This window comes from Sander vitreus, chromosome 2 (assembly GCF_031162955.1).
Source record: "Sander vitreus isolate 19-12246 chromosome 2, sanVit1, whole genome shotgun sequence".
In the NCBI taxonomy this organism is placed as follows: domain Eukaryota; kingdom Metazoa; phylum Chordata; class Actinopteri; order Perciformes; family Percidae; genus Sander; species Sander vitreus.
In genome coordinates, this window is record NC_135856.1 from 1,583,613 (window position 1) to 1,645,436 (window position 61,824).

Below are 61,824 nucleotides of genomic sequence, written 5' to 3' on the forward strand. Positions count from 1 at the left end.
TTACAGAGACACAACAATTCCACCCCAAAAGTAAGCATTTGGTGCAACAGTGGCGAGGAAAAACGTCCTGTTAACAGGCAGAAACCTTGGACAGACCCTGACTCTTGGTGGTTGGGCCACAGAGACCCTGATACTGATACACAGACACCAGCATTTGGTTACACCAGATATGTGTAAGTTCAAACATAGACTAGTTTGAATCTAAGTTCTAACTTAGTTCCGAGTTACAGTGCTACTAACATTTTACACAAATACATTCATTAGAACAGGAAATGAAATGTGGAAATCTAGGTTTCTAATTGGCTGTCAGGTCATAAACCAAGACGCCAGGAGTGTGCCTATGTTCCCACATTTCTAAGATTTTTTTTCAAAATTAGGCCCTATGTTTCTGTATGTTCCCACATTTCCTTTTTCATAAATTTGTATCACATTTTATCCCCCTAACCCTAAAAAAATTTTTGTGGGAGGATAGGGATTAAATTGAAGGGAAATGTAGGAACACAAGACCTCATTTTGAAAATGTCTTAGAAATGTGGAAACATAGGGCTGTGGGACCATTGGGCTGTGGGACCATTGGGCTGTGGGACCATTGGGCTGTGGGAACATAGGGCTGTGGGACCATAGGGCTGTGGGACCATAGGGCTGTGGGACCATTGGGCTGTGGGAACATAGGGCTGTGGGACCATAGGGCTGTGGGACCATTGGGCTGTGGGAACATAGGGCTGTGGGACCATAGGGTTGTGGGAACATTGGGCTGTGGGACCATAGGGCTGTGGGACCATAGGGCTGTGGGACCATAGGGCTGTGGGACCATAGGGCTGTGGGACCATTGGGCTGTGGGAACATAGGGCTGTGGGACCATAGGGTTGTGGGAACATTGGGCTGTGGGACCATAGGGCTGTGGGACCATAGGGTTGTGGGAACATTGGGCTGTGGGACCATAGGGCTGTGGGACCATAGGGTTGTGGGACCATTGGGCTGTGGGACCACTATGGGAACATTGGGCTGTGGGACCATAGGGCTGTGGGACCATAGGGCTGTGGGGACCATAGGGCTGTGGGACCATAGGGCTGTGGGACCATGGGCTAGGACCATTGGGCTGTGGGACCATAGGGCTGTGGGACCATTGGGCTGTGGGACCATAGGGCTGTGGGACCATAGGGCTGTGGGCTGTGGGACCATAGGGTTGTGGGGGACCATTGGGCTGTGGGACCATTGGGCTGTGGGACCATAGGGCTGTGGGACCATTGGGCTGTGGGACCATAGGGCTGTGGGACCATTGGGCTGTGGGACCATTGGGCTGTGGGAACATTGGGCTGTGGGAACATTGGGCTGTGGGACCATAGGGTTGTGGGACCATTGGGCTGTGGGACCATTGGGCTGTTGGACCATTGGGCTGTGGGAACATTGGGCTGTGGGAACATTGGGCTGTGGGACCATAGGGCTGTGGGACCATAGGGTTGTGGGACCATAGGGCTGTGGGACCATAGGGCTGTGGGACCATAGGGCTGTGGGAACATAGGGCTGTGGGACCATTGGGCTGTGGGAACATTGGGCTGTGGGAACATTGGGCTGTGGGACCATAGGGTTGTGGGACCATAGGGCTGTGGGACCATAGGGTTGTGGGACCATTGGGCTATGGGAACATAGGGCTGTGGGACCATTGGGCTGTGGGACCATTGGGCTGTGGGAACATTGGGCTGTGGGACCATAGGGCTGTGGGACCATAGGGTTGTGGGACCATAGGGTTGTGGGACCATTGGGCTGTGGGACCATTGGGCTGTGGGACCATTGGGCTGTGTATTGAGCAAGACTGCTGCTTCAATGTAACCACTCGAGGTATTTGCAAACCGTGAGTCAGCGTCCACTAAAAGTTCTGTTTTTGCCGCTGACAGACTCAGATTATTATTCTAAGTGTCTGACAACATTATGGGATGGATCCTTTGAGTTGAGTAGGACCCCGAGTTAATATCGGTAATGCAGAGTTTATCTTTAGTGTTAGGAAGCTATGACGGCATTTCTATTTTTCATAGGGGTGGGAAAAATAATTGATTCTTAGATGCATTGTGATTCTACTATTTTTTTTAAATGTGTTGATATTTATTTAAAAGTTACTGTCTCCAGACCAGTAAAAATCAGAAAACAGAGTGATGAAAGAGGATGGGATAATGGACAACAACTTAGAGATTAGGCAAGAGGGCAGAAAAAAAACACACAAAAATGGCCAAAAGGAAAAAATAATTTAATTTTGTATATATACACATGATCTATATATAGACATACATATAATAAAGACATACATAAAATAATTAGGCAAAATACATATAGGCTGTTCATGTACTTTATCACATTACATCTGACCACCTCATGTTTCATGTTCTAAGAAGCCAATGATCCACCTTTAAACATGACCAGCCTCTGACGTGGAAGATTACTGGGAGAGAAGGTGACTTTCACAAGCATGTTGAAGACTCAAGCATGGAATGACTACAAAATAAAAACCTCAGTAGACAAAACATTTCATTAAAACTTGTGTGTGACAAATATATATGATATGATATATGATCTAAGATGGCGCCGCAGACGGTCGACTCGGTGTGTCTGTGCGCGTTGTTATGTTTTGTTTTGTGTTTTAACTTTGTTTTTTGCGATGGTACCCGGATCTCTTTCTCCAGAGAAGAGCTCTTGAACATCAGGGGAACAACGCCAGAGGATTTATTTCCTACTTTTCTTCTCCCTACACTGGAAATTTTGGACATTCTAGTCAAAGGTGTGCTCACCTTTGCTCACGCAGTGAAACGTCGGAGGAGAGGGTGCGTCTCCGCCAGCGAGGATTACGCACACCGTTACCGGGCATATTTCTCTCTAACGTGCGTTCACTGCCCAACAAACTGGACGAATTACAACTGCTGTTGGGGGAAACAGGGACTTTTCTTCTTCTACTGTTTTGTGCTTCACGGAGACATGGCTCTGTGGATTAATACTGGACTCTGCGCTGCAGCTGGCAGGCTTCCAGCTCTACAGAGCGGACAGAGACACGGACCTCTCCGGCAAAACTAAAGGTGGAGGAATCTGTTTCTACATCAACAGCGGTTGGTGCAACGACGTGACAGTGACCCAGCAGCATTGTTCTCCTGACCTGGAATCTTTCATCATAAACTGTAAGCCTTTTTATTCACCCCGTGAGTTCCATTCATTCATTCTGATCGGTGTTTACATGCCACCGCAGGCCAACGTGCAGGACGCACAGCGCATGCTCGCCGACCAGATACTGTGCGTGGAGCGGACCAACCCGGACTCCCTAGTTATTGTCCTTGGAGACTTTAACAAAGGAAACCTCACTCATGTACTACCTAAATATAGACAGCATATTAAATGCCCGACCAGAGAGGAGAACATTCTGGATCACTGTTACACCACAGTCAGGGATGCTTATCACGCCGTCCCCCGTGCTGCACTGGGAATATCTGACCATGTCATGGTTCACCTGATCCCCGCCTACAGGCAGAAACTTAAGCTCTGCAAACCTGTAGTGAGGACATCAAGGAAGTGGTCCAGTGAGGCTGTGGAGGATCTCCAGTCGTGTTTGGACTCCACTGACTGGGATGTGTTCAGGACTGCTACCAACAGTCTGGATGAGTACACAGAGGCTGTGACGTCATACATCAGCTTCTGTGAGGACTGCTGTGTTCCATCAAGCACCAGGGTGAGTTTCAACAATGACAAACCCTGGTTCACAGCCAAACTCAGAAGGCTAAGGTTGGATAAGGCAGACGTGTTCAGGAGTGGGGACAAAGACAGACTTAAAGAAGCAAAGTACAAGTTTAGCAAGGCGGTGAAAGAGGCTAAACAACGGTACTCTGAGAAACTCCAAACACCAGTTCTCAGCGAACGACTCTGCTTCTGTCTGGAGAGGGCTCAAACAGATCACCAGCTTCAAGCCCAAAGTCTCCCACTCCACCAACGACCGACGCCTAGCCAACGACCTGAACGACTTCTACTGTCGCTTTGATGGACAATGGGTCGGTATATATAGTAATATAGAGCTGCAAAGATTAATCGATTAGTTGTCAACTTTTAAATTAATCGCGAACTATTTTGATAATCGATTAGTCAGTTTGAGTAATTTCTTTAAGACAAAAGTAAAAATTCTTTGATGTCAGCTTGTTAATTGTCAGCTAGTTTCTTCTCTCCTCTGGGACAGGAAACTGAATATCTTTGAGTTGTGACAAAACAAGACATTTGAGGATGTCATTTTGGGCTTTCCCTAGTCTTTATTATCTCTGGTGGTTTCATTTTATTGGGTCTTCCATTATCCAAACATCAGCCAGAAATCTGACTCAGCGTTACAATTCAACAGATTAATTCTGTCATCAGCAGCAGCTTTTTCCTCATCAGGTCGAAGGCTAAAATAAAACCTTAGTTTTTCTCAGTTTTGGAGATCTGGAGACCGTCAGATGATTTTATTACTCCACGTCTTGACCGCTGTAACCAGCTCGCCTGCAGCTAGATTCAGATACCTGCGTCATACCTGCAGTGGCTAAGTCTGTAAGCTGTGAAGCTACGCCGTAGCTGCTGAGATATGCGCCTACATGTTGGGGCTACGGCGTTGACAGGGATACCACATGGGGAATGCAAATGTGAATCTTCTTCTCCTTTACAGGAACAAACATTAACAAAGTGATGACACAGCAGACCTTCGTCCCTTTGTAAAAATGAATGTATGTGAACACAGTGCAGTGTTTCCCACAGGCTGAGAATGTACTTGTGGTGGGGGGGGTGCAGGATGTGACGGTGCGGTGCGTGATAGCTGAGTTCAGTTATAAACTAGTCAAATGAAGGTGAAAACAATGACTATATAACTTTATCAGATTAGACAAATTAGACTAAAATATGATACAGATGAAAATATTGCGACACTTGCTGCATCTGACACAATTTCAGGGTAGTTGTTAGGGCTGCACAATATGAGGAAAATATACGATATGCCCCAAAATTGTTGAATATCACGATAATGATATTACTTGTTATAAATAAACATATTAAAATGTACTCAGTTCTGCATTTCTACTGCTTTCAGTATTCTGCTAAAATACAACAACTTACTTGTTGAAGTTAAAACAAATGACTGGAAAGTGGAGCCATGATGTGCTTTGTCAATTAAATCAGTTTTTTTTAGTAGCCTACAGTTAACCCACGGCAAGAGCACCAGCAGCATGCTACTACTAACGATAGCTTCTGAGCCTGAAGTGCAACGTTGACGCCGTCATGACTCATGCACACAGTGCAAGACTTCACAAGGGGGAGGGGCTGGAGGCAGCTGGTCTGGGTGTGCTGTAAAATACACTGTTGTTTGGAAAAAAAATGTTATCCAGATTTTGTCTACCTGGGCGGTGCGCCAAAGTAGAACGTAATGGGGGAAATTGTATGAGAAACAGTGCAGTGATTACTGTCGTCTCCTGTTGAGTAACGAGACAATAATGGTAGAAGTTACTGGATGTAACTCCAGTTCTATGAATCTGTGTGTGTAGCTCACTGTCGCTCTGCATCACACAGTGAATGAAAGAATATAAACAGTCACTGTGGGGAAAATAAAGCATAACATGGCCTGATCAGGAACAACAGATACTCCAAAACAGAAATAGATAAGTGATCAATGGGGGAAATTCTGACTGACACTGAAATGGTCTGAAATTAAAAGCTAAATGATATTATTAACAGAACAGGTGTCCAGGGAAGAAAGAATTACAGAAAACTGTCTGAGAAGTCTCACCTCAGTATCTCCAGTTTACACTGGGGTTTCCTCAGCCAATCAGAGAGCAGCTCCACTCCCTGGTTCTTCAGGTAGTTGTAGCTCAGGTTAAGTTCTTTGAGCTCAGAGAAGTCGCTGAGGGCAAAGGTCAAAGACCGGCAGCTGGCTGCTGTTAACCTGCAGCATCTCAGGCTGGAAGGAGATATTTAAACACATTAATAATTAATTAATTAATTAATAAATAAAAGTATAAAAGTGAAGTATTCCACATTTCAACATGTTGAATCTTGTTAGCTACATCAGACAGACTTGGAGGTGTTAGAGGTGAGTTTTTCTGATGGTAAATGTACATTATCACTAGAGGTGTGAATCTTCACTGATCTCCCGATTCGATTACAGTTATCATGTCTTCGATTCGATATCTCGATGCATCACGATGCGTCAAATACATGTTTCTATTAAAGCCATATAGAATATTTAATTCATAGCTTTTCAAGCTCCAAAAGCAAAACATTCTGCAGAGCTCTAATACTAAATAAATTGGATACATAAAACTACAGCACTGAGCACACGGCACTTCCTGAATGTGCAAAAACATAACAGAATATGTCAACAGAAAGGTTGTTAGGCCTACATTAAATTGTAAACAGAAATAATCGATTATGGCCCGGCCGATTATCGATGCAGCATCGTCCACGTCCACGATTCGATGCATCGAATCATTCCACCCCTAATATCATCTATGTTCACTGTAACATGAAAGAAAAGTAAACTACGCCCAGTTTAAGCGTCCCGAAGTCCAGATAACTTGTATTATTATTATACTGTGCATCTGGATGTTCTTACCAGAGTCTCTGGAGTTTGCAGTTGGGACTTTTTAGACCATCAGAGAGCAGCTTCACTCCAGAGTCCAGCAGATTGTTTCCACTCAGGTCTAACTCCTCCAGACCAGAAGACTTCGAGCTGAGAACTGATGAAATGTTCTCACAACATCTGTCGGTGAGGTTACAGCTACTTAACCTGAAGTTAAAAACAAAATGACTGTTAACATTTTGCAAACACTTCCCTCTGTTCTCTACACTTAAACACAACCGGAGAGCTGCAGAGCTGTTGGGTTTCTCGAGGTTGAATACTTACGCAGCTTTCTTTGATGCTTTGAGCACTGGCAGCAGCCTCTCCAGAACTTCCTCTGAACCTTCGTATTTCTTCAGGTCAAAGACATCCAGGTCTTCATTGGAAACGAGCAGCTGAAAGGCCAGAGCTGACCAATGTTCAGGTAAGAGTTTACCAAACTTTCCTAAGCTCTGGTACTTTTGGACTTGGTCTACCAGAGACTGGTCACCCAACTCATTTAAACAGTGGAACAGGTTGATGCTCTTGTCGCTGTTGGACAGATACTTGATATTCTCGTGAATTAACTTGATGGTCTCCTGGTTGCTCTGTGGACGTATTCCTTTGAATCCAACTCGTTTCTGAAGAAGCTCCTGATTTTTATCCTGTGACAGACCGAGCAGGAAGCGCAGGAACAAGTCCCATTGTCCATTATCGCTGACCAAAGCCATATCCACTGCGTTCTGGTGGAGGAGGAAGATGGGGCGTTCTCCTTTCTCTGATGGCACTTTCACACTTGTCTGGCTGGAAAGCAGATTTTCTTCGCTATCTAAGAAAGTCTCTAACACATACAGAGCTGCCAGAAACTCCTGAACACTTAAATGAATGAAGGAGTAAATCTCTTGTTTGTGAAGACCAGATTCTTTTCTTATGATCTGTGTACAAACTCCTGAATTAACTGCAGCTTGTTTCAAATCAATTCCACAACTTTCAATGTCGTTTTCATAGAAGCTTATGTTGCCCTTCTGAAGCTGTTCAAATGCCAGCTTTCCCAATTTCATGATCACATCTTTGTCTGTTTCACCTTCCTGATATTTCTTCAGCTTTGTCTGGATGATCAGGAAGTGTGTGTACATTTCAGTCACAGTCTTGGGCAACTCCGCTTGTTTTTTTTCTGTTAGGAGACTCTGGAGAGCCGTGGCTGAAATCCAACAGAAAACTGGGATGTGGCACATGATGTACAGACTTCTTTGCGTCTTTGACTGAAGATGATCATAGATCTGCTGAGCCATTTTCTTGTCGCTAACTTTCTTCTGAAAGTACTCCTCCTTCTGCTCATCATTGAAGCCTCGTACCTCGGTCACCCTGTGGAAGAACTTGGGAGGAATCTTAGCGGCTGCAGCTGGTCTACTTGTGATCCAGACTGAGGCTTTGTGCAGCAGTTGCCCTGAGATTAAGTTGGTTAGCAGTACGTCTAATGTTGTGGTCTTTGTAACATCGCGGCACAGCTCATTCTTGTTGAAGTCCAGAGGTAATTGGCTTTCGTCCAGGCCGTCGAAGATGAACAAAATACTTGATTCGCTGTAGTATGACTCTTTCAAATCCTTTACTTCGTCAAAATAGTGACCTATTAACGTCACAAGACTCCAATCCTTATCTTTTATCAAGTTTAAGTCTCTGAATGTGAATGGAAAGATGAAATCAGTAGTTTGGTTGGCTTTTCCTGTTGCCCAGTCGTGAGTGAACTTCTGCACAGCGACAGATTTTCCAATGCCAGCGATTCCCTTCGTCAGAACTCTCTGAGGAGGGTTTTCTTCGTTTGATAAAGGTTGAAGAATGTCATTGACCTGGATTTTCTCCTCCTCACTCGAACTCCTTTTGCATTCCAAGTTAACCACTTCATGTTCAGTATTAACCTCCCCACTGCCTCCTTTTCTGATGTAAAGCTCCGTATAGATCTTGTCTAAAGGAGTCGATTCATCTTCCTTTGTTCCTTGTGACAGATCCTTTGTTGTATATTCAAGGAAAGATTTTAAGCACCTTTGAATGTTTGCTGAAAGATGAATGAAATCATAGTTACATTATTTTAACATACTCTTCCACGTTAGCAAATACAGTATGTATGTCCAAGTGTGCCTTGGTATTTTCATATCCATGTCCAGATTTACTTAGATGGATATCTGGTCCATATAAGTGCAAGTAGTCCTAAATAACTGTCATTCATTTTAGATCATTACACCAACAAGATGCTCAGATGCTGGAAGGCTAACAAGATTTATGTTAGCAAACAAAACGTGAAGTATAAGATGGACAGACAACAGAAGAAAAACATTTTAGCTTCAACAATGTAATCTTCACAAAACCTTATAATAATTCAGTCTAGTTATGTTTTATTGCCGAAGTAAGGTTACGTTTTTTGTTGTCATTTGATTGTAAAAAATCTGTTAACAAATACAATACCTTTGTTTTTGGGAGAAGCAGCTTTCGTCTCGTCTGTCCTGTCAGGAGACGAGGCTGAAACACAAACATGTTACATTTTAATCCGGTACATATTTAAACATAAATGTGTTTTATTTGATTTTTAAATTCAGGGGAAACATTTACCATACGTGTTGATATTGAGCGTTATATTCCCTCCCACATTAACATCTGTAAACTGAGGGTTGCTAACGACACTTCTATCCTGGGCGTTGACTGTTGGGCTTCCTGCTCCCTTCTGAGTTTCAGCTGGTTGAGAATAGACAAAATAATCAGGAACCACAACTCATCAACTCCTGAACAGCTACAATGAGGTTCAGAGATTCTGTTTCGTTAGAGCTGATTTGGCAAAGACCTGAAAGATCAAGAACAAATAAAGCTTGGTAGAAATAAACGTTGCCTTGCATACAAGGTTCCCAGCCCCTTCGGGCTTGGACCCCTAAAAACTAAAATGAGCAAAAAGCAGAGCTGTCAGCTGAAGGATAAGGTGGTGAGGGAATCTAAGCTGACGGACAGTTTTCTGCTTCTAATCTCTACTCAGATGTTTACAAGTTGCTTTTAGGTTTGAGGGAGGACAAACAATCTAAGATGGGTAACACGTATCTTCCCTCTCTCTGTCTGCCAACATTTCCTGTCTCCCCATCAACTGTATGTCATCTTTCTCTTAGGATGGCAAAGTCATGACCCGCCCTACTCTGCCTGTGATTGGCTCGTACTTGTCGCCATCATAGTTTGGGTTGGTTGGATTTACGCACAAGGAGTCAGATTGAATAGGGTTAGGAGAAGAATATCAAGGTAAGCCAATCAGAGGCAGAGTAAGGTGGTCATGCTTTTGCCATCCTGAGAAAGAAAATATTACCAACTGTATTCTGTCAATAAAAGACAAAAAGGCCGAAAATAATCTTTTGTATCATCACTGCTGAAGCTCCAGAAAGTCATCTGAAGTGTGAGCCATAACATGGTCGCTGTATGACAGCTGTATTGAGTAAAATTGAAGTGTGTTTGTTTCATCAGAGGCTGGTGTGTATACAGCCTGTGAGCCATCATCTTACCACGCTGAGATGATTCTGGATCCACAGGCCGGCTAAACCAGTTTCCCATTCTGCATTTCTTCACCCAGCTGCTCTCACTGTAGAAGAATAAACATCACACAGGTATGGAGCTGAAGTCAGAAAGTGATTTTATATCATAAAGCATATTTCCATACAGTACAGTAGACTCAGACGTACAGTAGTTAGTAGACTAACAGTCGTTAGACTCGTTTGAGACGAGCTTGTAAAGTGGACGTTAGCAGGCGGCAGAAGTAGGCGATGACAAAAAGCTGTGGACAAGTCGGACCATTTCCAGCTGTTTGAAGCAGCCTTCAGTCTGAACAGGAAGTCACAGAAACACTCACATCCTGTTACATCTGATTCCAATGTATTTACCTATTATCAGACCCATATATCAGCTTGTATGTCAGCCACACAACATGTGTTCTGTTAACAGAAAGAAGCTTCAAATCAGACAATATCAATCCTAAATCTCTCCAGTTCAACAACAATAAAAAGTTTTTTATAAAACGTCATATTGTTAAGTTGATTCTGAACCAATCAGCTGTTAGATCAGCTGAGAGCCAGGCGTTTCCCATCATGCCCTGGGTCTTGCAGTCGGTAGAGAGCAACTGCAGCGCCTGGCTCTAAAAACTGCGGGCGCCTCGATCTCGTGAGGTTATCTTTGCCAATGTGTCCATGATGTCAGACACATTAGACACAAATCTAGTGTCAGGACACGCCCTCATACTCTGCTTCTGACTGGCTAGTAGTCCTTACCTAGGTACTGTCAGGACCCTCATACTCTGCTTCTGACTGGCTAGTAGTCCTTACCTAGGTACTGTCAGGACCCTCATACTCTGCTTCTGACTGGCTAGTAGTCCTTACCTAGGTACTGTCAGGACACGCCCTCATACTCTGCTTCTGACTGGCTAGTAGTCCTTACCTAGGTACTGTCAGGGCCCTCATACTCTGCTTCTGACTGGCTAGTAGTCCTTATCTAGTAGGGGTGGCTGATAAATATCGTCTACGATAATATCGGGATTGTTGTGTTAACGATGTGCAAATTGACATTATCGAGTATTTAATTACTTTGAAAAAAACACTTCAAAACATGTATGGGTAGAAGGGGGTGACAAAGATGGCGGTGACAAAGATGGCGGTGACAAAGATGGTGGCGCGCGATTGTGCAGTGGGTCCTAGCTCTCCTGTCGGTGTATATTTATATTTTTTTTTTTGTGCATGTAGATTGTGCTACTAGAGGGAAGAACACACTAGACCATGTATACTCTAACATCAAGAAAGCATACAGAACTGCTCCTCTCCTTCACCTGGGCCAGTCAGATCACATCCAACTACTCCTGATCCCAGCATGCATCTCGGTCAGAAGGACTATACAGCCAAGTAGAAGAACTATATAACACTGTCCTATCCCAGCTCCAGGACTGCTTCCAATAAGGACATGGTTGTGTGCAGTATGTTACAGAACAGAGCCCTTTGTTTATTGTTATGATTTCATCTTGCCTGCATTGCACAATTGACATTACAGCAGAGGTGTACAACTGAATGTTCACTCAGAGTTCAATGTTCCTACACTAGTTCAGTTAGTATTTTGTATGTCTTTGAATTGTTTTTACTTGAATACTGACATTTTAAAGAAAATAAATAAGAACTGTTTTCATTCAACATTGTGCCCATTATTATCATCAGTGATTAAGTAACTCAGACTTTTAAAAACACATTTTTAAAAAGACATCGTCTAATTATCGTCAAAATCACCAAAAATATCGAGATATTATTTTTTGTCCATATCGCCCACCCCTATTACCTAGCTACTGAGCATGTAGTCCTTACCTAGCTACTGAGCATGTAGTCCTTACCTAGCTACTGAGCGTGTAGTCCTTACCTAGCTACTGAGCGTGTAGTCCTTACCTAGCTACTGAGCATGTAGTCCTTACCTAGCTACTGAGCATGTAGTCCTTACCTAGCTACTGAGCGTGTAGTCCTTACCTAGCTACTGAGCATGTAGTCCTTACCTAGCTACTGAGCGTGTAGTCCTTACCTAGCTACTGAGCGTGTAGTCCTTACCTAGCTACTGAGCGTGTAGTCCTTACCTAGCTACTGAGCGTGTAGTCCTTACCTAGCTACTGAGCATGTAGTCCTTACCTAGCTACTGAGCATGTGCGACTGCCAACAAAGATGTTCCAGCAGTGAGAGGTCTCACTCTGTAGCTAAAACAGAGACCTGAACACAGGGTGAAAAGAGGAGCTGCAGCAATGAGCAGTACAACAAAAATATGGTGTTTTTTTTAATTAAACCATGTAAACCTATTCTGATACAACCTCAAAATACAATTATGAACCTGAAAATGAGCATCATATGAGGTCTTTAATGAACAAGGCTTCTCAGTGATCTTCAGCAACCTTTCTCAGCTGTTGTTGATGTTGACATTATTATTATTATTTTTTTTAATATCTTTTATTACACAGTCATTTAAATACGGTAACACCATTGAACAATACAACATGTGGAGTGATTTGTAGTCTAAAATGTGCTTTGCTTTAGCCAAGACTGAAATACTTCTAGACAGTTATGTTTGGATATATTTCATGTGAGATTTCCAGCAAATCTTGTCATCTATAATCACTCCCGGGAATGTCATTTCATATACTCTTTCTATATTGACACCTTCTATCTGTAACTGAACTTGATTGATTGATTTACGATTGCCAAATATCATGAATTTGGTTTTACTCACATTTAAAGATAACTTATCCGTGTCCGACCACTGTTTCATGTTTCTGAATTATGAAGTGATAATGTCCAGGAGTTGCTGGGAATTATGACCAGAACCAAAGATGTTTGTGTCGTCTGCAAATAATACAAATGTCAGTAATTCAGATACTTTACATATGTCGTTTATATAGAGGATGAATAGTTCTGGTCCCAGTACTGACCCCTGGGGGACGCCACACGCAATGTCCAAACATTCAGATGTATAATCTCCCAACTTCACAAACTGTTGCCTGTCTTTTAAATAACTGCTTAACCAAGTCAACACTATCCCCCTAATCCCGAGCCGTTCCAAGTCATTCATTCATATTTCATGATTAATTGTATCAAATGCTGTTTTCAAATCAATAAATATCCCAACGCCATATTTCTTTTTGTCTGTGGAATGTGTGATTTCTTCACTGAGATCAGTTAAAGCTAGTGATGTTGACCTATTGTTTCTGAATCCATATTGACTATCAGTAAGTAATCTGTATTTGTCCAATCTGTCATTAGATTATTTTGTAAACACTTTGAATTTTATGTGTGCTATCTTTGTCTGAACACCGAGAACACATATACACATTAAGACAGCCCGACTAAAGCTGTTTCCTGTTTTACATTCCTTTACCCAGCTCTCACTGTAGACGTAAAGAATAAACATTGCACAGGAAATGTTACAAGGAGCTGAAATAAAAGTGATTGTATATCATAAAGCCTCTTTCTACCCAGTTCTCCTGTGAGCCCAGTTATTAAAGAGAGGACAAAAGAGCAGATTAGTTAATATTACCTTTACAGTTCACGTAAAAGGAGCAGAAAACAAAGTCAAACATCGTGAGTTGCTTCCTGTTTTAAGCTCAACTGCCGCCCAGCCTGCCTTTGTGTGAGAAAGCAGGAAGTGATTCTGTTTCATGTTAACACACTATCCCGCCAGTGTGGATAAACCTGCATGTCTTTTCTTTCCAAAATAAAACTGTCACAGATGAAAAGTGTTGCAGTGCGTGTCAAATATACATAATTCATAGGAGCCATGTTATATTTCTTTGTAGTTGTTTGTTTATAGTTTTTTCACCTATTACGTAATGTAGGACGTCAAGGGGGTTGGTTGGTCAGATCTCACAGGATGTGAGTGTTTCTGTGACTTCCTGTTCAGCCTGACGGCTGCTAGAAACGGTCCGACTTGACTGCGGCATTTTGTCATCGTCCACTGCTGCCGCTTGCTAACGTCCACTTTACAGGCGAGACGCAGCTCATCTAGAAAGAGCCTAACATCTTCCCTCTCTCTGTCTGTCCACATGTCCTGTCTCCATCTCAACTGCAGTGTTTACCCTAAGTTTTTACTTTTTAATTTAAGTTTTTCAGTAAAACATCACATCATTTTGGACCGTTATTATTACAATATCTGTGTCTGAAACATTGGAAAAGGTAGATCAGATACTTAACAAATAAATAAATAAATAATAAAACTGAGGGACCAACTACAATCATTAGATCTGAGAAAAGTAATTTAGTTAGTTTTGATGCTCAAAATGATTTTAATTTAATTAAGCTTAGTGGTTCCCAAAACAGTTTGGGTGCTGCACCTAAACCTTGTAATGTAAACCCTGAACTGTATTCTGTCAATAAAAAACCAAAAGGTCCAAAATAATCTTGGAAGTGTGTCTCTTCTCTCAGACTTTTTGTATTGTGACTGCTGATGCCAGAAACCAGAGAAACCAGAGTGCACAAAACATAAATCAGTGACAGTTAATAAGGAAAGTGAGCCATCATCTTACCAAGTGGTATAGGTATAGGTCCTAGGTATGTGTGTGTAATAGGGCTGGTGTGTAATGTACGCCCTTTGCGAGATCAATATGCTGTGTTGAGGACCATTGAACACTGTGAATGTGACGTCAGCGACATCTGCTGGTGACGTGGATGTAGTGCAGTCAGATGAGGCACGAGCACAAACTGTTGTTTCCTCAGGAAATGGTTCTAAAAAAACCTGAAGCATATCACTTCCTAAAATGTGGAGATGGAGATGATCATTTAAAGAAGGAAATAAATAGTTTTGGAGTGAAAGTAGAAGGTTACAAAAAAAAAGAAGTTATTTGAAAGAAAGAAAAGGTGTTCCGGTAAAGATTTCCATGGCAACAGCGAGGTCCACCAGTCAGATGTGGCTTTTACCATGAGGATTGTGGGTAGTGTAGTGCTTCTCCAGTAGCCTGGTTCTATCAGACTCTCATACATTTCGTTTGTACAGAGCGAAATGAAAATTGGGCGGAAGTGAGTAGGATGCCGGAGCCAGGATACTTCTCCCTGACATCGCGAATAAAACGTGTTTTTTTTAAGATTATTTTTGGGGGGTTTCCCTTTATTACAGTGACAGTGGATAGACATGAAAAGGGGAGAGAGATGGGGGATGACACGCAGCAAAGGGCAGCAGGTCGGACTCAAACCCGCGCCGCTGCAGGACTCAGCCAACATGGGGCGAACGCTCTTACTGCGTGAGCTAGAGGACGCCCCTAAAACTTGTTTTTTTTTTTTTACTAAAACAAGGTTGATTTCTTTTCTACTTTGGATGGTTTAGACATTACGGACATTAATGTAAATCCTTACGGAGGGAAATATTAACGGGATTTTTTTCAGTTAATCTTAATCAGGAAAGTGAGCCATCATCTTACCAGCTGTGATGTTTCTGGATCTTCAGCTGAAGCAGTTTCTCATTCTGCATTTCTTCACCCTGCTGCTCTGACTGTAGAAACATAAACGTCACACAGACAATATTAATAGGAGCTGAAATAAACATGATTTTATATCATAAAGACTCTTTTCATCCAGTTCTCCTGTGAGCCCAGTTATTATTAACCCTTAAGTTGTTTTTATTTCAGAAATATAGGTTTCTTTTAAATTGCCCCAAAAATAACACGGATGTTTCCAAAAATGTTTAAATGGTTTCAAAACAGCATCCTGACTAAACTTTGACATGCAGTCTGTGACCCACTCAACATCCTCTGAGCTTAACTATTAGTCACAAACATTTATCATTTCTGTAAAAAATTTATTATAGTTCTATACAAATGCGGTGGTTGGGGTCAGCCCTGTGTTCCCACAGCCCTCTGTTCCCACATTTGGGAACATTGGGCTGTGGGAACACTGGGCTGTGGGACCATTGGGCTGTGGGAACATAGGACTGTGGGACCATAGGGCTGTGGGAACATAGGGCTGTGGGACCATTGGGCTGTGGGAACATAGGGCTGTGGGACCATTGGGCTGTGGGAACATAGGGCTGTGGGAACATAGGGCTGTGGGACCATAGGGCTGTGGGAACATAGGGCTGTGGGAACACTGGGCTGTGGGACCATTGGGCTGTGGGAACATAGGGCTGTGGGACTATTGGGCTGTGGGAACATAGAGCTGTGGGAACATAGAGCTGTGGGAACATAGAGCTGTGGGAACATAGAGCTGTGGGAACATAGGGCTGTAGGAACATAGGGCTGTGGGACCATTGGGCTGTGGGACCATTGGGCTGTGGGAACATAGGGCTGTGGGACCATTGGGCTGTGGGACCATTGGGCTGTGGGAACATAGGGCTGTGGGAACATAGGGCTGTGGGACCATTGGGCTGTGGGAACATAGGGCTGTGGGAACATAGGGCTGTGGGAACATAGGGCTGTGGGACCATTGGGCTGTGGGAACATAGGGCTGTGGGACCATAGGGCTGTGGGAACATAGGGCTGTGGGAACATAGGGCTGTGGGACCATTGGGCTGTGGGACTATTGGGCTGTGGGAACATAGGGCTGTGGGAACATAGGGCTGTGGGACTATTGGGCTGTGGGACCATTGGGCTGTGGGAACATAGGGCTGTGGGAACATAGAGCTGTGGGAACATAGGGCACACTCCCAGTTTGCTGACCATGAATTGCAAACGTGAGAAAGCAGAAAGTGATTCTGCTTCATGTTGTCTTGTTTTTAGGTCGTGACGTCGACTGTAACGGTCGACATTGTTGACTTTCAGTAATTTTTCTCTCTGAAGCTTCTCACAGGTTTCAAGTCCATAACGTCTTTACAACAGAAATCCTGCGACTTGTCTTATCGGTTTGTTCTTCTCTTTCATTTATCTTTTTGAATGACAGCTGTGATGATTGCAGCTCAGAGAGCATCGGCTAACAGCCGTTAACTTCTGGCTTCTTAACGTTAGCTAGCTAGCTAGTTTTATAGGTAAACGTTAAACTGGCTTGTTTTGAAGAGGTGTTCCGCTTGACAAACATAAAAGTGAGTCTCACTTATGTTCCGTATATCTTTAATAATTATAACCTCCATACCTTCCAGTCGAGTGAGTTCATCTTCACCTAACATTAAGTTTTCCATCGTTAGCTTAACGTTAGCTTGAAGCTAGTAACCGTTGGCTTCACTTAACGACAACTTTTAATTAATAATGGAAAAGGTCCGGTCCATTTTTTCTCTAAATATGTATATTTTTACTTATTTTAGCCAAGAAATTAAATGATATAAAGATATTTTTCAATAATTCCATCTGTGTGTGTCTGTGTGTGTGTGTCTGTGTGAGTGTGTGTGTGTGTGTCTGTGTGAGTGTGTGTGTGTGTGTGTGTGTGTGTGTGTGTGTGTGTGTGTGTGTGTGTGTGGGAGGAAAAGATGGGTGTAAAGAACTAAACTGGGGGGTATGGAGTAAAATAAAGGTGGTAATGAAGGAAAAAATAAAAGTCCTGATTATTTACATGGAGTCTGGTGGAGATATGCTGGCTCTATACACGCTAAAAGTCCTGATTATTTACATGGAGTCTGGTGGGTTTGGTGATGGTGATTTTGGGGCTGTTTCATGTTAAACTAAAAGGATCTTACTCTTTAACTAAAAGGTCTATCTCTGTAGGGATCCATCCCATAATGTTGTCAGACACTTAGAATAATAATCTGAGTCTGTCAGCGGCAACAACAGAACTTTTAGTGGACGCTGACTGATGCTGAACATTAGTCCTGTAGGGTTACTGGTTTGCGGCTGCCGAGTACAGCGTTCTTGCTTGCTCAAAGTTCAATCAGACTGAACTCTGCAGGCAGGTCGATTAGAAACCACAAGTGGAGCGAGTCTCGTTATACAGAGAAATAAAGCAGGAGTGAGATCTGCAGCATTAGACTATCAGGTGATGTGTGCGGTTATAAAAAGGCTGCTGTTGTTTGGACTGTAACCGGAGACTCCTGCAGACTGCAGCAGGATGAGCTGCAGGACCAACACAACTATTGTTAGACCTTTTGTTGTGCTGACGGACCGTCACGCTGACGACATGTGGAAGGTCAAACGTGAGTGTTTTCACTGCATGCCGTGTGTTTTTACCTCAGTAAACTAACTCCCTGTTACGGTTTGTTAGATCTGACTGATCCAAGGTTGGTTTTAAACAGATACAGTGATGAATCTTCTGTTAAAATATTACCTCAGGAAAGTATCAAAGTATTTACATAGTTTTTAATCTGAGATGGAGTCTCGAAAAACATTTATACGGATGTTCAGTAATGAATTACCACGTCAGCTGAATTCAATTTTATATAACAGAAGTTATCTCAGGAGGACACTTTACAGATAGAGTAGGTCTAGACCACACTATCATTTACAGAGACACAACAATTACTACAAGAGTGAGCATTTGGTGCGACAGCAGTGAGGAAAAACTTCCTTTTGACAAGTAGAAACCTTGGACAGAACCTGTCTCAGAGAGAGAGAAACATGATTGACGATGTTTTTGTGTCTAGGTGACTGATAATAACGACAAGCTTTGAAACGAAACCCACCAGACTCCATGTAAATAATCAGGACTTTTATCATCGTAAAGCACACTTCATTCAAAGTGGACAGAAACTAAATAAAACTATCAAAAGCCGTCTTGGTTCATCTTTCCACTGTTCACCCATTTACATGTGGAGATATGCTGGCTCTATACACGCTAAAAGTCCTGATTATTTACATGGAGTCTGGTGGAGATATGCTGGCTCTATACACGCTAAAAGTCCTGATTATTTACATGGAGTCTGGTGGGTTTAGTGATGGTGATTTCAGGGCTGTTTCATGTTAAACTAAAAGGATCTTACTCTTTAACTAAAAGGTCTATCTCTTTAGGGATCCTTTCATAATGTTGTCAGACACTTAGAATAACAACAGAACTTTTAGTGACTCTAACTGCTGCTGAACATTAGTCCTGTAGGGTAACATTACAGCTTGTTTCACGGCTGCCGATTACAGCGTTCATCGCTCAATACTGGACCAGTTTCAAAGATGTTTGTTCACGTCAGTTTGGACATCAATGCCTGGGAAAATAGGGTTCTAGGGATGCACCGTATCCAGATGTTTGGGGTTCGGCCGAACACCGAATCCACTAGTTAAGATTCTGCCGAATCCGAAACCGAATCCTCGTCCCATCCTCAGTCCATTAACGAAGTAAACACATTAACGAAGTAAACACATTAACGAAGTAAACACATTAACGAAGTAAACACATTAACGAAGTAAACACATTAATGAAGTAAACAACGTCCACAGCCTCTAAAATAGTTAAATGTAACAACTTAATGTTGAATTCACATCGCAGGAAAGCCCATCGCTATCGCCAGAGGAGTGACAATAACCTAATGTATGATGAAGGTATTATGAAATTAATAGTATTTACTATATTACGTATATGTTCCCATCAAACTATACTATATTAATAGTTTGTTTAAAGCACTTCTTTCATGTTGTTTAGTTTAAAACAGTCTAAAGGAAATGTTCAATTATAGTGTGACTAAAACTCACTATTTACATTATTTACAGTACTTGATTTACAGCTGATATGTGGTACACATCTTTATTTGTTTAACAGTAATTTAGTTTTACTGCAAACCATCACAGGAAGTAGCCTACACGGAAGTTGTCTGTTGTGTACTCTTGCTAGCTTACTGAGATGAACATGAGACGCTAGATGCTAAACATGTCCGTCAGGCTTAAGATGTTCACTTTCTTGTGTGTAAAACAGTAAATGTTCACAGTAAAAGACGAGCGTTTTTGGTCGTCATTCGAAGCCATTCCACTACAGAAGGCATGTTGGGTGGGTGAAATTAGAAAGCTAACGTTAGCAGCTAACGTGAGCAGCAGCCGAGTAAAAAGCCCAATATTGGGCTGAATCCAAACCCGGATCCTGGATTCGGTGCATCCCTATAGGGTTCAGGTTCAAAAGAAAACTGACATTCCCCCCTAAACATTTTGCTTTTGTTGCAGCTCCGGTTGTCTTTTCTAAGGAGTCGAGGTATCGGCCGATACTGGAGGTAATCACTACGATTCAGCATGAATATCTGATCTTTTCTCCACATATTATTTGTTGTGTATACTTTTATACATGTATACACAAGCACAGTTCTTGAGGAGCAAACAAAGTATTTCACTGCATAATGTTGAGGGACAAATAAAAACCTTGAAGCCCTGAAACAGTGTGAGTCAGCAATGACGTCACAGCTACCTAACATTAAAGATAAACTACATATTACCGATATTAACTCAGGAAGACGACTTGGCTTTTAATGGCAGTGAATTGTTCCAGCTTCAGCCGAAGTATCTCCTGATTTTTTCAGAGCTAAGTGACCGTGTGACGTTGAGGTCTAACCCTGCACAAGTGAGTCATTATTAACGCCACGTGACTGAATAAAAACACGCCAGAATAGACGTCTCTGGAACAATTAGCGTTGCGGAAAGCTGATTTGTTTAACGCATGTGTGACATTGGTTGGGGTTAGGCATTAGAAATTGAATGGTTCGAGTCAGGACAGCCTATTGGTCAGTGGATGGGATCCGAAAAAAATGCAGGAACGTTAAATCTCAAATTGTGTGCATCGTTTTTCTGCGGTTTTGGCTGTGGCTCTGAGGCATGTTTTCTCTTGTTTGGTGGGTGCGTCAGAGATGTTATCCAATGAGCAGCGAGGTGTCTGTATACTCGTAGTAATAAAAAAGGCAGAGCACTTGCTGTAGGAGCCACATATTGTATGCTGTTTATACTGTTTATACTTTATACAGATATACTGTCTCATTTATATTATTTATTGATTATTATATTGTGCACTTATATTGTGGGTGGTGGGCATTTTCATCGCGGTTTCACCTGTTCACCTGGGTCTTTTGGATTTTCTTTTTCTGTTGACCGCCGCACTAACGCACTTATTTCAATACACAAAGTAACTTTACATTTGGTAACTGCAGTGCTAGTTGTATTATTACGTGTGGAGGAATAAATCATTGCAGTACAATCTTGAGCGTGTCACAGTGTGTTTATGCATCTCTCAATGTTTAGTCCCTTGCGCACACAACAGGGTGTGTAGCACTACATAGAGTTAGGGTTAGGGTTCATGTGACATGACACTGTCATGAACACATGACAGTGTCATGTCACTCTTATGTAGATACCTTCAAGTAAAGTGTTACCGCAACATGTTTATTTAAAGTGAAACGGGGGTACGTTGAACACCCTGTTATCTGCGCTGAAGGAGGGACACACCCACCAAACGAGAGAAACCATAACGCACCGTTCAGAGGGAAACAACTCTCTCCAGATCTGGCGACACAGAGAAGATAACGTCAGCTTACGTTCACCAACGCCCTCACAAAAGTAATGTTCCGAATTTCCAACATATATGACATTATTTTGACATTTCTTATATGTTTTTCTTTTTTTACACTTTTGTCACTCTTTGGATGTTTTTGACACGTCTTGACACTTGATGTTTTACTTTTTTAGAAGTTTATTAAAAGGTGCTCTAAGTGATGTCACGCGTTTTTTAGGCTACAACATTTTTTTGTCACATACAGCAAACATCTCCTCACTATCTGCTAGCTGCCTGTCCCCTGAACACACTGTAAAAACATCTCCTCACTATCTGCTAGCTGCCTGTCCCCTGAACACACTGTAAAAAACATCTCCTCACTATCTGCTAGCTACCTGTCCCCTGAACACACTGTAAAAAACATCTCCTCACTATCTGCTAGCTGCCTGTCCCCTGAACACACTGTAAAAAAAATGTGGTCTCTGTAGACAGCCCAGGCTCCACAAACAAAAACAAACTGCGCCAACCTGCACCGCCAAACATAACAAACAGTCTTTCCAGCCAATAACCGACAAGAAGGAGTTGGCTGAGCCATCACCGCAGCAGCGTTAGCACGTAGGCTACTTCCACAATGCTCGTTCATGACTGTTTCAGGAAGCACGCCAGGGAGGGGGAGGGGACGGGATGAGGAGGAGGGAGGGGCGAGCTAGCCTCGTTTTGTTGGACAATACTTCGTACTTCAACAAGAAGTAACGTTACCCAACATCGCTTAGAGCACCTTTAACGTTCAGACCTGTTTTTGTCTCAACAACACAGACAGAGAGAAGCTAACGTCAACTTACGTTTGTGAACGCCCCAACAGAACTAATCTCCCTGATGCTAAATATGTCTTTTAGCTGTGTAAATATCTAACGTCAGCAAAAGAAAATAATAATAAATTACACAAACGTAACTTTTCATCCATCAACACGACATTCACTACACGTTAAAACGAGGCCACGCCCCTTTAGGAGACAGGAAGCGAGGACAGTTTCATACCGTTGGCGCAGCGTGTGATGAGCTATCTTAAGTTAAAGAGAATCTTTGGTGACAGGTATCAGTCAGACTAAAAGCTCTTCCGGTCCCCTCTATGACAGAGTCTGGTCCCCGCTGACCCCATGTCCCAGTTCCACCTGAGCCGACGTTCCCCCGACGAGGAGTTCCCTGACCTGGGCAGGAACTACACCTGGATGGGACGGATCCTCACACCGGCCATGTACCGCCGGCAGTTCCACCGCTGCACCCACAGTGGAGTCATCTTCGACGATGTCATCCGCCCGGGCCTCGAGGAACCAGGTGATGTCAGCGTGGTGTCGGCGCGGTTCTGCTTCTCAGAGAATTAAAAAGATTAAAATAAGATTAAAATCTGGAACAACTGATAGAAGAACGTCGTGGACATTCAAAGACAATAGAAACATCAGATTATATTCAAATATGTTATTGAAGAGGTTTGTGTTTCTTCCTCAGTTGATCATTGTTAAAAAAATGTCCCGTTTTAGTGTGGCTGGGTTGACTCAGTGGGTAGAGCAGGCGCACATATATAGAGGTGTATACCTCCACGCAGAAGGTCCAGGGTTCGAGTCCGACCTGAGACAATTTCCTGCATGTCTTCCCCCTCTCTCTCCCCTTTCATATCTAGCTGTTCCTTCCATTAATTCGGATTTGGTATTCTGCCAAACCCCAACTAACTGTTCAGATGCACCAATCAGGGCCAGGAGGGGGGGGTGTCTAACTGTTCAGATGCACCAATCAGGGCCAGGAGGGGGGTGTCTAACTGTTCAGATGCACCAATCAGGGCCAGGGGGGGTGTCTAACTGCATGTCAATCACTGCTCATCTACACGCATTCATTCTCGCTTGTGGGGGGAGGGGCTTAGGAGACCATTTTGGGCTTTAGCAGAAAGGGGGGAGGGGCTGAGAAGTTGTTGATGATCAAATTCTTTGGCTAAGTCCTGGATCTTCACAATCCTTGGTGAAGGTTGTATCAAACCATCCATGTTATTTTTTGACAATTTGGTTGAAAGGAACCCAAATTTCTGATATAGAAACATTTTGAACAGGAGGATTAACATATTTTGTCCGGTCCTGTTTGTCTGTACTGTGATGTTTGTGTATGCAGGTCATTGGTCCGGTCCTGTTTGTGTATGCAGGTCATTGGTCCGGTCCTGTTTGTGTATGCAGGTCATTGGTCCGGTCCTGTTTGTCTGTACTGTGATGTTTGTGTATGCAGGTCATTGGTCCGGTCCTGTTTGTCTCAGCACTGTGATGTTTGTGTATGCAGGTCATTGGTTCGGTCCTGTTTGTCTGTACTGTGATGTTTGTGTATGAAGGTCATTGGTCTCGGTCCTGTTTGTCTGTACTGTGATGTTTGTGTATGCAGGTCTTTGGTCCGGTCCTGTTTGTCTGTACTGTGATGTTTGTGTATGAAGGTCATTGGTCCGGTCCTGTTTGTCTGTACTGTGATGTTTGTGTATGCAGGTCATTGGTCCGGTCCTGTTTGTGTATGCAGGTCATTGGTCCGGTCCTGTTTGTGTATGCAGGTCATTGGTCCGGTCCTGTTTGTGTATGCAGGTCATTGGTCCGGTCCTGTTTGTCTGTACTGTGATGTTTGTGTATGCAGGTCATTGGTCTGGTCCTGTTTCTGTGGGCTGTGTCGCGGGCGACGCCGAGTCCTACATCCTGTTCTGTGACTTCTTCGACCGAGTTATCGAGTCGCATCACGGACACAAGATCACCAGCCAGACGCTGGAGAGCGACTTCAACTACGATAACCTGAAGGTCAGAACTATTCGTACACATAGCTACGATAAGTAATGCACTGTAATTGGTGTGTATTCCACGTCCGTATGTATACGTTTATTACATTTAACATCTCCCTCATTCTGATTTAACTCTCGTGTTGTCTTCCCGTCGACCAACGACCAACCCTTTGTTTTTTCTGGGTCAAAATTTGAAATAAAAACTTTTTTTTCAACCTTTTAGTCACTATTTCCAACGTTTTTGAAGCTTTTTCCAACATTTTTGTCACTTTTTGTTTAATGTTCTTTTGTCATTTCTTTGTTTTTGTTCAAATGCTATACAATTCAATGAAAGTAGTGAACTGATCATTTATTTTACCTGTGAAGAGTAATGGTTGTATGGAACCATCCACGCTAGTCTCTTTGACAATTTGGTTGAAAGAAAACCCAAATTTCTGATATAGAAACTTTTTGAAAATGGCTCAGATTAGACCCGAGGACAACGGGAGGGATAAACGAAGCCTGCGGATTCATCTTCTTTGTGTGTTATGACTCGAAAACATTGAGTTACTTTAGCTAGCACAAGGAAGAGTACACAGATTCACTCACACACACACACACACACACACACACACACACACACACACACACACACACACACCTGTTAACCAGCGTTTGAGCTCACAGAGATCTGGTAGAAAATGACTTCTGGTGCTTAACAACTTATTTGTTGAGAGCTGGAAACACAGAGATGTATTTGTGCCTGTGTGTGTGTGTGTGTGTGTGTGTGTGTGTGTGTGTGTGTGTGTGTGTAGGGGGGCGATGACTTGGACAGGTCATACGCTGTACGCTGTGAGGTGAGTGTAGTTCGAGGCGTTGAAGACTTCTGCTTCCCGACACACTGCAGCCGAGGAGAGCGCAGACAGCTCCTCACACTGGCCAGGAAAGGTAACTGCATGCCGATTTAATGAACATCACGCTGTGTTGAAGAAGACTTGAAACTAGCGATTGAGACCATAAACTCATTATGAAAATGTTTATTGAGGTAATAAATCAAGAGAGAAGTGGGCTCATTTTCACACAGACTTTTCGCTTTTTTCCCCCCCGACGTTTTTTTTCTATGTTTATGTCACTTTTCAATGTTTTTGCTGCTTTTTTGGTCACTTTTTTGGAAGTTTTTGTCACTTTTCCGACATTGTTGTCGCTGGTTGAACAGAGAGCGCCATCTAGTGGTCTCAGGAGAGAAAGATGATGAAGCTTCATGTGTCCTGTCTGCTCTCAGCTCTGCAGCGGCTGGAGGAGGAGGCGTTGCCGGGGCGACTCCTCTTACTGCAGGATCTGAGCCCGGAGCAGCAGAGAGAGCTGAACCTGAACTCTCCGTCTGCCTCCCAGCTGCGTATCGGCGTGGCCCGGGACTGGCCCGATGCCAGGGCCGTCTGGTCAGTCTGGTTTCCTCCTAGTAGGGGTCTGGTCTCCCAGTAACTGGAAGCTGAGAGACCAGGGAAGTGTAATTTATGCTTCTGCATTAAATCAACGGTGTAGGGTCGGTTAATAATAATAGTATGCTTTAAAGGAACACACCGACTTGTTGGGACTTTGTCTTATTCCCCGTATCCCCCAGAGTTAGATAAGTCCAGACATACCCTTCTCAGCTCCGTGCGTGTTGTAACTGGCATCCGGTTACCCTCGAGCTTCCTGTTTCTGCTTTGTCGCGCGCCGCTGAAAAGAAAAATAAGAGTGGTGCATGACCTCTGGTCGCACAATCAAAATCCTGGTGCGCCAGCGAGATCTACGTCGTTTTGATGTCACAGTGGCGCACGCAAGCTCGGATGCGGTGGAGATCTCAACCCACTAAGTGCTGAACCCAAAGTTATGCTCTTGGAAAACGCCCTAAACCAGTCTGCCTCTGTGATGTTTCAGAACATACAGGAATCCTATCAGGAACCTGTTTGGTTGTAATGTCCCATGATTCCCCTGCTGCAGGGCGAGTACCGACGGCGGCCTGGTGGTCTGGATCAACATTGAGGACCACCTCAGACTGGTGTCCACACGGGACGACGCAAACATCACAGAGGCGTTTAAACGCCTCTACGTCAACCTGCAGAAGGTCAGTGATGTCACGCTCGGCGTCAACAGAAGTCAAGTCATGTCTGATTTGAACCCAAACCTCCATCTTTTTATCAACTTAACTCAGTAGTTTTGGTGTCTAAACCAAACTGGGACCGTTTCACAACGTTACCCGCGTGTTTAAAACCGTGACCGTTACCTTCTCTGGTGTAGCTATGAGGACGGAGAACGCTCCTGTGGGTCAGATCGAGGGGAGCTTTGAGTCTTTGATTGTTTGTCCCTGTGTGTGTTTGCAGCTGGAGGAGTTTTACGGCGAGCTCCGACACCCGTTCACCTGGAAGCAGCAGCTGGGCTGGGTGAGCAGCTCTCCGGCCGACGTGGGGACGGGACTGAGGATCAGAGTCCACCTCAAACTGCAACACCTCCCCCAACACAACCGGCTGCAGGACATCCTGAAGAGACTGAGGCTCTGCATGGACACCACAGGTAGCAGGTGTCATGACTAGTCCACACAGCAATCCTGGATGGGAGAAAAACGTGCTCTGGTTTATTGACATTTCTTTAAACCAATCACAATCGTCGTGGGCGGGGCTAAGCTCTGGACGGAGCCACGGTGCCTCTGCTAAATAGTGCGTGCGTGCGTGTGTGTCTGTGTGTGTGTGTGTGCGCGTGCGTCTGTGTGTGTGCGCGACATAGCTACCTCTTCTAAATATTGGTATCGGACCATCTCTAGTTTCAAACCTGCGTCTTTATTTCCCAGAATCCCCGGCGCTCTACGCTGTGAGCAACGCGGCGACCTTCGGCCTGAGCGAGGTGGCTCTGACCCAGCTGGTGCTGGACGGGGTCAAATTGCTCATTGCCATGGAGATGAGGCTGGAGGGCGGCGGTGACATCGAAGAGCTCGTTCCTACGCAGAAGTAGACCTGGATGCTGATTGGCCGGAAACACAAACTTAAATAAATAAATTGTTATCAAAACAAGTGACAAAAACTTATTAAAAAAAAAAGGGATTAAAAATAAAATGAAATCAGAGAACGTCTCCAAATAATCCGGCGTGGCGTCTGTTTGGAAATCTGACAACTGCTTTGAAACACGTGTGAAAAACGTAAAAAAGTGACAAAAACAATATTTCTGTCATACTGATGTGTGATCTTTCTTTCATATATTATCCTACTGCATGGTTTTTATATTTTCATGACTTTATATTATCCATATATATATATATATATATATATATATATATATATATATACACACACACACACACACACACACACACGGATAATATAAACTGCCTCCTTCTACTAATGTTTAAATGTTGAATCCATATTTTATTGTTTCCTGGTACCTTGTAATGATGTGTGTGTTGGTTGCTGATAATAAACTCTGTAATAAACATTGTGTTTGGGTTATGACTCTATATGTAGTATACAGTGGGGCAAAAAAGTATTTAGTCAGCCACCAATTGTGCAAGTTCTCCCACTTAAAAAGATGAGAGAGGCCTGTAATCTTCATCATAGGTTCACTTCAACTATGAGAGACAACATGAGGAAAAAAAATCCAGAAAATCACATTGTAGGATTTTTTAATGAATTTATTTGCAAATTATGGTGGAAAATAAGTATTTGGTCAATAACAAAACGTTCATCTCAATACTTTGTTATATACCCTTTGTTGGCAATGACAGAGGTCAAACGTTTTCTGTAAGTCTTCACAAGGTTTTCACACACTGTTGCTGGTATTTTGGCCCATTCCTCCATGCAGATCTCCTCTAGAGCAGTGATGTTTTGGGGCTGTCGCTGGGCAACACAGACTTTCAGCTCCCTCCAAAGATTTTCTATGGGGTTGAGATCTGGAGACTGGCTAGGCCACTCCAGGACCTTGAAATGCTTCTACTGAAGCCACTCCTTCGGTGTGTTTGGGATCATTGTCATGCTGAAAGACCCAGCCACGTTTCATCTTCAATGCCCTTGCTGATGGAAGGAGGTTTTCACTCAAAATCTCACGATACATGGCCCCATTCATTCTTTCCTTTACACGGATCAGTCGTCCTGGTCCCTTTGCAGAAAAACAGCCCCAAAGCATGATGTTTCCACCCCCATGCTTCACAGTAGGTATGGTGTTCTTTGGATGCAACTCAGCATTCTTTCCCCTCCAAACACGACGAGTTGAGTTTTTACCAAAAAGTTCTATTTTGGTTTCATCTGACCATATGACATTCTCCCAATCCTCTTCTGGATCATCCAAATGCTCTCTAGCAAACTCCAGACGGGCCTGGACATGTACTGGCTTAAGCAGGGGGACACGTCTGGCACTGCAGGATTTGAGTCCTACAATGTGATTTTCTGGATTTATTTTCCTCATGTTGTCTCTCATAGTTGAAGTGAACCTATGATGAAAATTACAGGCCTCTCTCATCTTTTTAAGTGGGAGAACTTGCACAATTGGTGGCTGACTAAATACTTTTTTGCCCCACTGTATATAGTAGTACCCCCCCCCCCTCCCCTCCCCTTTAGCATCAGAGGAACACAGACGGTCTCTCTCTCTCACTCTCACACACACACACACACAAGAAAAACACTCATAAAGTGGGCCTGTCTGTAAAGGGCAGACTCATGGTTTACCACAGAAACCGTTTTCATTCAGTACATCTGGAGGGACGAGGAGAGGAACTAACAGCCGTGCCAGATTTGTGCAAAAGCATAATGACTTCCTGCTCTCGGACGTCATCGGAAGGCAGTCTGGGCGGGAGATGAGTTGAGACGCAACTCTTCCGTTTATTCTTCACTTCTTACAGCGAGAGCAGCTGAGTGAAGGGTTACAGAATGTGGAACTGGTGGAGCAAGGGGGGTGAAGATCCAGAGACATCCCAGCGTGGTAAGATAGTGGATCACTTTCCTAAATACCTATCACTGATATATGTTTGTGCACTCGGGCTTGAAAAAGCTGTCTGCCCCGTAACTTCCTCAGAGGAACTTGGCTATCTTGCTCTCTGAGACAGCAGCCATTTTAAGAGTTAAACCTGAAAGTGTTAAGTTTAAAGTGTCACATTTTGAATTGGAGCTTAAAGTTTTGGTGCAACAGAACTAAACTTAATCGAGGTTCAGAGTAAAACTGATGTTTGACGATTAGTTTCTTAATTGTGAACTAGATTTAAAGCTGTAGTGCAACATGATTTAGAGTTAAAGGAGCGTGTTGGGGCGACTCAGCCTTAGACCGAAACCTGGCACAGAGAAGTCATTCTTTCCTCCGTTTATCTCAGTTTGAAGCTGAAAGAATAACAACACCTGACACGCCTCATCGTGTCTGAGGAGGAAGGGAAATACCTCACAGAGACCGGATGAAAGTAGGTCACATCTGAGATTAATCAGCAGACGTGTTACTGCCACACAGCAATTCCTTTACTTGGCTAACATTAAAGGAACAATCCACCCAGTGATCTACGTTTGTCGATTCACCTACACTGAATACAGTTATAAACGCAACATTTTTGTTTTTGCCCCTATTTTTCATGAGCTGAACTCAAAGATCTAAGACTTTTTATGTGTACACAAAAGGCCTGTTTCTCTCAAATATTGTTCACAAATCTGTCTAAATCTGGATTAGGGTTTATCCCTCTATCAGTTTTTTTGTTTTTCAACATGGTGCTTAACAGGTGTGTGTGTGTGTGTGTGTCTGTGTCACAATGTGCATTATATTGATGTAGGATTTGTGATCTGTCTTGTTGTTTTGTTCATGTTTTCATGTTGTTACTGTTAACTTGTGCCCTGCCTGGGGACTGCAGATGTAAATGAGCCTAAGGCTAACTCTGGTACGATGCATCAAATGGCAACATTTATGTTATTAATTGTACATGGTCCCTAACAAATACAATGAATAAATCAATAAATAAATAATCCTGCTGTCTAATCAGCATCGTGATATGCCACACCTGTTTGGTGTATGTATCGGGATTTTTTTAATTGATTCTTTTCTCTAGAATGGGGGAAAAATAGGGAGTGGGTTGTCTTACATATTTTTGAGGGGGACAAATCTATCTCTTCTAAATATTAGGGGGGGATATAACCCCACCCCCCTCATGTCATCCCCTCAGGCTGAACCTAACTTGTGGTTCCTGATTATTTTGTCTCTGTTCAACCAGCTGAACCTCAGAGGGGAGCGGTCAACGCCCAGCATGGAGGGGTCGTCAACACACCCCAGTTTAGCGGCGTTACCGTCGGGGGGAATCTAACGGTCCAAGTCACGCAGGGTAATGTTTCCCCTTATGTTTCAATTAATCAAATCAAATAAAAAACACATTTATGTTTAACTATGTACATGCTTAAAATGTAACCAACAACATGCCTATAATTATTTTGCATTTCTAAAGAGATGGACTATGTTTGTTTCAGTCCCAAACTCGAGCAGTTTGAGTGCTACTATGAGCAGAAAACACAAGACTTTCACCCAGGAAGCAAGCTAGTCGTGTCGGCGTCTAAACTTAACGGTCGTCAGCGCATGGCGCTCACTTTTCTGTCGGCTAAACTCAACTGCAACGGCCGCTGAAACGACCGTCATCTTAAAACCGCGAGTTAGGGTGCGGATCAGAGAGGCAACGCCTAGTTGGGCTCCGCCCCGTAGGAAATCAATGGAACGCCCGGCGCAGAGCATTTCTACCACGAATAATATGTAGGCGGCTTTACGGTGCTCTGTACTAGAGGGTGACACGGTAATCAATAGTCGCTCCCATCCGATCCCGAGCCCACGAAAATACTCCCGTCATATCCCCATCACGTGACTGCCAACCCCGTCGCTGCAGAGTAGCCTATCAACAAACGTATTGTGAGTTGTAAATGGTTCTCTTTTCTAAAACAAAATGCCTCGCAGTCTTTGGGCACACTCACCGCATTGCAGCGTCAGTTTTTAATTTAATCCCCGACTCCGTCCCGCTCCCGTTGATTTCTATGCTCTATTCCGTCCCTATCACGTTACCAACAGTGAGATTGACTCCCGTACCGTGGGACTCCCGCAGGAATACCGTGATCCGCGGGAGTCCCGAAACATTGTCACCCTCTACTCTGTTCCCTGCTCAGAGTCACCTTTTCTCAGCTAAACTCAACTGTCCTGTGATGTAATTTCTTGGATATCTGGGCTGCATGCTTACACAAAAAGTGCTATATACAGTAAATAGTGTTGAGTTCTATGTATATGTGTATACTCATGAACTAAACAAGTTTTTTATCCTGGTTGTCTTCTAGGTCCAAGTGCAGCAGTTGCACAGAGGAGCGTCCCAGCAGAGCACAGCGTCCCCGCTGACGACAGCGTCCCCGCTGATAAGAAACTGCTCTCAGTTCGGACAAAGTTTGTACAAAGCGTGTCTAATGCTGTTCTGGACCAGCTTCTGGATAAACTGTTTGAGCATGAGGTCATAAATGATGGTGAAATGCAGTCAATAAAAATTGAAGCCAGAGCAGACAAAGCACGACACGTGATCGACACGGCGCGAATGAAAGGAACTAAAGCCAGCTCAGTTCTGATCGCCGCTCTCTGTGAGGAGGATCCGTGTCTTTCTAGAGAGCTGAAACTAAAATGAAGCAAAGGCAGGAAACTGTGGAGTGCAGTGATCAATCTCTAAAATAACTTACTATTACAAATTACTCATCAGACCGTCCTCACCCTGAAAACGGCCGCATAGGTTGATCGTGCAAGCAGATAATCACGACCCATATTTAGGAAGGATGGTGATAATTAAAATGTCCCACTCTAAAATTATGAAAGACAACCCACTCCCCAAAAGAGGTAAACATAACCGTTCAGAGGGTTTAAACATGTACGGAAAACACACACACACACAGGGAGACAAACAAGAACTGTGTCTAACATCGGGGGTTAAAGAAACACAACAGGAAGTGAAACAGAGTTTCTCGTTCTCTAACAGATTAGTTATTGAGATGAACATAATTCCTAAAATAACCCATCCTGAAACACGCAGTCATGTTTTGAATATGCAGAAAGTTTAGAAGAACACACAAGAATAATTACATAAAGAAAGATATTATGCATCATAACTTGATGCATAATATTTCATTAGAATGCCCCCAAGGTTTATCCTGGTTGACCCCCAGTTACAGCTGAGGGGGGGTCTGGGGAAGCTTCATTCACAGCCCATTTCCAAAGGGGCGTCACCAACGGACGCCGCTCAAATGCCTCTGGGCCCATTGGATCGTGTAAAGCCCGCCTCAACGGTTGTGATTGGTGCCTCGATTTGGAGAAATTGGAAATGGTCTTGAATGGCTCTTGGTCAGACGGACTTGCAGAGCTAATCTTAATCCCAGGCTACCCAAAGTTGTAATGTGTCCCCAAACAAAACCTGAACGGAACAATCTCCTTTCACAACGTCACCTACGTGTTCAACATTTGTAATTAAAACTATTTTTTCCAACGTTTGGTTGTCTTTCCCGATATTTTAGTCACTTTTTTCGATGTTATCGATGTTTTCCTGCGCTTCTGATGTTTCTTTACTTTTACATTGTCAGACATTGTTTTTTGTATCATTTTTGCATTCAATGCAATAACATTTTATAAATACTCAAATTCAATGAAAGTACTGAACTGATCGTTTATTTTACTTATTAAGAGCGTTGTATGGAACTCCATGTTATTTCTTTTAACAATTTGGATGAAAGAAACTTTTTGAAAATGGGTCAAATATGACCCGACGACCCCAGAGGCCGGTACTACGAACCCAGTATTTAAAAAAATATTTATACGTTTATTAATATCAAAACGTTACACACTAAAGCTTTAAAGAGGACAGTCACACGTTTTAAATGTCATTAAATGGCAATGAACGGATCGCTCCCATTTGTGGTTTTAGGAGTCGTTGGCAGCGACGTATTCGTCATTTAGGTATGAGGACGGGTTGTTATTACGGTCATCTTGTTGTTGTGAATCGGTCTCATTCCACTCCGTGAAAACTGTTTTAATTTCTTACTTCCTGAAGATTAATCGGTGTGAAACCTCCTCTCCTCTGGTCGCTCTTTCTTATCTATCTTTCTTCACATATTCACTCACATTCAACTGGGCAACTTCCATCCATTTGCCATTTTGTCGTACATCAAGACATCAATTTATCAGATAAAAAGCTCCACAGCTGTGGAGTTCATAGAATATGTCACTGAAAACTTCTCTGCCGGCCTTCAGGTCACAGTTAAAGAAGTTTATAGAAGTTTAAAGAAATAGATCAAATATGAAGGGCTATTTCATTAATAGGAACAATTCTCAGTGGAGCTACCGGAGAGAAAGCAACATTGTCAGAGCAATGTCCCTTTTTCAGGCCGTTACAACAGCATGTGGGCTCCATGCTGCATTCATGTACATCTCCGTAAACTAATGGTGCACTTTACAAACTCTGACAAACTCAAACTGTTGTTGTAAAGTAGCCTTCTGCCAACTACTAGCTCTTATTGTGGCACTGCCGTTTCTTCTGAAGAGTAAATGTTTCAATCAAAAGTCAAATCGAATCGTGGATTTGGAGAATCGTGACACTCCTAATGAGCACACACTCACACTATCAAAGGCTACGTTCAGACTTCAGGCAAAAGTGGCCCAAATCTGATTTTTTTGGGATCAAGTGACCAGGTCAGACTTGTGAATTTGGAGCTATAACCCCGCAAAAGACCAAAATAGCCAATTTTGCTCTCTTTCTTTTCATCCTCCTCAGCACCTGCTCATTAATGTTACGGCTGCCATTACACAAACATTATGAAATAAAAGTGAAAATGCTTCCTTCCTCCATGACCTCCCTGACTTTAGTGCAGCAGCGTGCTGCGTCTGATGTCATTGGTATTGGTCTTTTGCGCATGCGGGTCAGTTTGAAACTGCAAACAGTTCACACTGGAATCTGATATCGGCCACATTTTAAAAGGTCGTGTGAACAGACAGACAAAAAAAATCAGATCTGAACAAAAAAATCTGAATCAAGCATTAAGACTTGCGGTGTGAATGTAGCCAAAGAAATACACAGGTTAATGTCTTCCATCAAGGCTTCCCAAAGAGAAAATAAGCTGATATCAGCATGCTCACTTAATAAAGAAGTCATTGAACAAACAGCTGCATGTTTCATCGTGGTTTTTATTTAAAATGATCACGGCTACACTGGACTTCTGCTACGTTCCTGTTAATGACGAACCTGACGAATCAGAGTCGGCTCCGATGGTAAGAGTTAACTTGTTATCTTAAAGCTGAGGCGAAGGCTACTTTCAAGTAAGAGGCTCAGATTTACAGTCTTTCCCCACGTGACATGAAGGCAGCGTCACACGTCGTCGCCCCTCTCCGTCGTGTCGGACGGGGATGCGAGCGAGGTTTGCATTGTTTGATCCCTTCCTGGTTTTAAGTGCTACAACATACAGTGCAAGTGTTCTCCGTTGCACGGTGAAACCTCTGGACCTCGACGCGGTACAGACAAGTAGAGCTAGTTAGTTAGACACTCCGTCCATTTGTGGGAACAACGTTTCAAAATATACAGAAAAAAAAAAAAACTTAAAACCACAAACTGCTCATTTCTTCGGAGTCCCTTTGGGGACACGGGGAATTACTTTTTTCTTGTGTGAATGAGATACTTTTCTCGTGAGTACGCTGTCACGGCATAACCCTAACCCTGGGAAAAAACTTGATATGTCATTATGTGTCTAGGAGCTTCCAAGGTTTGCATATGAATCTAAAAAGCTGGCATTCGGCCATCAGGCTGCAGGTGAAGTGGACGGCCCAGCTGTCACATTTAAAGCTATAGGGCCCTATTTTAACGATCTGAGGTCACGGCGTGAAGCGCCTGGCGCAGGTGCGCTTAAGACGTGTACGAATCCACTTTTGCTAGTTTTTGACGGCAGAAAAAAGGGTCTGTACCCCGGGCGCATGGTTCAAAAGGGTTGACCTTAGTGTCTTCATTAATCAGAGGTGTGTTCTGGGCGTAACATGCAATCAACCAATCAGAGATCATCTCCCATTCCCTTTAAAAGCCAGGCGCGTTTGGACCTTGGAGCATTGCTGTTATGATGGAGGATCTGCACCGTAATATTTGTATTTGTAATCTTCTGCATGTGTGTGTGCTGCTGTGCGTCCCTGTGTGTGTAACAAGCATAGTGTGCACGTGCTGTGCACGAGCCTAGGAGCATTTTACTAATTTGGCTTACTTGTGCATCTGAAACTACATTACATTAACATACATACATACATAACATTTAGGTTGCCAGGCCGCAGGTGAAATGATCGGGTTTACCTGTCGTCCTCGGCTCTGCGTTTCTTTGATCCGTCATTTCGACCAGCCCTGTCTGTGGTTCGGCACTAATCAACGTTGACAGTTCATTTGTAGACATTAAATAAACGGACAAAACACTAACAACTTTGTGGGGATAAACTGGGGATTCGACCGTTCTCCGTCGCGACACAGAAACACGTCCCTTCTTCTCCGACTATGGCTGAATCGCAGTTCTCTTATTTTATATCTCCTTGCTCGAACTGGAAGTGGTTCTGGTCCTCCTACTTGAAGGCCGTCTCAAAGCTATTATTCCTGCCCCAAAGAGCTAGAATAAAGGAGGGATCTGTGAGGAGCTATGAGTGAGGATGGAGGAGGGATCTGTGAGGAGCTATGAGTGAGGATGAAGGAGGGATCTGTGAGGAGCTATGAGCGAGGATACAGAGAGCAGCCTTCCTGTAAGCTGTGCAGCTGAAGGAGTTGCTACCTCCACCCAAACAGCTGAAGAATTCACACAACGCTTCAGAGGAAAGGACCTATCATCCCTCTATAACACATTTTTTCCTCTCTCCTCCGTCTCTCCCGTGCTACCTCGGTGGGACAGACTAAGACACAAGGAAGGGAGGCAAGTAAAAGAAACGTGGATACAATTTAAGAGAACTAAGATTCAGCCTATTTCTTTACTTTCTTCTTAACTTCTGCTTTGTAAGCTCTGTGACTCAGATAAGCCCCACCCACTGCAGCCTGGCAGCCAATAGGAACAATTGTGCCGTGACAACGTTAGCAGTACTTCGTTGGATTAGATTGGTTTCCTGTGAGCACGAGAAAGAAACAAATCCCCATGTCCCTTTAGTAGCTCCGTACATTTCCTCTGCTACAACTGACTGCATCAGAAATACAAAGCAGTACATTCAGAAGGCATTAAGTGGTGGAATACATACATAATTATCTACAGGGAAACAGCAATAAACAGGCTTAAAGGGCAATTCAGCAACTACCTGACGAGAAACTCACTTTCTGCTCAAATTGTCCTTTAAGGATAAATCTGGCGATTTTCTACATTTCTCCTTTTGTCAACAAGAAAAGACTCAAACCAACAATGTATCCAACAAGTATTGTGTGTAAGCTTTGCTGCTAATTACTCACTAGAGTAGGGCTGCACGATATGAGGAAAAGATGTGATAACGTTGTTGGATATCGCCATAACGATATAGGACTTGAGACCTGCTTGAATTACATTAATAAATGACTTGACTTTTATTAATGTAACAGCCAGGCCGTGTTCTTTTTTTAAGGTATTGAGAAGTTACGTTTTGTTTTTGGGACATCTTCGTGCTATACGCGCCACCCTACCAAATTGCTAGGCAACCTTCCAGAGCGCAGCAGACCAGCTGAGGCAAACGTAGTAGGCAGCCGTCACGGCAGGGATTATGCCCCAAAATAGTGACATTGGGATTGAAGGAGTTTGTAGTCGATGCTCGTTGTAAAAAAAGGAACAGCTGTGTGCAAGGATTGCAACTCCAAAATTACGGAGACGACAACCACAACATCCAACTTCAGCCGTCATTTCAAGCAACACAACGGTACGTGAATGTGTCTTATACCTAAAATTAATGTATGACTTGACTTGTGACTTGCCTGACTTACAGCAGGGACTCGACTTGACTTTCTTGATTGACACAGGGACTTGAGACTTGCACGTGTGTGAACTACTCCCACCTCTGGTACTGAGAGAGGAAATAACAGAAAAATAAATAGAAAAACACCAGACTGATCCTTTAAGTTTAAACATGTGGACGCTCGATGGTTTGATGTTCAACAGCAACATAAACATGACGTTTTATCTGCTGAAAGCTTTTGTAAAAGTAAGAAATAAAGTCATATTTTCAGCGTAAACAAAAACAAAAAATGTAGCCAGTGTGGATCAAATAAAATCAGACTAATCAACACTGTACCTGCACGTATTCACCTGGACAGGTAAATCATAAAAACACATTCTGTTCGGTCAGCTGTAAATGTGTAAAAAAAAGTCTCACGGAGCGTTTAGAGTTTGTGTTTTTGAACCACCGACCCGGAGCTCCGGTATTATTGCAGAAGTGTTAACGTGAGCCAGCACACGGGAGGTCAAAGGTCACAGGCAGCAAACAACCAACCAACCGCCAGGATGCAGCCATTTCCTGACTGTTCATCACACTTCATGACTCATTACCTCGACTGTAAGCTGTGCAACTCGACTGTGCAACTGGAAAACTTTAGACACACACGAACATCAGTCAGTTATTTTAAACCTAGACGCTATCTTCCTGTGATGTCTGTCTGAGTGAACGCTACGGACAACAATCTTTGAATTTGGTCCAGTATTAATCAAGAAAAAAGCTGTAATGTAACCCTACAGGACTAATGTTCAGCATCAGTCGTCCACTAAAAGTTCTGTTGTTGCCGCTGACAGACTCAGATTATTATTCTAAGTGTCTGACAACATTATGAAAGGATCCCTACAGAGATAGACCTTTTAGTTAAAGAGGAAGATCCTTTTAGTTTAACATGAAACAGCCCTGAAATCACCATCACCAAACTACACCAGACTCCATGTAAATAATCAGGACTTTTAGCGTGTATAGAGCCAGCATATCTCCACCAGACTCCATGTAAATAATCAGGACTTTTAGCGTGTATAGAGCCAGCATATCTCCACCAGACTCCATGTAAATAATCAGGACTTTTAGCGTGTATAGAGCCAGCATATCTCCACATGTAAATGGGTGAATTAAGGGTTTATTTCAACCAAACCAGAGTGGTGATTGTTGGAACAGTGGAAAGATGAACCAAGACGGCTTTTGGTAGTTTGATTTAGTTTCTGTCCACTTTGAATGAAGTGTGTTTTACGATGATAAAAGTCCTGATTATTTACATGGAGTCTGGTGGGATCCTTTCCATAATGTCAGAGACAAAAACATGGTTTTAAATTGGTCTCTAAAATGTGGCTCAGTGTTTCCCAAAAAGCCCAAGATAACGTCCTCTAATGTCTTGTTTTGTTTACAACTCAAAGATCTTCAGTTTCCTGTCCCAGAGGAGAGAAGAAACTAGAACATATTCATAGTTAACAAGCTGACATCACACAAGTTTACCTGTTTATACATTTAAAAAAAAATGACAAACTGATGAATGGATTATCAGAATAGTTGGAGATTAATTTAATAGTTGACGACTAACCGGGTAATCTTTGACATAGAGCTGCTATGTTAATTAATTTAGCGTCATAACCTTTCAACAGTCGTGTGTGTATATATACACCTTTTTATGCGTATTTATTTCTGTACATCGTAGTGAAATGTTGAAACCTTGTTCAGTTTTGTTGTCCAGGTTTTAGCTGTAAGTCTGTTTCTGTGTTTGAGAGAAATAAACCCAAACTTCCTTGTACGTGTGGACACACTCGGCCAATAAAGCTGACTCAGTAACGCGTCCATAACCAGCCAGGAGAGTTGCACAGGCAGAGCAGAGGTCATGTTTCACTGACTGTTTACCTGCACTCCAGAAACCAGATCACGCTTTCAAAAATCAAAAATCAGATAATACGCTTGCGGAGCGGAGGAACATCTGTTTAGTCCTCACAGCATTCCTGGATGGGAGAACAACGTGCTCTGGTTTATTGGCATTTATTTAAACCAATCAGAATCATCGTGGGCGGGGCTAAGCTCCGGACGGAGCCACGGTGCCTCTGCTAAATAGTCTCAGGAAGGAACTGGTTTTGGTGGAACATGTGGACGTTCAAAAGTAGTTTTAATCGTGCAACAGAGATTGGACAGATAGTCTAGCTAGCTGTCTGGATTTACCCTGCAGAGATCTGAGGAGCAGTTAACCATAGTCCTCACAAATCCACCAGAGGTTAGAACGCCAACACAGAGACAGAGGAAGGGGACGGACATCCAGATGAAAAGACACGCATGGGGCGGACTTTCCTGCAACACTGGAGCAATCCCGGAAGTGGAACGTCGTGGATATAGACTACTGACTAAACTCCAGACGTCACTTCCTTTAGTCTGATCAACGGAAGTACATTTCCAGGATTAAGTCTGACATCTGGTGCGTCAAGCTTTGTCCTTTACCTTCCTCTCTCATTGTTTCCGTTCTCAAAATCCTCTTCCTTCAGGAAACAACAACAACACACTGCGAGCTAGCAAGCAACTTCCGTTCTAACGTCAGACTTTTTCCGGCTTTTTTGTAGCTGGATATCATCTGTTGGGTCTTAAAATATGAATGAGGACAGTGACAGTGTGATACTTGCTACAGCTGCATTTCTAGTGAGATGAAAGTTTTATTTCTCCGATTCTCTGCTTTGTTCTAACGCCGCTCACTCTCTTCAGTCTCTCTCTAGCTCGCTCCACCACATACCGTCTGAAACATTTCATTTCTATATAGTTTGGAGCCGACTTCTCTATCGGCTGTTGGACAGGAGACGACGGGACGGTTCAGAACGCTGCAACTTTTTGCCGTTTTATGAAAGTCTTTGTCTCCTTTTTTCAACATTTTGTTGCATTTTCGCCATTTTTTGTGCCACTTTTTTTAAACATTTCTTTCACTTTTTCCTATGTTTTTGTAGCTTTTCTCTACATTTTGTCGCTTTTTCCAATGTTTGTAGCCGACTAGACCAGACCAACAGTTTGTAACACAGAAAAAAACATTGATTGTAGATCGTTTTATTTCTATAGTTTGTAGCTGACTGACTGGCTGTAGAAACAGGAGACGTCTCCTACGTTCTAAAACCAGCCTCTGGAGACTCCACCAGCTGAGTCGCAGCGACGCACATCAGCTGTTTGAGTTGAGCTGAGACGGGCCGGTTCAGACCACTGAAACTTTACTGCCAATCATCAATAATAGGTCTCCTTTAAAGACAACAGATCATTTCTCTCTACGCGACGGTTCCAAGGACTTGTAAAAATCTGAAGTGCATGTAAACAGTGATGAACCAACGTTAATGTCTCGCTGCGGCAGGAAGGGACAGCTCCGAGGGGTTGAACCAACCTACTGAACATCCGCACCATCAGCTCTAATATTTGGTTTCACTGGCAAACATTTAGTGAGAACATTAAATAGTTAAGTGTCGAGTATAATAAGGTGTGTTTCCTCCGAGTCCTACAGCAGTTAGCGAGGTATCCTCCGTCACAGCCGGAGCTCGTTGGCCACTTTGGAGGCGATGTTTTTGAAGGCGATGGACGTGCCGGAGATCCGTTTAAAGCGCACGCCGTTGAGCGAGAGGCGGGGCAGCTTGCACACCTCCATCTCCCATTGGACCAGGCTGTCCTGCCGGGCGTCGCCGTGCACGCAGAACAGAGAGTAGCGCTCGCGCTGCTCGTAGTCACAGTTGTTGGCGTCCAGGACTCTCCGGATCTCCTTCATCATGTCCCCCGGCTCCATGGAGGACGTGGTCTTCATGCTCCAGGTGAAGCGCAGCGCCCGAGGCTTGGAGTCCCGCCCCTCCTCTTTGGGCTCACCTGATAAACTCCTGGAGGACGGAGACACAACAGACCCAACAAACCCATCAACAGGGAACAGGAAGCTGCAGCAGCTCCCAACATCGTGACGGAAGAGCGTCAAAATGATCACGCTAAACCAGCGGTTAATACGTAGACAGTCAAAATAACGGACGCAGCATCGGGGACGTCGCACACATTTCTTTTTTGAGTGTCCAATACGTTTGAGGTTATTATGTTGGTCGTTGTTTTGGATTATTGCAGAGGCGTGGACTCCAGTCAGACTCAAGTCACAAATTTGATGACTTTAGGCCTCCTGACCACTGGCTGCGTGGCGTGAGCGTGGCGTGAGCGTGGCGTGAGCGTGGCGTTTCTGTTGCGTTTTTAAATGACATTTATATCTGCATTTATGTCAAAACCTCGAGACTTTCAAACATCAACATTTCATTTATTAAATGTATTCGTCTCTAAATGACATATAAACATCTTTTCCTATTCTATGTTGCCTGGAAACGCTTCCAACACGCTGGCGTGTCGTGTGAAAAATAGGCGTCGGTCCTATTTCTAGCACGCACGCGTTTAGGGCGCCTGAGACGTGCGTGTCACGCAGGCAGCGTGCACGCTCTAACCTGTTACCATGGGAGCCCAAATAAAAACGGACACGCCACGCAGGCAGTGTGCAGGAGGCTTTAGACTCTTCAACTTCGTATGTAAAGCGCTCCAGGGTTTGTAAGTCATGTGACTTACACGTTCGCTACGTCACAACTTATTCGGCAAAGCTAGTTCCATCTCTCCCTTCCCGTTCTTCTTCAAAAAAGGCAAAAACCACCTCAAGTTGAGCGTAAAAACGTATTATTCGCGATTAAAACAGCCTTCATTTATACATACAGTAGACTTCCCGTCTCTGACTGACCTGCGTCCAAACTTGGAGGTGATCTTCCCGATGAGGGAGGTGGAGGTGCCGCGGCGGGGCGTGGCCAGCGAAGCGGCGGCGTGCGTGGACAGGCTGGGCGAGGCCGGCGGGCCGTTGTAGGTGGCGGACCGCCGGTCTCGGAGCTGAGCGCCGTGGAAGGTGGAGCGGCTGGAGGAGCCGCGGGGGAAGCGGGTCCGGTCCGGCGTGGCGCCGCTGCTGCTGCTGGTGACGCTGAAGGCCGAGGGGGAGGACGGCGGCTGCTGGGGGGCGCTGAGGGGAGGAGAGGACGCTGTTAACCACGGTATATCAGAGGAAATGTGGAAAAATGGTCAAATACTTCGACAGTAGAGCCCGACCGATATATCGGCCGATAACAGGCATCATTTTTAATATTCATTTATCAGAATCATTTATAATAAATAACAAATAAATGATTCTGATAAATGAATATTTAACAGAACCCCCTCCAACCATGTTCTGAGTGTTGGCGTTGCGTAGTTTGTCCAGAGGGCGCTCCACACTCGTGTTTAACCCTTTCAGTTTCATATCTTAAGTTTGTATTTTTATACATTTTATTTATCAGAACTTTAATATATTTTGATGTTCTGTTGTGACAAGAAAACAAACAAGTTTATTTTCAAACTGCATTATCATATTATTTTAGTGAGGAAATCTGTTTTGTTATGCGTTTCTGGATTTTTTGAATGAAGAGTTATTAATAATATGCATATAGTTTTGATAGATTTATTTGTGCTGGCAGATGGTGAAGCAGACGACAAAATGGTAAGAAAACAAATCGTCTTCAAGGATTTATATTTTAGTTATGAATAAGTCACTCAGAATAAGTTTTCATCCCAGCACCTGTAGCCTGTGTGTCACTAACTTTATGTTCTATCTATATAAAAAACAGTGTCAATTATATAGTGTGGCACTGATGTAGTAGTGTGTAGTGACACATCATAACATGTACATTCATCAGATATTTTACCATTTTTTTTAAGTTTTAAAATGACTTGGTAGCAGAGGGCCCCATGATGAAGCTCCGCCCCCACTGTACTGAGGGTCTAGCTCCGCCCCCACTGTACTGAGGGTCTAGCTCCGCCCCCACTGTACTGAGGGTCTAGCTCCGCCCCCACTGTACTGAGAGTCTAGCTCCGCCTCCACTGTACTGAGGGTCTAGCTCCGCCCCCACTGTACTGAGGGTCTTGCTCCGCCCCCACTGTACTGACGAGTCTACGCCCCCACTGTACTGAGGTCGCCCCACTGTACTGAGAGTCTAGCTCCGCCCCCACTGTACTGAGAGTCTAGCTCCGCCCCCACTGTACTGAGGGTCTAGCTCCGCCCCCACTGTACTGAGAGTCTTGCTCCGCCCCCACTGTACTGAGGGTCTAGCTCCGCCTGCACTGTACTGAGAGTCTAGTTTCTTTTAAACCAAATGCCCAAAACTACGAGGGTTAAAGACAGACTGATTCTGAACGGGATGTGTGACGGACCTCTGGTACTCTACGTTGTCGTCGATGGGGGGCAGGCAGGACTTCATGGGATGTCCCGACGCCGACATGGACTTCACATGGCGGGGGCGCGCGGAGGAGACGGTCGCCGCCGGCGATAAGGACGGGGAAGCTGCAGGTACCTCGGGGAGACTGAAACAGAAACGGATTAGTTAGGCCTGTAACAGTTATTACATCGTTGTCTAGTCGCAATTCTGTTTTGTTTACATATTCACCGTTTCTTTCCTGAAGGGTCAGACTGGTGACGGGACAGTTTTATGTTCATTTAAAGGTGCCGTAGGGAGGATGGTGAAGATCCAGGACTTAGCCAACAGATTTGAACATCGACACCTTCTCAGTCCCTCCCCCCCCTTTCTGCTAAAGCCCAAAACGGTCTCTAAGCCCCTCCCCCAACAAGGGAGAGCTGTGCATGATAGAGCAGGGAGGCATATATACTATACATACACATACATGCATATATACTATACATACACATACATGCATATATACTATACATACACATACATGCATATATACTATACATACACATACATGCATATATACTATACATACACATACTTCCATGCATATATACTATACATACACATACTTCCATGCATATATACTATACATACACATACATGCATATATACTATACATACACATACATGCATATATACTATACATACATGCATATATACTATACATACATGCATATATACTATACATACATGCATATATACTATACATACATGCATATATACTATACATACATGCATATATACTATACATACACATACATGCATATATACTATACATACTTCCATGCATATATACTATACATACTTCCATGCATATATACTATACATACTTCCATGCATATATACTATACATACACATACATGCATATATACTATACATACACATACATGCATATATACTATACATACACATACATGCATATATACTATACATACACATACATGCATATATACTATACATACTTCCATGCATATATACATATACATTTTGTTTCTTTTTCAACTATCATCTGTGGTGTCCATGTTCATCTGTCAGTTAAATCAAACCCAATAATAACCCATCCAGACTAGACATACTGTAATATACAACACAGTCACCTCGAGTCCCTCTCGTATCCGGTCTCTTAGGATAATAGTCTCTTGAAACTGCTCATTGCTGTACATGATGCTCTCTCTTACAGCTGCAGTGATATTTAGCATTGGTTCTTATAAATACGTAACTTCCTCTTAAGTAATGGTTTGCTCTCTCTCATTTGAAACATCATTGTGTTTACGAGCAGACAGATATAACCCAAAGATGGATCCTGGAATTCATTCAAAACTTTCATTTGTTTGCCTAAGTAATACACAACATTGGACTGAAAGAGACACATTGTATTTCCTCTCACCTGCCGTCCTTCCCGTTGGGAACAGCCGCCGAATGGCGTTCAGTGCTCGTCCTCTCGTTGACGTACGTGTTCCTCCGAGTTATGCTCTGACACACACACACACACACACACACACACACTTTATACTTCACAATTACCGTTTTCTGTCAGATCGTTTCTACATCTCAACGTTTCCGACTGTACTTGAAGGCAGCTTCATTTCACAGGAGAGACACCTCATATAGACATTCATATAACGACGCTCGAACAACAAAAATATGACAAATGTTCATTAATCGTTTGGGGTAAATGTTGAATGAATCATGTTTTTTTTGGTACTGGAGTTGAACGTGCTGTTTGACCTGTAACCCTGATTCCAACCCAGTATTTGTGTCAGGACCTGGTCTAGCAGTGTGTGAGTCCTCTCTCTCACCCCTGAGGCGGTGGCTGACCTCCGGCGGTCTGGAGCTCCGCTGGGCGACGCCGACTCATCCTTCCTGTCGCTCTCCACGCTGTTGGCGTGCCCACGCTTGGTGTAGGCGACAGGTGGGGGGATGGAGGGCGCCACTGAGACCCGGGACAGAGAGCACACACACAGATCTGGGGTTAATACTGAGATTAAAGGTGTTGACACACCAACCCGATTATCGGCCGTCTGACAGTCTGGCGAGGTCGGTGACTCGAGTCTGTTCGGTGTGTTCAGTGCCGTCGTCCGTCAGAGGAGCCGTCGGCGTTCATTTGGGCCGATTTGACTTGTTAAATCAACCAGTGGGCGATCGGACTCAAGGACCAATTACTGGAAATGACGAGCGGGATGAGTGTGACGAACAGCCTCTCAACATCTGACGAAAATCTGTTAAACTGACCTTTGTTGATCTGAAATGAAGACAGATTCAGCAGCTGCACGGCCTGTTTCTCTCTTCAGATGTTTCCAGAAACACGTTACGGTGAACTATTTTAGGACAATATGAGATCGTATTCTGAACGAGACGCCATGATGGTCGGTTTTGTAATTCTGGAGAAGCCAGAACCACGTGACTCTTTTTCCTGCTATTGTATTAAGTTGCTGTGAACTGGCAGATCATAACGTAATCTCGGAGGGCATTCCTTCACAGCGCTGTGCGATGCGAGAACATCTCAGAGCTGAAGCGGGCAGACACATCAGACTCGCCCTGGGTCGGGTTAGTGAAGTCTACTGCTAAGTTATAACACTAATAACGTTACCGTCGCCAAAATAACCCCGCCAATCAAATCCATACTTCACCGTTAACCGTCAAGCCACCACACCTGTATGGAAATGAACACCTCTGCTGACATGTTAAACTGAAGTGGTTTGGGGTCCTTCTGGAAGTCATTTTGGGGTAAAATTTGGTTTTGAAGAATCCTACAAGCAGCCAACACCACAGGCCAAGTAATCAGCCCGTTCCTTAAAGAGGAGAAATCAAGAAGGGATCTAAAAACGTCCGTAGACCTCCGAGGGTTAACTGGGAACATGTGATTAATGGCGATTATAAAATGCAAAGGATGGACAGCCCGGATGTTTTAGAGTCCGACTTCTTCTGTTCTTTGGTTTTGTCGTTATGTAGAAAATCACCCGGAGCGACGTGATGAATCAAATGAATAATGACCTCGGGGACGACGTCTGGACAGAAACTCACCGTGGTCGCTGAAGCGCCGCTGCTTCTGATTGGCCGAGGCGCTGCGGGAGTGGGCGGGGGACTGGCTGGAGCCGTTGAGGTCGCTGCTGGGGCGAGGCCTGTGGAGCAGGTTACTGCTGGACAAAGACTCGCCGCCGCCATCGCCGCCCTGCTGGAGAGAGACACACAGCAGAGAGGATTGTGGGTAAAGGAACTGGCTCAGCTACAGTTTCCTCTGAGCTGATAATATTATAATAATAATAATAATAATAATAATCATCATAATAATAATAATAATAACTTGATTTGTAAAGCTGTCCTGAACCCACCCAGCTGGACCGTCTGTCTGATTCTAGAGGATGTACTGGATGTGGACGGTGGGACTAACCTCAGCAGCTTTCCTCCCCAGCAGCAGGTAGATGGCCGTCACCTCGTTGTACTTCTGACCCTCCAGCGCCTTCTTCACTTCCTCCTGAGGGAAGCCCATCGTCGCCATCAGCTCTGATTGGTCGGAAAACACGCACACACACATAGGTAAATGTGTGTGTGTGTGTGTGTGTGTGTGTGTGTGTGTGTGCGCGTGCCTGTGCGTGTCTGTGCATGTCTCTGTCTGTGCGTGTGTGTCTAACCGATGCGTTTGAGGTCGTTGAAGTCTTGTTCCGGTTCGTTGTACGTCTTCAGCTCCTTCTCGTCGTAGCCGACATTCATCCATCGGTCCTTCATGATTTGCTGAGAAACAAAAACAAACATCAGCTGTTAAACATTCAGGGTCACGTCTCAAACGCTTGTGACAATCAGATTTGTCTTGACGCGATTGCAATTCAGCCTATGCATAGCACGCATGCACGAGTTTCTACTATATCTATCAGCGCTACTTAGCAACGTCTCAAAAGAGAATTTGGGATTTCTTTTTCAATCGCCCAACCCCGAACACCCAAGGACTAACGAGACGCTCCGTCAGCTCAGCTGTACTTCATGGAGGGGAGGGGCGAGTGAGTTTTTAAAAGGAGACACAATACAGAGCCTGTGTAACAATAGTATCTTTAGACTCTATGTGGACCGTGGGAACCCCCCCCCCGAATGCACCTGAACACACCTCCCTGTAAGACCAGCACGCCCAGAATGCACCTGAACACACCTCCCTGTAAGACCACCACGCCCAGAATGCACCTGAACACACCTCCCTGTAAGACCACCACGCCCAGAATGCACCTGAACACACCTCCCTGTAAGACCACCACGCCCAGAATGTACCTGAACACACCTCCCTGTAAGACCAGCACGCCCATGGGCCGCAGATGGGAGCAGGTGCATTTGTTATTTAAACAACGCAGGTGCTGGACGGGAAACTGACAACTGGGTCGGTCTGAAACTAGTAAAGACACTTTGCGCCGTGCAGGGTGTAAGATAGGGCCCTTTGTGCTTCACAGTGAAAACAAGGTCCATCTGGAAACTACTCCGAGGCTTTTATTGTGAAGCAGCTTGAGGAAGCGATGAGACAGACAGGTTTAAGGTCGGACCTGCAGGCTGCCTCGTTTCCCCGGGTTCAGCACCAGCAGCTTCTTCAGCAGGTTCTCACAGTCAGTCGACATGTAGAAGGGGATCCGGTACTTCCCTCGGAGGACACGCTCCCTCAGCTCCTACACACACACACACACACACACACACACACACACACACACACACACAATCTTCTGAGTTATTTTAATGAAACTAATCGTTACCTAACTAACCAACAAATAGTTTTTACTGTAACCTAGCAACAAGTGGAGCTGCCCAACATCAGAAACCATCCTGTATTTGTTACTGAAAAGTGTTTCTGTTATTTTGTCCACACCTTGAGGTTCTGCCCGTCGAAGGGCAGCGAGCCGCTGACCAGCGTGTACAGAATCACTCCCAGACTCCAGACGTCCACCTCGGGCCCGTCGTACTTCTTCCCCTGCAGAGGTACACAACTACATTACCCAGCAGCCTTCACACCTCACTGCCCGGTTCAGACTCTCTGGGACGTTCTCGTGGTGAATCTTTGGTCTGAACAGGGCTTAGTGGAACCAGTGAGGAGTGTTAAAGTGAAGCTGTGATGAATCTGAACCAGAATGGGCGTAAAGTGTGGCTGTGGGCAGGCGGGGGGGGGGGGTCACCTGGAAGAGCTCCGGCGCTGCGTACGGAGGAGATCCACAGAAGGTGTCCAGCTTACTGCCCAGCGTGAACTCGTTACTGAAGCCAAAGTCTGCGATCTTTATGTTCATGTCGGCGTCCAGCAGAAGGTTCTCTGCCTGAGACACACAGGGACACTTTATATACTGATGTGTGTGTGTGTCTATGTGTGTGTGTGTATATATATATATATATGTGCGTGTGTATGTGTCTGTGTGTATGTGTCTATGTGTGTGTCTGTATGTCTATGTGTGTGTGTGTGCGTGCGAGCGTGTGCATGTGAGCGTGTGTGTGAGCCTGTGTGTGTGTGTGTGTGTGTGTGTGTGAGCATGTAAGCATGTGTGTATGTGTGTGTGTGCGAGCATGTAAGCATGTGTCTGTGTGAGCGTGTGTCTGTGTGTGTGTGTGTGTGTGTCTGTCTGTGTGTACCTTGAGGTCTCGGTGTACAATCCTCTTCTGGTGACAGTACTCCACCGCTGACACAATCTGACCCAAACACACAGACAGGGAGAATCATTAGAGACCAAATATACCCACCTGCTCTCCAGCTGCTCCGTTAGCTGCTACGCTCACAGACCATAATGAATCTGAAGTCTTTTATTAGCGGTTACACTAATGCAGGCTGAATGATCCTGTGGTCTGGTTCCTACATGGAGCTGGCATTTAATCAGAGTGTTCAGTTCACGCTGGAGATCAAATACTATCCGAATATAATATAATAATAAAGTTGTTGTGTTGGAATCAGACGGTGACGCAAATCGCTGAACATCTACACGACATGTATAAAGAAACCTAAAGACGACTGTGACAACAGCAGGATGGGTTTCCAAGTTAACTGAGACGCCCCCGAACGCACCATTAAACACATGACCAGGACACGGTGCATGGTGAGATATTTAGGAGCAGATCTCACCTGGCGAAACTTGGCTCTGGCCTCCTTCTCTTTCATCCGTCCGTGAGCAACCAGGTAGTCAAAGACTTCACCTGAAACACAGACAGACAGACAGACAGGCAGACAGACAGAAACAGGCAGACAGACAGACAGGGTCAGCAGATGTGTCACACCCTAGTTGGCAAACCAAAACCTCTGGATGACTTTACTGTGAAGACAAGATTCTTTTCTTTGTAATTGTCATGCTCCACATAAAGAAATACTAATTGTTAGGCAGACAGGCAGACAGACGGGTTAGCTGGTCTCACCCCCGCTGGCGTACTCCATCACCAGGTACAGAGTTTTCTCCGTTTCGATCACCTCAAACAGCTTCACTGAAGAAACAACACAAACATGATTACTGAGGAGGAAGAGGAGGAAACTAGGGCTGCACAATTCATCCCAATTTTGGCAAAATAGCAATATGGACTAGTACAATATCCAAATAGCAGGGGGGGGGGGCAAACATGTTGAACAATTCTGGATGAAGTATGGTGTTCCTGTAGAGACGTCCCGGCCTACAAATCCTATCCTACACACATCTCACTACATTTTAACAAGTTTCAATAAAAACTAGAATAATGATACCAAAAGAAAGAGGGGGAGGAGGAGGAGTAGACTCACCGATGTTTGGGTGGTTGAGGATCTTCATCACGCTGACTTCCCTGAAGAGCTGAGGAGACGATCAGAGTCAGCTTTGACATGTTTAAAAACGTCTCGTATTCTCACTGACTTCACAAACGTTCATTACGGTTTGTAGAGCTCACGTCCACGTGGATCATTCAGAAAGAGTTACTCAGGTACTTATATCACATATGAGTCTCTGAACACACACACACACACACACACACACACACACACACACACACACACACACACACACACACACACACACACACACACACACACACACACACACACACACACACACACACAGCTTAGATGGGAACTTATTAGGCCACAAATCTTTTCTACCAATAAGAATGGTAACGCTGTCATTTGTCCCGCCCTAACTGGTGCAACAAGCTAACAAGGGACTCGGGAAGATGGATAGAGATAGATAGAGAGATACTTTATTCATCCCGAGAGAAATTTTAGGCATCCAGTACCTTAGACAACCATAACACAACAAACACACATATATCTCAAATACATAAAAATCACTCAAATGTAAAGAGTTAACATTTTGTGAAGTGATTCCAAAGGTCTGGTATGGACTGACCACGTGATGTAATGACCCTGATAAGGTGCTGTGGTAGAGCGTGTGCAATGGCGGTAGTACAAAAGAGAACAGTGCAATAGCTTATTATTAAATATTAACTATGGTTATGAAAAGACAAGAATGTCAATCAATCTATCAGTCAATATGCACCCACGCAGTCCTGGGAAGAGGTCTAATCAGCCAGGTTAACTCAAAACACCTGTGTGGGTGTTCAGGTGCATGCGGTGTGAGTTGGTAAAAATGAATGTTTGACCTGAAGTCTGGAGTCAGTTGATTCTGAACATACTGCAGCAGTATCGCTGGGAGTTCATCTTTTGGATAAGATGGTGCGACATTGCCTGTTTTTTTTATTGATATTTCCAGGATTAAAGCATGACAGGCGTGTGGCTAATGCGTCAAATGTCCTCTCTCTCTGCGTGTGGCCGTTCTCAAACTCCGTTCTCTTCGGAAAACAACAACCACAACCTTCGAGCTACACGCTGAGAATATCAAGTTCTGAAGAAGATGTGGACGGTGCAACAAGTCAGACCTGCTTGATTCTTTCAGGGAATGATTGTAAAGATTTACTAAGAATATGTTAGATCATCTCCTCTCTAACTGGGAGGTTTTGGGACTGATTGTTGTGGATGAAGTACACACAGAGATACACTGGTTAGAGCCAATGAGGTGTAACCATGAATCAGATCATTTAAATAGCTCACGTTACTGTGTTGTGTCAACAGTTAACTTCATTTAATATTGGATGAGGGGTTTTCAGACAGACAGACAGACAGACAGACAGACAGAGCGTACCTTCTGCAGACTGGTGGGGTTCAGCTGAGTTTTGTCGATGACCTTGATGGCAACCTGCACACAAAAAACATCCAAACTATTAATATATAAATACATATAATTTCATCTCGCGGAACACGGAAGCTGCTGGTCTACCGCTGTCTCGGTTGGTTAGTCAATCCACCTTAAAAACATCCAAACTGCACCTTTAAGGTGTGTGTGTGTTTGTCTGTGTGTGTGTGTGTGTCTGTGTGTGTGTGTCTGTGTGTGTGTGTGTGTGTGTGTTTGTCTGTGTGTGTGTGTGCGTGCGTGTGTTTGTCTGTGTGTGTGTGTCTGTGTGTGTGTGTGTGTGTGTGCGTGTGTGTGTCTGTGTGTGTGTGTGTGTGTGTGTGTGTGTGTGTGTGTGCGTGTGTGTGTGTGCGTGCGTCAAGTTATGCAGATATGAAGTGTGTGCGTAGGTTTTATTTTGTCGTTACTGATGCAGGAAGTTTATGGGATGTAGATTAAAGATTAAAAACAATGCAAACTGACATGACATGAAGTTATACGATGCGGTGGATCCCAGGTTGTTCTGCAGGTTTTTATTTATGTATGTGTGTACGTGTTCAGTTGGAGTTTTATTGCTGCAGTTTGGGTATTAGGACTTCCTGGTAACGTTTGTAAATGAAATTAAATCTGATACAGCACTTTCCTGCTGTCACCTTAATCTAATTGACTCTATAACATAATACACGTGTTCTGATGTTTTCACATGAAGATGTTCAAACACTGCCGATGATGTCTGATGTGACTGAGATAAAAACGGGAGTAATAACTTAAAAACATTGAAAATATTATTTTATATATATATATATATAAGAATTCAAAGAAATACAAACTGCCGAGCAAACGGAAAGTGTTTTACAGTACAGGAGTCAGCAGGATGAAGAGTTTCCCTCAGGTCCAAGACATGCTTTAAAGATCGATGAGATCAGAATGGACTTCTGCTCTCAGACCGGCCTGACGTCTCCGGGGAGACACGCAGCAGCCGATTGGACGGCGCTGGCTCGCGGAAAAGGGTTCTTAAAATAAGTGCAAAGCGTCACATACATACATACACGCACAGACACACGCACGCACGCGCACACACACACACACACACCCACACACACACCCCTTCTGACCAATGGGCTGTGAGCGGCTGACGTCTGAGATTTAATAATTCATGGTGCAGTGTTACGTTTCCAGCTGATTTAACCCCAGTGACTCTGAGCAGATCAAAAGAGTCTGAACTGTATCAGGACGTCATGTAAAGCTGGAAACACTTCATTTAAAAGATCCTGGATACGTACCACGTCACCTTGACAGTAAAATATAGAATTGTGTGTCAGTCATAAGAATATGATGGACATGATGGGACAGACTTTATTTAGTCTTATGTTTTTATACTTCACACATACTAGAGACAGCTTAAGCTCCATGGGGAACAGTTGTGTGTTAACCCACTGAACGAACAGACAGACGCCACAGATTTATAATTCATACATAACGCCTCCAGATTGTGACGCTGCCACCTCGGGACGGACATCGGACTCGTAGAAAAAGAGTTTTTTAAAGAGTAAGATCCTTTTAGTTTAACATCAAACAGCCCCGAAATCACCATCACCAAACTACACCAGACTCCATGTAAATAATCAGGACTTTTATCATCGTAAAACACACTTCATTCAGAGTTGACAGAAACTAAATAAAACTATCAAAAGCCGTCTTGGTTCATCTTTCCACTGTTCCAACAATCACCACTCTGGTTTGGTTGAAATAAACCCTTAATTCACCCATTTACATGTGGAGATATGCTGGCTCTATACACGCTAAAAGTCCTGATTATTTACATGGAGTCTGGTGGAGATATGCTGGCTCTATACACGCTAAAAGTCCTGATTATTTACATGGAGTCTGGTGGAGATATGCTGGCTCTATACACGCTAAAAGTCCTGATTATTTACATGGAGTCTGGTGGAGATATGCTGGCTCTATACACGCTAAAAGTCCTGATTATTTACATGGAGTCTGGTGTAGTTTGGTGATGGTGATTTCGGGGCTGATTCATGTTAAACTAAAAGGATCTTCCTCTTTAACTAAAAGGTCTATCTCTGTAGGGATCCATCCCATAATGTTGTCAGACACTTAGAATAATAATCTGAGTCTGTCAGCAGCAACAACAGAACTTTTAGTGGACGCTGACTGACTGTGCACGGTCCCTGCAACTCTCCCGTGGCCGCCTATGGAGGCACGGCACAGTTTAAAGAGGTCTGAAGTAGACCGTATGGAGTTATTTAGCAGTAAAAGTGCGTTTGACCTGCTGAAGAGGAGTGTGTTCTCACCTCTCGGCCGGTCAGCGAGTGCTTGGCCAGTTTGACTTTAGCGAAGTTGCCCTTGCCGATCGTCTTCAGCAGCCGATAGTTGCCAACGTGCGGCTGTTCGTCCGCGGCCGCCGACCCGCCGCTGCGAGACGGTGGCAGACTGTGGCGGCTCGATGACTTGGTGGGCGGGGCCGGCGGCTCGGGGAGGCCGTCTGAAGTCTTCGGCTGGAAGAGACACAAACAGATTTGTTAGAAACATTTAGAGATCAGGGGGTCAAACTCAATTTCGCTAAGGGCCAGACATGTACAGTTTATTGTTTACATGCTTTTATTGAAGAGAAAAAGTTAAATACTTTGACTGTACTGTAGCTTTCTCACTTAGAGCTTGGGCCACATCAAGCCCCCAAAAAGTCAGCAAAAACGTTGCTTAGTGGGCCGGATCAAAATCTGGATTTGGCCCCGTTGGGCTTGCATCAGTGAATACACCCACGCTAAAGGTGACTAAAAAGATGAATAAAAAATCATCTTTAGGAAATTGATCTTAATGCCTTAATTAAAAGAATTAGGAAAAATCCAACCTTTAAGGACACCAATTATCTTTGTGAATGAATAATGTATCGTCAATAAATAAATAAATAAATGTTCTTCCTTAAAATACAGGGGGCATAATTAAATACACCCCTATGTTAGATTCCCATAGAGGCAGGCAGGCTTTTATTTTGAAAGGCCAGTTATTTCATGGATCCAGGATACTATGATCCTGATAAAGTTCCCTTGGCCCCCCCCATCATCACATACCCTTCACCATACCCCCCCATCATCACATACCCTTCACCATACCCCCCCATCATCACATACCCTTCACCATACCCCCCCATCATCACATACCCTTCACCATACCCCCCCCATCATCACATACCCTTCACCATACCCCCCCATCATCACATACCCTTCACCATACCCCCCACATCATCACATACCCTTCACCATACCCCCCACATCATCACATACCCTTCACCATACCCCCCACATCATCACATACCCTTCACCATACCCCCACATCATCACATACCCTTCACCATACCCCCCCCATCATCACATACCCTTCACCATACCCCCCCCATCATCACATACCCTTCACCATACCCCCCCATCATCACATCCCCTTCACCATACCCCCCCCATCATCACATACCCCTTCACCATACCCCCCCATCATCACATCCCCTTCACCATACCCCCCCATCATCACATACCCTTCACCATACCCCCCCATCATCACATACCCTTCACCATACCCCCACATCATCATATACCCTTCACCATACCCCCCCATCATCACATACCCTTCACCATACCTAGAGATTGGCATGGGGTACTTTCCATAAGAAATAATTCATAATTTCAGCTTTTCTTTTACTCAAATTAGGTATTATTTCATTGAAATGAGGTTTATTGACCATGAATAAAAATAAAAAAAACACACTGTAAAACTAGAGTTTATAAGTTTATGTTAGTGGTGAATCTGGTGGTAGTAAAAACATTTTTTTAAAAAGCACAGAAAAAAAGACGACTAAAACCTCAAAAAAAAGCGTCTTAAATAGGGTTAATTTTCCATTTTTACCGCAGAGGAAAACAAGTTGCATGGTCGATCAAATCTATTTGACATCATTTTGGACCATTGTTATCACCATATCTGGGTCTAAAACGTTGGAAAAGCTGGAGCAGATAATGAATAAACAACACGTAGCTTAGTATTCTACGCACTAAAAAGGTATAAAGGCTTTAAGCCGCCCTACACATTATCGTAGGCCCAGTTTGTTATGCTATAACTTCATTTGATACGTTATATATGTAGTAGGGGTCCCTGCTCCGTGTCTCTTTCAGCTGAGGGGTCCGTGTCTTAGAAAGTGTTGCACACCCCTGTTCTGTTCTAGTGCATAGTAGGCATTAGGTGCAGCCCAAAAAGGTTGGGTGCTGCGCCTAAGCCTTATAATGGTGGAGAAAACCCTGGTGATCTCATCAATAGAGACGCTGCAGTTCAGGGTGAGTTGAGAATCACACGGTGTCTTTTTTTGTCTTATTTGTGCAAACTAAGCTGCAGCAAAAGCTGCTCCGTCCCTTTTGTGAATCCTCCCCTCTGTGTGATGGACTGCACCCGACACAGGGCCCGGGGTCAAAGGTCACGCCGACACTAGGTGAGGGGGAGGGGAGGGGGGTGTATCCGTGTGACTTTAAAGCTGCCGTGTCACACTTGAGGCTTTTAGAACGTGACTTCTAGAAGACTAAAACGACGTCAGTGAGCTGCTGATACTTCCTGCGGTGTATTCTGGGAAGGATCGATAGTAGACAGACAGGAGGAGCCGGCGGGAGCTGCTGCTGCTGCTGAAGAGTCCGGCTGATGTAAAGAGTCCCAGATTAGAGGGAACGGGCAGTCACACCTATATGGGTATTGTTTGGATTTGTTACGATTCCGAACCGGTACTTTTAAAAACGGTTTCTGATCCCTAAACCAGTTCTAGAGAAACTGAAAAATGACGTCAGAGATGTAATATGTTTACTAGCGATCACGTGCAGTGAACGGTTCATATGCTTTAAGTCCGTGTTGGTGAGCCCAGAGGGAAGATATGGCATTGTAAAAGTAGCCTACGTTAACGGTAGCCTACGTTAACGGTAGCCTACGTTAACGGTAGCTACGTTAACGGTAGCTAGCTAACGGTAGGCTACAGAGAGAGGGGGAGATTTTTACGTCCGTGTCGGAGCGACAGAGGGGAAATATTTCAGTCGACACATTAAGTGGAACCGACATGAGGAACCAAAGTGTGCGTTGTAATCCGGTCTGGTTCCTACCGGTTTCGTTCCATAGTGGAACCGGGTTTCGGTACCCAACCCTAGTTCCACCGTCACACCGGCAGTAACAGATAGTCTGCAGCTCATTCTGTTCCTGAGGAGATCCGATTGGTGACTTCACATCGTATCGAACCGCGGGTCGAGTATATCGTAGGCGGAATTTACTAATAATTAAAACTGGGCTTTTTTTCCAACGTTTTTGTCGCCTTCCTCAAGGTTTTCTTGGACACTTTTTTCAATGTTTTGTCGAAGGCTAAACTCACTCAGCCAACGTTGGAACGTGTGTATTTTGAGGGGAATTCAAACAAAGTCAGAACAGGAAAAGTATGCGCAATGTCTCAGTTCGAGGTGTTTTCACTGTTGATAGAACTTCAATAAATACAACGTCTTTCCTAAAGTAAATGGGTAATCTACAACACTACTACTACTAAATAACTGTGATTATTATTATGGAGCAGCCTATATATAAAGTTCTAAGAAGGAGACCCATTAAGACTTTCCAGAGTGATGAGGACGTGCACGGGGAGCCTGACAACGGCTCTCTGCTAGCATTCCTGCATTAGCATGACAATGAGGAGGCTGCGTTTACCCAGAATTCCTTTAAAGTCCATCAGCCTCCACACACCCAAAGACTCGGCTCACATGAGGCATCCCACTGCTCTCCATGTTTGACAGGTGACACATCACCCCCCTACATCCACCACTCCAAAAACTCAAAACCTCTTTAGTCAAAATGTACAGATAATCAGTAATCAAAGCCAATATTTCCTCTATTTCACAGACGGGAAACACATCAGCTGTTAGTACGGCGTGCGCTGTAAGATGACGTAGTATTAATAGTAGTCTCGGATGTCCAGACCTTAGACCAGGGTAGAAGCAGGCAGCTAAACAACGTCCTGGATGTGGACGCGGGGGCAGCAGCTAAACCCATTTTAGACCCCTAAAAACATCTGTATCAGTTTAAATAGATGCTACATATACAATATGTTCCCCCCTTTACCTTGCTGTCAGACTACATTTATATTTGAGACAAAAACGATCTCCGTGCACACAAGAGATTTAGCTCCAGCAGCCATGATCACATCTGATATCATGCATCACATGACCGTTCACACACACCGAGCATGTGCGTGCCGACATTTGATAGGATAGAGATTGTGTGTGGATTTAAAGCCAGAGAAAAGAAGCGTTTACAAAGTAACTTCACCTCAATTTAATAAAACATGTCGTGTGTTTCAGGGATCCATTATAGGGCCGTTTTTGGGCAGCACTTAGCTGATGAATGTGAAATCAATGAGAGCATCAAGCTAAGCATCAAACAAATATGTGCACCAAATCTTCCACAACCGGTGTTAACAGGAAGCAGATTGTCTGACGTTACTCTGCGGTTGGAAAACACGGATGAAAAATACTGAAAATATTTTGGAGAAAGAACAACAACGGTGAAAAGTAAGAGCAGGGATTAATTATCTTGGAGCGAGGACGAGGTGGGACTGTTACTGAAAGGTCTGGAAGCATCAGACAGACAGACAGACAGACAGACAGCTGTTACTGAAAGGTCTGGAAGCATCAGAGACAGACAGACAGACAGACAGACAGACAGCTGTTACTGAATGGTCTGTAAGCTCCCTAACAGATAAGACTGACTGACAGGCATCGTTTCCAAATGTCTCCGTTTGTGTCCGTCCAGACTACAAAGCAACCCCGGAGTTTTCAAACCTAAAACGAGGGCAGCAGTGGTTTCCAAACGTTTTCGGGGCTCAGAAACACCGCAGTAGTGTAGACATGAGGTGTAAAACTTGGCAAAAGATATGCGTTTTTAAAGCCAAAAGCAGTTGTGTAGATGTAGCCTCAGATGGCCCTTTACGGAGTAGAACTGAGGCCGTTATCTCTGCTCGGTAGCACGGTGGCTCAGTGGTTAGCACTTCTGCCTCACAGCAAGTTGGCACTGCAGAGTTGGATCCCCGGTCCGGGCAGGACCTGTCTGGGTGGAGTTGGCATGTTCTCCCCGTGTTTGCGTGGGGCTTCCTCCCACCATAAAGACATGCATGCTGGGTAACTAAGACTACGGTTGAATAATTAGCCGACTGGCTAACACTGGCGCATTTACAGAAATGTAATCTAATAAATGAGATCTCTCCTCAAAGCCACCGGACTCCTTCAACTGAAACATATGACCTCGGGTTGGTGATGTTGTTGATGATGGTCATTGTTGATTATATTGTGTCAACTTTGTAGGCTGATATGCACGTTTTCCTACCCTATGTAGGTTACTTTGACGCTGCTATCTTGTACTGGTATGTATTTGTCCTCGTACTGTTACGCTCATGTTCCAGTTGGACTGTGTGTAGAACTTGTATGTATTTGGGTGTCTTGAATAGGTTTATACTGCTGCACACCTAGCCTAAATCGCCCTTCGGGGACACAAATGTCACACAATAACACAAACATACAACCAAGACTTAGGTTGGTTTTGTTAACAATCGTACTACTACCGTTACTACTTTGGAATGAATGTTTCAACTGTTTAGTCGGTACTTTTAGATACTATTTCAACTGTTTAGTCTGTACTTTTAGATACTATTTCAACTGTTTAGTCAGTACTTCTGCGTGCAGGTGCAGCATATTCTTTGTATCCAACCAAATCATTTCTATTTTTTCAAATGAGTTTGACTGCTCACAACCCAGTCTACGTGATACGCAGGTATATAGGCCAATATACAGTATATATATATATATATATATATATATATATATATATATATATATATATATATATACACAGTTCAGTATACCCACTACAATACACCACTGTCACAACCGTCTGGTTAGAAAACACTGAGATAGTATTTCAATCAATCAAGGTGATCATCAGACTTACCTGTCACAGAGACTCCATCAATAATAACCAGGGGTTAAACCAGACTCACCTGGTCAGACTCTCTCTCTGTTTAACTGTCAGTCCATCAATAATAACCAGGGGTTAAACCAGACTCACCTGGTCAGACTCTCTCTCGCTCACCGGGGTCAGAGGCGTCCTGCCGGACATCTTCCTGCTTTCCTTCGCTGCTTTCTGCTCCATTCAGTCCGGAACATGCATCTCCTCCGCCGGGCTGCTCTTACAGCATCTCTGCCCCCACGGGGGAACCAGGCCACCTCAGCGGGGCTCAGCTGCGAGGCTCCGCCGGCCGCAGGGCGAGGGAGGCCGGGGCGGCGGCTACAGGAAGGCCCGCTGTTTGTTTGCGTCGGTGCGGGGCAGAGACCCGCATGGAGACGAACACAGACAGAGAGAGAGAGAAAAGGAGGAAGAAGATAGGGGGAGAAATAAGAAGACGAAGAGGAAAAAGAAGAGTTGAGAGAAGTGTAAAAAGTAAAAGAGCTTCCTGCAGCTTCCAGTGGTTTATCAGCTCACACAGCAGCAGCACTGCGGAGCACAAAAAAGGAAAAGGATCTATGACGTCAGCGCTACTCCTTCCCGTCATCGTCATCCCTTTCAAAGTAAAGCTGACTTTAAAAACAAGGAAGTGTTATAATTATGAACCCTGGCGCACGCACGCGCGCGCGCGTGTGTGTGTGTGTGTGTGTGTGTGTGTGTGTGTGTGTGTGTGTGTGTGTGTGTGTGAGACACGTTTTTATTCTTTCTTGACCCCTGTGTGCATGTTTTATGTTAATTTATTTTGTTTGTTTTTTTGTTTGTTTTCGTGTATTTGTTGTAATTGTTCTGTATATTTTTTATATCTACTTATAAATAAGTGATGTGTTACCATTATTTCACATATTTGTAATGCATACTACGTTTAAATAAATATCAAAATGAAAAAAATCACCGTCATCCTGAAAATATCCCAGAATCCTTAGCGGCTTCCTACCAGAGTGTGTGTGTGTGTGTGTATATATATATATAGAATATTCATTCCTACTAAACACCAACACTCATCCTTTTAAATCTTATATTTAGCTCACAATTCCCAAGTCTTTTATTTTGTAGTATTTGTATTGTTTTAAGACACTTCAGACTGGTTCCGGAAGTTCATTTCTCTCCGTCAGGATTGAGATTATTATCAATAATGTCTAAACCATCCAAGGTAGAAAAGAAATCAACCTTGTTTTAGAAAAAAAACATGTTTTATTCGCGATGTCACGGAGAAGCACTACACTACCCACAATCCTCAGCGTGAAAGCCACGTCTCTGATTGGTGGAGCTCGCTGTTGCCATGGAAATCTTTACCAGAACACCTTTTTTTGTTTAAACTTTCTTTCAAATAATTGCCATCTTCTACTTTCACTCCAAACCTATTTCTTTCCTTCTTTAAATGATCAACTCCACGTTTGAGGACATTTTATGCTTCAGTTTTTCTTGGAAACATTTCCTGAGGAAACAACAGTTTGTGCTCGTGCCTCATCTGACTGCACTACATCCACGTCACCACCAGATGTCGCTGACGTCACATTCACTGCAGCGTACACTATATATATATGTATATATCTGTATATATCTGTATATATATGTATATATATGTATATATATGTATATATGTATGTATATATATATATGTATATACATATGTATATATATGTATATTTATTTATACATATATATATATGTATATATATATGTATGTATATATGTATATATGTATGTATATATATATGTATATATATAAGGGCTGTCAAAAATAACAGCGTTAATTTCAATTAATTAATCTGAGAACAAATACTGCGTTAAAAACAATAAGGCAGATGAATCCGTTCCATATTGAGGTTTGACCCGGGCCGTTCTAGCCCCATTGGACTGTAAAATGAAGGAGGAGACGAGAATGTTCTGCCTGGATCATTAACTGGAACATCTTTACTTCCTGCCAACCCTGGCTGCGAAATCTGGCTGCCACTGATATGTCTGCTCTTCTCTCTGCTGCTCTGAAACACAAACACCGCTGCACATGACGCTAGTTAACACTATACTCAACAGCAGCTAACGTTAGCCTACCGCTAGCTAGTTAACACTATACTCGACAGCAGCTAACGTTAGCCTACCGCTAGCTAGTTAACACTATACTCGACAGCAGCTAACGTTAGCCTACCGCTAGCTAGTTAACACTATACTCGACAGCAGCTAACGTTAGCCTACCGCTAGCTAGTT

General features: G+C 43.9%; 4 protein-coding genes across 12 annotated transcripts; 2 read left to right on the plus strand and 2 right to left on the minus strand.

The window, feature by feature from the left end:
• Positions 1 to 6,566: 6,566 nt before the first annotated feature.
• Positions 6,567 to 13,805, minus strand: LOC144531839 (NLR family CARD domain-containing protein 3-like). Of its 7 annotated transcripts, XM_078272169.1 has the most exons (8): positions 13,655 to 13,769; positions 12,851 to 12,963; positions 12,259 to 12,336; positions 10,114 to 10,190; positions 9,188 to 9,310; positions 9,044 to 9,097; positions 6,890 to 8,636; positions 6,567 to 6,772 (listed from the first exon to the last, which is right to left on the minus strand). In XM_078272169.1, the coding sequence occupies exons 4-8, from the start codon at positions 10,160 to 10,162 to the stop codon at positions 6,595 to 6,597; spliced, it is 2,151 nt and encodes a 716-aa protein (XP_078128295.1). In that variant the 5' UTR covers positions 10,163 to 10,190; positions 12,259 to 12,336; positions 12,851 to 12,963; positions 13,655 to 13,769; the 3' UTR covers positions 6,567 to 6,594. The 7 variants fall into 7 exon arrangements, with proteins under 7 accessions (XP_078128295.1, XP_078128303.1, XP_078128320.1 ...); XM_078272177.1 differs by lacking the exons at positions 12,259 to 12,336; positions 12,851 to 12,963; XM_078272194.1 differs by lacking the exons at positions 9,188 to 9,310; positions 13,655 to 13,769 and having other exon boundaries at positions 12,851 to 13,620.
• Positions 13,806 to 17,943: 4,138 nt separating this feature from the next.
• On the plus strand, positions 17,944 to 27,656 carry LOC144531970 (creatine kinase M-type). Its single transcript, XM_078272382.1, has 9 exons — positions 17,944 to 18,160; positions 20,106 to 20,152; positions 22,554 to 22,752; positions 24,076 to 24,233; positions 25,009 to 25,141; positions 25,476 to 25,632; positions 26,177 to 26,300; positions 26,557 to 26,746; positions 27,021 to 27,656. Exons 1-9 carry the CDS (start codon positions 18,076 to 18,078, stop codon positions 27,179 to 27,181), a joined length of 1,254 nt encoding a protein of 417 aa, XP_078128508.1. The 5' UTR covers positions 17,944 to 18,075; the 3' UTR covers positions 27,182 to 27,656.
• A 1,270-nt stretch (positions 27,657 to 28,926) lies between these two features.
• On the plus strand, positions 28,927 to 32,843 carry LOC144532004 (putative caspase recruitment domain-containing protein 17P). The gene is made up of 3 exons (XM_078272458.1): positions 28,927 to 29,137; positions 30,402 to 30,509; positions 31,498 to 32,843. Exons 1-3 carry the CDS (start codon positions 29,086 to 29,088, stop codon positions 31,830 to 31,832), a joined length of 495 nt encoding a protein of 164 aa, XP_078128584.1. The 5' UTR covers positions 28,927 to 29,085; the 3' UTR covers positions 31,833 to 32,843.
• Positions 32,844 to 39,293: 6,450 nt separating this feature from the next.
• mark1 (MAP/microtubule affinity-regulating kinase 1) lies at positions 39,294 to 60,137 on the minus strand. Of its 3 annotated transcripts, none has more exons than XM_078272148.1 (18): positions 59,707 to 60,137; positions 53,856 to 54,059; positions 51,514 to 51,567; positions 50,124 to 50,172; positions 49,769 to 49,834; positions 49,482 to 49,552; positions 48,998 to 49,054; positions 48,553 to 48,687; positions 48,249 to 48,350; positions 47,932 to 48,051; positions 47,041 to 47,140; positions 46,800 to 46,912; positions 46,433 to 46,583; positions 45,208 to 45,341; positions 44,796 to 44,881; positions 43,370 to 43,519; positions 41,877 to 42,146; positions 39,294 to 40,995 (listed from the first exon to the last, which is right to left on the minus strand). In XM_078272148.1, exons 1-18 carry the CDS (start codon positions 59,764 to 59,766, stop codon positions 40,653 to 40,655), a joined length of 2,265 nt encoding a protein of 754 aa, XP_078128274.1. In that variant the 5' UTR covers positions 59,767 to 60,137; the 3' UTR covers positions 39,294 to 40,652. The 3 variants fall into 3 exon arrangements, with proteins under 3 accessions (XP_078128274.1, XP_078128266.1, XP_078128256.1); XM_078272140.1 differs by having other exon boundaries at positions 46,433 to 46,580; positions 59,683 to 60,137; XM_078272130.1 differs by having other exon boundaries at positions 59,683 to 60,137.
• Between the last annotated feature and the right edge of the window lie 1,687 nt (positions 60,138 to 61,824).

Coding starts and splice junctions, on each gene's coding strand:
- LOC144531839 (XM_078272177.1), bottom strand. CDS start 10,162: ATGGGAAACTGGTTTAGCCGGCCTGTGGATCCAGAATCATCTCAGCGT. Junction 9,311..10,113: donor TCCAGAATCATCTCAGCGTG/GTAAGATGATGG, acceptor ATTCTCAACCAG/CTGAAACTCAGAAGGGAGCA. Junction 8,637..9,043: donor TGCTTCTCCCAAAAACAAAG/GTATTGTATTTG, acceptor TTCATCTTTCAG/CAAACATTCAAAGGTGCTTA.
- LOC144531970 (XM_078272382.1), top strand. CDS start 18,076: ATGAGCTGCAGGACCAACACAACTATTGTTAGACCTTTTGTTGTGCTG. Junction 25,142..25,475: donor CCTCACACTGGCCAGGAAAG/GTAACTGCATGC, acceptor GTCTGCTCTCAG/CTCTGCAGCGGCTGGAGGAG. Junction 26,301..26,556: donor TCTACGTCAACCTGCAGAAG/GTCAGTGATGTC, acceptor GTGTGTTTGCAG/CTGGAGGAGTTTTACGGCGA.
- LOC144532004 (XM_078272458.1), top strand. CDS start 29,086: ATGTGGAACTGGTGGAGCAAGGGGGGTGAAGATCCAGAGACATCCCAG. Junction 29,138..30,401: donor TCCAGAGACATCCCAGCGTG/GTAAGATAGTGG, acceptor CTGTTCAACCAG/CTGAACCTCAGAGGGGAGCG. Junction 30,510..31,497: donor AACGGTCCAAGTCACGCAGG/GTAATGTTTCCC, acceptor GTTGTCTTCTAG/GTCCAAGTGCAGCAGTTGCA.
- mark1 (XM_078272130.1), bottom strand. CDS start 59,766: ATGGAGCAGAAAGCAGCGAAGGAAAGCAGGAAGATGTCCGGCAGGACG. Junction 49,553..49,768: donor GATGGAGTACGCCAGCGGGG/GTGAGACCAGCT, acceptor TCTGTGTTTCAG/GTGAAGTCTTTGACTACCTG. Junction 44,882..45,207: donor GGTCAGCCACCGCCTCAGGG/GTGAGAGAGAGG, acceptor TGTGTGTGTCAG/AGCATAACTCGGAGGAACAC.